The 70,029-nt window shown below is 38.0% G+C and overlaps 1 long non-coding RNA gene across 1 annotated transcript; it reads right to left on the bottom strand.

The window, feature by feature from the left end:
• Nucleotides 1–11,829: 11,829 nt before the first annotated feature.
• LOC108639712 lies at nucleotides 11,830–50,491 on the bottom strand. Its single transcript, XR_001920674.1, has 3 exons — nucleotides 50,463–50,491; nucleotides 14,128–14,232; nucleotides 11,830–11,863 (listed from the first exon to the last, which is right to left on the bottom strand). It is a non-coding gene; the product is annotated as an uncharacterized LOC108639712 (long non-coding RNA).
• Between the last annotated feature and the right edge of the window lie 19,538 nt (nucleotides 50,492–70,029).

Raw genomic sequence — 70,029 nt, 5'->3', positions numbered from 1 at the left:
GATCCCTCAGACACACCCTGGACTCCCTCACACATCCCGGACCCCCTCACATACCGCCGGTCCCTGATACAACCCCGTACCTCACACACATCCCCGAGCCCCCTCACACACCGCCCGGACCCCTCACTCAACCTCAAGTCCCTCACACGCAGCCCGAACCCCTCTCACATGCCCGATCTCCCTCACACACTCCCTAGGACCCCTCAGACACCCCCGATCCCCGTCACAAAATCCCCGGTCCTCTCAGGCACCCCTCGAACCCCCTCATACACCATCGATCCCACCCACACCACCCCCGGTCCCTCACACACACCCCTAAATCCCCTCACACACACCCCTAAATCCCCTCACACAACCCCAGTCCCTCACGCAACCCCAATACCTCACACATCCCCAGACCCCCTCACACCCTGCCAGGTGCCCCTCACAAAACTGGTTCTCTCAGGCTCCCCGTGAACCCCCTTGTACACCCCTTGATGCCCCTCACACACACAGACCCCTCAGAAACCCTCCAAACCGCCTCACACACTGCCCAGACCCTTCAGACACCCCCAGACCCCTCAGATACACCCTGAACCCCATCATGCACAGCCCAGTCCCTCACACACACCCTGACCCCTCACACACACCTGGACCCCTCACATACACCCTGGACCCCTCATCCCTTGGTCCCGTCACACCCTCATTCCTCACATCTCCCCCCATTCCCTCACACACCCCCTAGACCCTCACCCCCAGAACCCCTCACACTCCGTCTGGACCCAAACCCTCCAAAACCGTTCAGACACTCCTGGATGCTCAGACATGCCCTGAACTCCTCATACACCCCCTGAAATCACTCATGCACACCCTGGTCTCTGACACACACCCCCAGACTCCTTCACACATCCAAGTCCCTCACATACATCCCAGCATCTCCTCACAGACACCCCAGTCCCTAAAACACCTCTGGACCCCCAAACACCCCTGGACCCCTGAAACACCCCCAGGGCCCCTCACACACACACTGGTCCATCACACACCCCTTGACCCCACTCACACCCCCCAGGTACCTTCTCACATACCCCTTGGACCCCCTCACACACACCCCATCCCTCACACACCCCCTGCTCCCCCTCAAACACCCCACAGAATCCCAGAATGGTTCAGGTTGGAAGGAACCACAGCGGCTCAGCTGGTCCCACCTCCGTGCTCCAGCAGGGTCATCCCAGAGCACATGGCATGGGACTGTGTCCCGACAGTTTTGGAATATCTCCAGTGAGAGAGACTCCACATGCTCTCTGTGCAGTCTGTTCCAGTGCATGGTCACCCACACAGTGAAGTTCTTCTTCATGTAGAGGTGGAACTTCCTGGGCATCAGTTTCTGTCCATTGTCTCTTGTGTTCTGTTGTTCGGCACCACCAAGAGGAGCCAGGCTCCATCTTCTTGGCAACCCCCCCTTCAGATATTTATACACATTGATGACGTCCCTCCTCAGCTGTCTGTTCTTGAGGCTGAACAGGCCCAGCTCACTCAGGCTTTACTCATAAGAGAGATGCTTCAGCCCCTGAACCATCGTCGTTGGCCCCAGACCCCCTCAAATACCCCCCATACCCTTCACGCACCCCCAGATTCCCTCACACACACCCCAAATCCCCCTTTTCACCTTCCAGCCTCCAGATCTCTGCCAAGTGTACTGTAAAAACCACTTGCATAATAGATCTACTGTCAGTAATGCCTTTTTCTGCTGCAGTTTTTCATCCCTATCCTTTTAGAGCTCATTCTTTCTTCAAAAGTATACACAGTTCTTTAATTTGAAAAGTGGGGTCATTCTGCCTCCCTGCTCTTACTGGAATAAAAGTGCCTGGATAATCCATTAAAGCATAGAAAGTTGGCTCTGAGGGTGTGAAAAGAAACCTCAGATGTGAGTCAAATGCTTCAGCTTCCACAGTCAGAAATTAAGGAGGGACTCACCAATGATTTTCATTGTGTATTTTTTTGTATTTATACTTGAAGGCAGTATCTCACAGAATACCAGAAGGGGGCTGTGTCTTCAAAAGTCTGCTTAGGTGGTAAAAATCATTTAGCAAATGTTCAGTTAGGCCTCTAGAGCAATGGCGCCTCTTTATTTCAATGACATTATAGTTGGTATTTCTTGGTTCTAAACCTCTTTTTTCCCTAGTGTGCAGTTTTGTATATTTTCCCCCTCTGCCTAGCAAAGTCTGAGTGCCAACATCCATTTTCTAACTCACCACTTCTCTACTGTTTTATTTCAATTAACAACAAACCTGGTGACATAATCCAACAGAAAAGGACTAGAGCTGTAAAACAAAGCTTGCTTTTCCATAACAGTTAGTTAGAGGAAGAAGTATTTCAATTTTAGGGATGTGTATACACCTAAAAAAAGCTGAAGATGCCTTGGCAGATTTTTCGAACACTCTTCTAGAAAAAAAACCAATAAAAATCTTATAATTCAAAATAGTTTGAGAAATTCCTTGATTCACTCAAAATTTAAAAAAAAAAAAAAGATAACAGTTTTAAAAAATGCAGAATTTGGCAAATTTTCAGAATGTAAAGAAAAATAATCTGTGTGTGAACTGGAAAATAAAATATCAAGCTGTGCTGACGTTTTCACTACTTTGTTTGGAAAACAGTGGATGATGAAGAGAACCAGAATCAGAATAAAAGATTTTTGTTCAGAACTGAAAGCAAACAGCACCCAAACAGCAGATGAAACACAAACAAAATCCACTGGAACATTTTTATTGGCAGACATAAACACTTCTTGATCAACATCTGCATAGAATGTCATATGATAAGGTGTTTGGAAACAGTTTAGACTTGGAAACGGTGATTTCTGTTAGTTCCCTGTATATATAAGGAAAGAGGAGGAAAGCAGCTTGTGAAATCCCATGGATTGGTGATGATGGGATTATGGCATTTAGCTATTTTAAAGAGCATTCTACATGTGTGTTGGCTGTGTCTGCGTGGTGTTAGTTCCTCTTTGGTCTGCATTCATATCATTGCAATGCAATGCTCAAAAGTTTAACATGGCCTACAGTTGTGAATCCCCAGATCCAGTGATGAGGTTGGCCGTGCTCATGCTGAGGACGATCAAAGCTTTACACTTTAGGCTTCAAGAAGAAGTTCCTCTTTAGAAGAAGGAAGAGGGAAGTGGGTGCAAAGAGTGTGCTAATGGGAAGAAAATGGTGCACAGAGAAGCCCTGAGAGAGGAGAGCACATCATCCAGATGGAAAAACAGTAAGAGAATCTGTAACTGTAAGGGAGAATAAAAGGCACATAAATTCGCATTAACTGCCAATTAAAATGTCATCAATACTAAAAAATACACTTTGAGAAAAAAAAAGGCTCATAATTAAATGGTTTCTGACATACCATTACTTAAAACATTATCACGGTAGAGTTTGGGTATTGTTGATGAACAAAACAAAAGGATAACACGTTAAATAAAAGTAAGCAATAAATTACTCTTGTTCTGGCCAAGATTATTTACCACAGAACGTTAGCAATTTTTTGTTTCTAAAAAGGGAGGAGAGAGGAGCTGTAGAGGGTTTCAGTGTCCTCTCGAAGATGCAAAAGCATTACTGAAAATCCCAGACTTGGTTTTAGTCACCAGGCATCCTTTTCAACTTTGAACATGCCATTTGCCAGCTTCAACTGATACACTATAGTCCTCATTTGATAACCAATGTAAAACACTGGAAAATGCAAACATTTTATGACACTGTGATTGTGGTAATCATTCAGATCTTGACTAGATCTCTCTCCCATTTGCCTCTTTTCCAAGCAGAAGAACTCTAATTTTAAGTCCTTGCTCCTGTGGACACTGTTCCTCACTTTGCACCTCTTTGGTTCTAACAGATCCTTTTTGAGCGGTCTCCGACTCACAAGTCCGTAGATCCACAGGTCCACAGGTCTCCCCTCAGATCATTAAAACTGGGTATCTGTTTTCGAAGTTCATGTCCTAAGGCACAAAGCTGGTTTTAAGATGCTGTGCATCAGAGTTAATAATTCAACAGGTTCACCCTTGAGTTCCTCTAGCGCTTCTGAGTGTCATTTGGACGTATTGCCTTGTTACTGTTCAGGCAGATCCCTTCTATTCATTCCTTACAAAAAGGCTCCATCGGAGGAACATCTCCTGCCTCTTCCAAAGTGCAGGCAGATGACAAGAATTCAGTTTGGTTCCTGATAGGGCCTTATCTTCTCTGAGAGCTCTTTTTATATCATTGTCATCCATTGGCCTTAGTTTCTTGACAGGCTTGCTATTCCAGATGCTTCTAAGGGGTGATTTCTTACTAATTTTTTTTTCTGTATGTTCTGTTTGGGCAGTCATCTCATGCTTATGATGCGTTCTGGTTTAGGCTTACTATATTTTGACACTTCAGGTTTTCCAAGGAAAACATTTCTTCTTGTAGCTTGCCTTATTCCTGCTGTTTGGCTGCACCAGTTTCCTCTCAGCCTTTCTCAAGACATTCTTGGTTGCTGATACAAATTTGTCATCTCTCAAAAATTATTTTTTTCAGCAATTGGCACCTGTAAGAACCTAGCTGGTTTTGGTCTCCTTGCCAGCTTTGTCTTTGATCAGCTTACTCATTTTGGGGGTTTGTTTTTTGAGCTTAGGTCTGCTGGATTCTGCGGTTTTGTATACTTCTTGTGCCTGCAGGGCAATCTGTAGTCCTTGTTGCAATGCAGTTCTTCAGTGCTAAAATTTTAGAGCAGATCCTGTGCTGCTTAAACCATAATTAGGGTTATTTCCCCTTTTGTGTATCATCTGCCCAGGTGTTCCTTGATACAGTTGTTGTTAGCATCTAAAATTGTTGTTTCTTCATCTCGATCCCATGTCACATTTCCGCAGCCTGCACACAGTCTGATACATCATTTCTCTTTTTCCTTCCTTCATTTTTCTTCTTTTATATTCTTCCCTTCCTTCTTTTTTTCCTTCTTGTTCCATAGCAAATAGAGGCAGAGTTAATATTTGTATTGTCCTCCTGTGCTGTTTATTGCATCCTTTATAATTATTACAGGTGTTCATCCAAATCAGTGTTTAAGTAATACTGTCTTTCTTTTCCAAGAAACCTAGATGAAGTCCTAACAAATACTGTATTGTCATGTGGCAACTTACTTGTATTTGTATTACACTAATCCTAGCTTACAAGAAAAAAAGGTAATTGCAGCAACACTTTTGAGAGGCTGCCAGATAAATCCTGTGATTAAGACACTCAGAAATTAAATCCATTTGCTGGCAGCCAGATGTGGTGCTGGAAAATCTTTTCCAGGGGGCCTTTCTTGTTCCGACCACGCTTTTGCTCCATACATGTATGCTGTCAATATTCCACTGGTTTTGTTTTTATGGACCTGGTGGTAGTGGGACCACCTCCATATTGATGCCATGCCTAAAATTTCAGTATTTCTAACATTCTCTAAAGGCTGACGTGCAAGATAGTTTTTGGATGACTTCTTCAAAGGACTTCAGTTTTAATACTCTGTCAGCAATATGTATTTACTTAGGAGTGAAATGGAGGGTATATATCATCTAAAAATGTAAGGTTTTGCATTTTTGGTAGCTGGAGGAAGGATATTCAGTACCTGCTGCCTGCTCTGAGTTTGTGAGTTTCTGTGTCTAGTTTTAGGATGCTGGTTTATCTTTAAAGTTCTGATTGTCTTCCATCCAAGAGACTGCCTTTAATTCTGTGCCCATATCAGTCCAGTTGAGACCAGTAAAGCCCCACAGGCTCTAGAAACCACTGCCAAGGTGTACATGTGACACAGTGAGATTAAATGCAAAGACCTTATAATTATGAGCTTCAATTATCACATATCATTCAGAGCACTTAATGTCTGACTCATTCCTTTTTTTTTTTGCCCAACATTTGAAAATTGTAGTCTGTATGTACATGTGTTAGGAAGAAGAAATTATTCAAAGAGAGATGAAGTTCATTATCTTAAACTGCTGTGGTTATAGGCAGATGCACCAAGAATAACTTGAGAATATAGATGAAGTAATTGCAACAATTCTGGAAATGTAAATAAATATGCCAACAAACATGTTTTTGTGCAGTATAATGTTTCTTCAAAGCAAAATGATACTCTTTGTGAATTTTTTTGTTGTTTTCTAGTTTTAGTAATTTCTACTTGTCTCAGTCTCTAAGGAATTTTATAGTAGATGAAGCTGCAGGGTATCGTTGAGGTAAAGTGGGCAGCCTGAATGCTCAGTAACTGTTCAGTCCAGACTACAGAGTATTAACTTTGATCCAAACCATGCAGCCAAGTATCTCAGGACAGAGCTCACAGTCAATCGCATGACAGATCATCCTATTTCATTTCTCTGTGAGGTAGGAACCTGTCCTGATACTTTATTCCTGACACCTCTGTGTGAATCAAGTTGATTTCACATGACTCAGTTGCTTCTTCAGTTCATCACTCCGCTCTTTGGATCTACAGGCAGGAATCTGTCTCAGACATAAAACTTCTGGAGATTGTAATCTGGATATGGTCATGAGATAGCCAGAATACAGGGATGAGGAAATACTTTACCCTCCAGGGGTGTAGCTGTTTCCTATTTTTCCTTTTCAAAGAGATGTATTTTGGGTTTGGTTACTTAATCATGTTTCTTGAAGATAGAATAGCTTCCACATCTTTGTTTTCCTTTCATTATCTTCTGAAATGTGTGTCCTTTGGAGCAAATACCCATTTTGTGAAGAACCTGGAGGAGGGGGGTTGGCCAGCAGCCCACCAGTATCCACAGATATCTGTATTTCCAGAGGCTCAAGCCAGCCAACCACATTCTACTCACACAATTAATTTTCAGTCCTTTTCTTTTAATTCTTCTTGCATTATGACAGTCAGTCCGTTAATATTTTTTTTATTTCATGTTCTATAAACACTCATTATTGAAATGGAGTGGAAGTTACCAATCATTTATGGTACAGTCATCCTTTTGTAGGGTTTTTTTTTTCACCTGACTACTTCATTCACTGTTTTGAAAACTCTTAGTTTTTGTCCTGCCTTATTATAATGTATTATTTTAGACACTTTTTCCTGCATTTTTGTTACGAGGAACCATCTATCACTATTTATTGTTTAATGACAGGTTGGTGAAGGGAGAGAAGACTAAAAGAAGTGTAGGAAACCACGTAAGTGAGCAAATACAACCTGCTGGATCCAAGAGCCTGGAAGAGGGAGAGATGAGGCTGCTCAACTCCATCTCCCTGGGTCTCGCCAGCATGGATGCCAGAGACGTGATCTCAGCAAGCAGATGCACACAGAGCTCAGCTATACACCAGGGACATACCTGATGATTTAAACGTTGATCCATCTGAGGACTATAACACAGTTTTCTCAAAAAAAAAAAAAAAAGGCAGCAAACCTAGAAAATCCTAGTCTTTCAAATTAAGTTTATGCTTGTAAACAATAATCCAGAACTAATGGAAACTACAGAAATTAGTAGAATGGCATTTTGCTTTCACAGCCATTGTAGCCCAAGTGATGCTGACAGGTTCATATTGACTTATCTTACTGTTTTTTGACCACAGCTGTTCAGACTGCCTCTCATGTTACAAACTATCATGATTTGCCTCTAAAGTGTAACTATCAGCTTGAGCGTTTATTAAAGAGTTTTTCATGGTTACTGCCTGATGTCACTTGATGCCAATCATGTCTCCATGATACCTTATATGCATTATTTCACGTGGAATCAGTGGATTCCTTATATGTAGCTTTACAGCAGTTTAAACTTGCAAAGTTTTGTATGCTGACCTTATAGAAGTTAAATCAATTTGAGTCAGATTTGGGATCTACCACTCATCAACAGAAGTTCTAACATGCATTTTAAGAGTGGGAACCGGAGCAGGCACTGCCAAAGAGATTCATGTGTGCTACATGTCCCTGCAACGAAAGAATTTTTCATTCATTTCTACTACTGAATTTGCCAGAAAGACAGATTTTAATTAATTCTAGGATGTTTTCTAAGGTGGTCAGAAATCTAAGAAGAATTTAGCTTCAGAGTCTTTCTGGTAGGTACCATAAAGCTATTTGGCAAAGTAGAGTAAAATATCTGCTTAAACTAAGTGGTTCAGACTGGAGGGAGAAGTCTAATTATTTGGAAATCTAATATCCTCCTCCGATATGATAAACTAAATGTCTCTTTATGCCAGCAGCATAAAGTGCTGTTTATCCATTCATTATATATTTTTTCATGTTACTTTTTGAGTTTGTAGAGTTTAAATGTTCAGGAAGTTAAGGTGATGGGAAAGGAGGATTACACTACTTCTATTATATGCCACCAGTGTCCTCTCTTACTCCTTTAATTTCAATTAATATTCAAATACTTGGGGAGGTACAGTATGTAATTGTGATGCTTATGGTGTATGATTGGCATCAGAGGAGAGGATCCTGGGGGACCGTGCAGGGAAGATCCATCTTTACCACATCTTTGAGGGTGTCTGCACAGGAGAATTGTGTCCCACACACATACCCAACCTTTGGAGCACAGCCACTCGGAGGGAATCAGGTAAGCTTGTTCATAAGCACTTTTCATAATTATTTTTCTCCTTTCACTTTCAGAACAGGAAATTAGTGTGGGAATAAAAAGGAATTAATGTAGTAGAAGATATCTAGTAGAAACGAACCATTTCACAAATGGGAAAACTAAGGCATAGAAAGATGACAGCTCAAATTGCATCTACTGTATAAGAGTGGAGGTGGATTATCCTGAACATACAATACCCTCTCAGTTTTCATTTCCACATTTTTGTTCCACCCACAGATTCATTTGGGAAATTATTAATAGCAGAGGCAGTCAAATCCATTATAATCTTATAAGTAGTGGAAGCTGAAAACGCACGTTTGTAGCAATGTACTTGTTTTTCCATTGCTTTCAGACTTAGAACTACAGACTGCATTATAGATATTAGTTGTAGGTTCTTTGTGTAACTTTTAAAGATATGTTGCCAGGATAAGTTGCTGTATATTGTATTCCTGAACAATGCTAAATATTCAAGTGTTCTTTTTTCTTGGGGTATTTTTGTATATGCTATTAAGTCTTTAAATGCTAACACAGTGACTCACCTGCATCCTTTCAAAGAGTTTATCGCTAATCTCTGAAAATCATTATACTGAAGTTCTATTAAAAGAACTTTATGTAGGGCTGGAATCCAAATGTTTTTCTTTCTATCATTAAAAATGTTTTTGAACTTTTTTTTCCCCAGGATAAGATCAGGGTGACCTGAATGAATGGTCCCCAGGACATCTAAGGAAATTTAATGTTTATGAAAATTCATTGGTAAAGACAGCTGTACATTCAGCTAAGTAAGCATGAATGATTCAAAAGAAAAAAAATTATGATGAAAGGCCCATCATGATGCTGTAACAGTTAAAAAAGGGATAAAACCTGTGAGGGTAGTGAGGCCCTGGTACAGGTTGCCCAGAGAAACTGTGGATGACCCATTTCTGGAAGTGTTCAAGGCCAGATTGGATGGGGCTTGGAGCAACCTGGTCTAGTGGAAGGTGTCCCTGCCCATGTCAGGGTTTTTGAAAAAAGATGGTCATTTTGGTCCCTTCCAACCCAAACAATTCTATAATTTTATTATTCTATGAAATTGTTATAATAATAATAATCAATCAGTCACTCATCTCCATTTGAAATCATACAGACAGTTCTGATTGATTAGTTTGCATAAAAGAAAAAAGAAGTAGACAAAAAGCTCCAGTTTGAGAGAAATGAAAGTGTTTAGAAGTGGAAAAATAAGAAACTGAAAAGGCTGTGTTTTTTCAGAGAGGTCAAATAAGAAAGGGCTTAGCATATGTGTGCAAAATGCCATAAGGTACTGGAAAAGGGAAAACAGGGGGCTACAGTCAACCACTCCACTAGAATGGGACAATCAATTAAGTTAAAAATAATGGCATACAGCGTAATAAAGTCATTTATGCAGATGCCATAGACTTAAGTAGGTGGGAAGAAGGGAAGAGCCATTCAAATAACCAACAACACATCAGCAGTTTCCAGGCAGAGGAAGATTTTTTTTTAAAAGCTCCTAATCTGTTTCTGTCAAAGTATATGTGAACTCTCAACAAGGATTAGAAAGAATTTCTCACCAAATCAGTGTACTAATTGCTATCTGAATTTTCTCCCTGCTTGCTTCTGGCACAGGTCACTTAAGATTTCCAGATGATGTTTGCATTATCTTACTTTTGTTCCTAGGAAAACACCTCTATTCAGAGATAGCTGGTGGAAAAAGTGGACATCAGGTATCTTTATAAATACTTGGAAACTAAACTGGCAACACAAAATTGGATGGAAATTCTGGTAGAAATATTCAAAAGATAATCTACTCTTTCCATTTTCTTCCCCCTTAATGAAAGGTACCTACAGCACCAGCAAAACAGAGACCGACTTGCTCCTGCTTTGGTCAACTAACTGGTTCATATTTTCAAAATGTCCTGTAAGCAGTTCATTTAGACCAAGAGGGAGAACTTCTACTGTAGCTACAGCTCATTCCTATCCCATATGTCATATTGTAAAATTTGTTTTATGCAGTTTCAAAAATAACTACTTCAACTGTGTCAAAAAACATATGGGAAGCATAACCCCCACATGTCACAGCCTATTGTCATCGTGCATTTATGTCAAAGGGAATTAATATCCTAGGCACTGCTTCATCTTCTCAGTGGCTGAAGAAAATGCATCAGAAATACTGTCCTGCAGCTGTCCCTGCACATCCTCTACTTGTGAGATCTGGTTATCCTTCTCAGCTGGAACATCAAAATGCAAAAATAATTAAATTTGTCTTTTTGCAGTGCTCAGTATTCCTTCTTATGTCTTTACTCTGTCAGTAAGCAGCAGTTTTTCCTCCTATACCCTGTATGGTATGATGTCTTCAAAGAATGTTTTTGTTTTGTTTTGTAACAGAAATGATAACTGATTTTCATTACTTTTGTCCTCCATTTTGGCCCTGTAATGACAAAACCTTGTTCCTTGTGTGATCAGTCACCTTCCACAGCAAAGACATAGACAAGGATTTGCCACCATTCCGCCCATCTTGTCTCATTTACAAGTGAAATTCTGGATCCCTATCTGATTGTTTCTCCTAAAATGATGGCTAGTACTCTGTTTTATATTCCTTGTCTTGTTCTGCTCTGTCTTTCCTCTTGGCCTTCATCCAACAATACAGCTGGAGTTTTAGCAGGTTGAAAAGTATCTCATCCCAGATTACAGTTTTCAGTACTCCTCTAGGCCACTGAATTTTAAAAACTGCTTTATCTCCTATACTGTACTGGAATAAATATTCAGTTGAATATCTATATTATATACATAGCTGGTCACCCAACTTAGCAAATTATATAAGTATGTGTTTATCTCCTTTGCTATTCAGCAAGCCACTGAAGAATTCATTTAGCATTCAACTTGTTCAGGTTCACTAAGATCAAGCAGTTTGTTTAAGACACATGCCAAACAGAGGTGGATTGCTAAAAGAGATCCCTTGTTTTACGTTTTAGTACATGAGAAAAGAAAAAAAAAGGTAAAATATATGGACACAAATGAGGAGGTTTAGAGATATGGATTGAAATACTTCACCTCTCACCAGACATGTTTAAGTATTGTGACTGAGGTTATTTATTTGGTTGCTCTTTTTTTTTTTTTTGGGAAAGAAATGTATTTGATGGAAACTGGAAATAGAATTGAGTAATGATATTTACATAGAATTTCTCTGCATTTAATTTTCTAGCAACTGAACCTAGTTGTGAGCCGCAGACTGAACTCCATTGCAGATTCTTTAATGATTCATATGGGGTTTTTCCCATATGAGTTTTTCACTCCTCAGGTGAACATATACTCTGATCCATCCACAGGCATTGTAACTTGTTCCTGTATTAAATATAAAAAAAAATTCTGTGTATGATTTGGGGGAAACTTTTGGTAAATTTTAAATTCTAATTACAGCTTTTGCAGGAAATAACACACAGCATATTTTGTCTGAAGGGAAACTGACACTTCAGAAATGTAATATTAGACAAAAAAGTATGGAGGGTTTTTTCTAGATTTCTACTACTAATAGAATATGGATGCCACCATTACTTTGCTAATTTGACAATTATTTCTGTATAGGTAGGATATTAATGCACCTACTTTCATGTTCCAACAGGAAAGCAGGTGTTTTCTCCTTTTGACCAAGTAAAACAGGTAAATGCTGAGAATGACGTTTAGGAAGGCAGTGCTTGTCACTCCAATCATTCCTTGATTCTCCGTCAACAGATTGATGAAGTGTTAACATCTCAAGCATTTGGCAACTGGATGTAATTAAATGGTCGTCTACTTATGAATTATTACCATAACTAAAATGTAGGTGTCATTAAATATATAGAAGACACTAGAAAGGCCTTCCCTAGTAAGATTACCCGAAAACTTGTACTTAACAGTGCTCTGTGAAAACTGCAACTTTGATTTAATAATCTAATCAGTTTTCATGCATTTGCATCTTCAACTGGATTTCTGATGATATTTCATTAAATTGTTTTTTGATTAAAACCCCATAATATTTCAATTTTTCTCAAAGAAAATGAATGGTTTTTCTTGAAGAAACCAGGGTGACTTTCAAACATTACGTAATGTTTTTACCACTGAAGACAATGAAATTAGAAAATAACTATGCATTAAAACTGTTGTGTTAGCTATGAATACTTCACACAATATAGTCCTTACAGTTCTGTAAAATAATTAGTCTTTTGATAAATAATATTTTAGTGGTTAAATGAATATTCCTTTAAGATAACTGACTCATGAATACAAATGTGATTCACTGAGAGTTCACAGTACAGATTGCGTTTTCTGTTTATCCAATATGCACAGGAAGGAAAGGTCGGGGCTAAAGGCAGAAAGTTTAGAAATCCAGGATAACATGTTACAGTACATACTAACTTTTAAATTTTTGCAGCTGTTGCTGTACTATCCAGATGTACCAAAATTCTTGTTTTTAATCTGGCTAATGTCATATTGAATGATAAACATTTCACATACACAATTGAAGGCACTCTTGATTTCTTCACCTGCATTCTGACTTGGACATGGGTCAGATTTCAGTCCTATTTTTTAACAGTCAAGTCATTCTGCAGATATTGGGGGAAAACACAGTACTGAGAAAAACCTTAGATTCTACTGGATCATTTTTCCATTGTTCTCTGATGTAATTGTTTCTAACTTACATTGATGTTGTGCTGCTTTTTTAAATGTAATTGATGAACACTGAATGCAGCTGAAATGCTTAGCTAATTTATTATTTCAAACAAACAAACAAACAAACAAACAACTCTCCCAAAAAAACCCAAACCCACAAAACAAGATCAAAATGTGTAATCAGTCTGTTTATTTTAGTCCTGCCCTGTCACTGAAATATTGCAACCTCTATTCAAATTCTTGTCAGGTTTGGAGACTGATTTAGTAGTAGACACTCTTTTGTCTTGTTCTGAGTCTGGTTAGTGGGTTTGTAAATTAGTATCTTGATGCCAGTTTTATTTTCCTAAGATTTATTTTCTAAAACATGAACTAGCATTTCTCAAAATAGTGGATTTTCAGAAATAGCTCTAGAGTTTCATCATAACAATACATTAATTGAAATGTATCCCTGTAGTTCATGGGAACTATGGATACATAGCACTCTTGCATGAAAAGTTTGCTGAAATGCAAACTGAAAATCTATTTATTTACTTATTTATACTTTTTTTTTTTTTTACTTATTTATTTACTTATATATACAGGAAAGTAGGTGTTCTTTAGTTAAAGATGAATTAATTATGACAGCAACTCTGATTTAGGCAGTACAACATTAGAAAATTACATATGTACTTCTATATATTTGACAAAAATATTATAAGCCATATATATTATATATATAAAATATTATAAGCCATGTGACTAATTGGGTCAATAATTTGTTGTCCTCCTAATTTCACAAAAGAAATGCTGTACTTCAGTTTTTCTTGCCTGGTAAATACGGGAGTAACTGCTTTGTACATTAAATTATTGCCAAAGATTCAAGGGTGCAAACAACCTTCAGAGAAGTAACTCAGATGCTTCCTCAGTGGTGTTCCAACTTGGGAAAGTATGCAGGGAAAATTCTTTCCTCTCCCTCTCACCATTGTTTTCTTGCCAGGATAAGGCTGTTCTTTTTCTTCCTTTGCTTCCTCCTTCTCCCTCCCCACGGTTAGTAAGAGCCAAGTCTTTCTTTTGCTCCTCACCTCCTGGTTTACAGAGTATAAACATAAATTTTAGCAGGGAAAAAGCCATTCTCAGTGAATAAATTTGCTGCTTTGATACCTCATTTCTGCTATGCAGGACTAGCCCAAATGGGAATTGCCCAAAGACAGGAATAGAACAGCCTCTTCCAGAGCTCCCATTTAAACTACCTTCCAGTGCCAACATCCTACAACCCGGCTGTGCCAAAGCACCTTGTCTTCCTCTTCTGATGGGAACACTAGGAGCTTACCTGCCCTGGGTATACAAAACACTGGATTAGTCATTCGAGTTAAAGGTTAACTCCAAGAGCCCTTCAGTTTTGCAATCCTATTCTCTGAGGAAAATCAGTTATGGTGCTGCACAGAAGCCTCGGTTCACAGGAAATTAATGAATCTGTTCAGCTGATGGGCCTTGTCTTCCCAGAGTCGGTCTGAAACTGGTGGGGAGAGAATTTCTAGAAGGCAACTGGCCTGGTCAAGTTCCAGTCACCTCCCAAAGGGTCCTAACTCCTTCTGCTGGCTGTGGAGAGCAGATAGGCCAGCAAAGTTCTAAAAGTTTGCAAAATGAGGGAGCTGGCACACAACCCATGAGATGTGTGGGGCTTGCATCAAGACTCAGGGCAGGGGTAGGGGAGGGGAAGCTTTTGTCACCCAGGCTATGAGAAGAGAACTGTTCTACACTGGATTCTATGATTGGAGAATAAAATCTTTGCCTCTAGATGCAGGACCTCTAGGTCTCCTTTTGATTCTTTTTCACCCTTGAAAGGAAGCAGTAGAGTTATTACAGCCATCTATGACCTAGAGAGGCAAATTTGACCAAGAAAAAAGTGCAATGGCCTAAGACCATGAGAACAATAATGGGCAGGGTGAGGAGAAAGAAAAATAGATTTTCAGAAGGTATGTAACTGTAGCTTTGGAGTAAGACAAATCAACTGCCCCAATGGCATTTACAATACATGCTTGCCTAACAAAACCTGCAATGGTAGATTTCCCCCTGTCTCGTCTCTCATCTAGGGTTTGACTGGCACTGGTGTTCTGCCCTTGGAGAGCGCATTTGAGCAGATATTTCTATCTGCCCTACCCTCACACCACAAAGTTCTCCAGCCTCTCACATGAAAGTCCCATTGTCAGTGTTTGTTCTGCCTTTTCATATCCAGACAATCTTTCACCTAGCCAGGGCAGGTGTAATGTCAGGCTTATTCCATGCCAAAAGTGGCAGATACATGTTCCTGGATCAGTCTTTACATTCTTATCCAACTTGTCAATTCATACGTAATATGTTTTCATGAATTTTTTTTTAATCTCTACCACGAGCTGCAACATGTAAATGTTTGTGTCTACAGTGAGTACGTAGAGTACGTTCTTTTCAAGGACATTTCTGAAAATACGGGGTAAGATTTCTGAAAAGACTATCACCTTGTTATACAAAAAGAGCAATTAATTCAATAGTATTACTTATATCATAATTATAATATTTTATGACTACTGTGAACTTTAAAATATCTGCTTTTGGTGTAGCAATATTCCATCTCCTGAAGAGATCATTCCACAGCATTTTCAGGTCTCATTTACATCTTCTTACTTTTCAAAATATATCTTGTATTTTCTATTGGAAACACTCATGGGGAAACAGGTACTTTACTATGCGTCTTCCTCCTCACAGTTGTAGAAGCAGAGGGGACTTAACAGTGATAGTGGAAGAGAAAATCTGTGCTCCTGTCATATGGACTAGCTGTTGGTGGTCCTAAAACTGGGGAGAAATCTTACGTGCATATGGTCCTTCTTTAGATTCAGTCAGTTCAGTAAAGCTGAAGAGGCAAAACAAAAGCAGACATGAGCTTTTGTCAGAACTTTCTGAAATTCAGTATTTGTTATCAAAAGACTGTGTAAATATTATAGCTCCACAGTTCCAGGTTTTGGTATGGGGTCTGATTGCACTTGAATTGTTTCCGAGTGATCAAAAGAGAAATTAATAGATGCCTAGTAAGAAAGTTCACTTTATGCTGTTTACAGTATGGTCTAATCTCAGTGTGTTCAGATAGCTATGATAAGCATCCCTTTGAACTGAACCTCACCTATTCCTAAAGGATTACAGAACACTGAAGTCCATGAAAGCACTAAATACAACTACTGTCTCAGATTAATTAGTGTTCTGCATTTTTTAAGGGCTCACAAACCATTTCACAAAACTTAGAGATCTACACATTGTGCATCCACATGGATATTCCCTACATATGGGAGAGCAGCAGTTTGTTGTATTTTATTGAGAGTAGGTGATTTAAAAGAAGGTGACTGTCTGTCTTAGCTATGGAGGGGTTGGACAGGAAAGAGGGAGTTTTATGCTTTCCAAAGCAGGCATCTATTAATAGAAATCAGAGCCTGGAATATATCCTCCACTGTAGCCATAAGCAATTCAAAAACATAATTAACAAATATCCAACGGATGTCATTTGTGTTCTAGGTTGTTAATGCCAGAAAGCTATAATTAGAGCTATGAAGTACTTTGATAATCTACCCTTTGAGGAATACAGCATTTTCCTTGGAGTATGCAATGTGCTGCTTACTAAGTTTTGGTGGAAATTAGATCAAAACAGTATCATCTACACTGTTAAAAGTTAGAAATCTGCATTAGACAAAATTACCACTCACTATGAAGTGGACTGAAATATGTTGAGGAGTTGGTGGTTTTTTTGTATTTAAATTTTAAATTTAAGCATCATGAATAACTGATAGCAAAACTGATTAATTTCAGTAGAGTAATCTCAAACTAAGTGCTGTATGAGTAATGTTAAAATCCCCAGAGTGAAAGAAGTCAGCTTCTGTTTAACTTATGACATTTACATTCAGGTGATGTTAAATTCTGTGCCAGAAGATCAGTGGCTTTGAGCAACTCACTTAAACTTACAATTTTTATACATATTTAAATTCTGTTAGAACTGACTAGATGTTTCATTAATCAGGAATAGAACTGGTTGGTGCTAAAATGCTGGCATATGCTGAAAGACTTTGTTGCACAGGAGTTGACTCCCTGCAGAAACAGTGATTTTAATAATAGCAAAACCGGAGATGGTGCCATCTTTTCCGCATGTTCATCATCTGATAAGTACTTTCACATTTCTTTTCACCTTTGAGTGCTGAGTTTAGCTTGTTTTCTGCTGAAAATGTTAAAAATGGAACAAGATATCACACATCCAAACAAACCACTTGCAAGTACCTCTCAGGCAGATTTGTGGAGGTTTTATATGCATTCTGCTGTGTTTTTAATCTTGATTTAGATTTGCTGCATTGCTGTGATCCAGTTACGAACAATTTACTTGACATGTCTTGATAAAATCTTACATACTCCAGCAGAGCTTAGAGTTACAGTGCAGCATAAGTATTTCCAACCAAGCACTGTTATATTTCATTATGCGGGAATATCTTTTCTGTAAGTCCAATTTCTATAAAGTGGATTACTGAATTTTGAGAGGGTTTTAAAAAGTATTTTTCATATATATATCAATACATTTACAGTATTATTAAATTGCATCTAAATTATCAGGCACTATGAGGTTGTGACTGTATGGATTTTTGCATATCTTTGTGAAAACACTCAACATGCTGCACAGTGATTTTGATGTGGTGCAAAACATTTAAATAGCTTCTAACAGCATTCACAAAGTGTTGTGTGACTATAAGGTAATGGAAATGTAGACATCAGGATGTGTGCATGCTTGTGTCAACTGGACATTATGCTGTGAGCCAGTAATTAAACATTTACAGAGGGAGACAAAAAATGTACCTAAGGCTGAGATCTTTCAAAGCAATTTTGAAAGTACTAGACTATTCAGGAGATGCCCAGTAACAGGAGAGTTGGAAACAGTATTCATGTTTTGACAGTGACATTGGCAATAAAATAGTCTTAGAGTCTTGCACCCTTGGTCAGGTGGTTTCCTTGCAGCAATTTGCCAGTATCATTTCTGTCCCCGTGCAACTGTCTTGTCTTTTCAAAAGTAGAAACAAGTATTCTGAAAATTTGCCTGAGCAGCAGTGAGTGAGGTTTTTATTCCCATTGTAGTGACCCTTCCAGGAGGATCAATCAAGTGTTAATCTGAACATGGTGGATCTGAAGAACCACACCACACAAGGTGTTGTTGAGAATTTTTAAACCTAAAACTTCCTTGGATTATGCTGACCTGCACTAAAGAGAATGATTCTGGTCATTTAGAGTTTGTCCTAAACTTCATATCATTTTACTTCCCCATTTGCAAGTAAGATCTTTCTTATTTGAGGATATACAGGTCTCCATGCTGGTAAGTTGCTTTCAAACTAATGCTTAGGAGGTACAATGTTTTCAGAATGTCGGTTTTGCATAGCACAGAATTCTTGATCATCTCCCTGACTGGCTGGCTGCAAGCAGGACAACGTGTACCTGAGAGAGCCTCCAAGTGTACTTTGGATATAAAGCACTAAAAAAAGCAACAATATACATTGCTATATATTTAATTTTGTACGATGATAAGTGAGACCCTGTCCATGTTTACTCTTGAGTCATTACTGGAACAAACGCAATAAATAGACAAAGAGAGGCTGATATGCAAGTTATGACAGCAATTTCACGTTTTGTTCCCATCTTGATCCAGCATAAAACCCCCAAATTACTCAGATGACAGTCCCATTTATTCTACTACCTTTTCACATTTAGAAACCACTGTGTGTCTCCCCAGGACTAAAACATCACGGAAAACCCAACTTCTAAGAATCCCAAGACCCTTGAAGTCGATTATTTTGTTAGGCTGAAAATGTACAATTTCGTAAACCAACCTTCCTCGTGTTAAGGACCATCTGTCCAAACGTTCACAGAGGCTGGACCCCAGAGAGGCCAAAAGAAGAGAGCTCTGTGGGGTTCAAGGCAGATGACATGAGCTTCCGATAGATTTAGTTTGGATGTTAACTGGACTGGAGTAGTTGAGTCGCATGGTAACCTTGTTCCTGAGGTTAGGATTAGGACTGCCCAGGAGTTTTCAGTCCAACAGCACGTGAGGTAGACTGCTGTGGGTGCTACAGCTGAACTGTTCACAACATGAGCCTCAGGCAGCCTTTCCTTATCCTTGGCACTCCTACAACATGCCTGATAACTGTTACTTAATCATGAGAGAAGAGAGGTCCCTAATAGGCGAGAGACAGCAGAGAACTCCTGCAGAAAGCACTTGGAATTTAAGGAATATATAAGAGGAAGCCAGTGCAAGCGAATTACAAGTGCAGGGGTTTAGCAGGTCCAGTCTAAGCTTCTTGAATGCTTACTATCACCAGAAAAGGATTGGAGGCTGATTATCTTGGGAAAGACACATGCCTGTGAGCTGGCTGAATCAAATTAGTCATAAGCTCCTCTCCTAAGCCTTTCTTTCAAGCTCCTGCTCTTCTGAAAGGCCATTTCTTTGAGAACCAGCTTTACCAAGTGGCATGTAGGAATGAACCTCAGCTCCAAGGGAAACAGTGCCTGAGTCTGTGCTGTGAGCTTGGGTTATCCTTATTCTGAACTACAACCTGGAACATAAGGATGTGGATTTAGAGAATAGTGTCTGAGTATCTATGGGCAGAATTTTAAATAAACAAAAAGACTAAAGTGAAATTTTAAACTGGTACTCAAGCAGATTAACTACAAACCTGCTAAATATAATAACATTTAGTTATTCTAGTTTCTGAAAAGAAAAAGAAAGTGCCACATACATAATTATCCTTTTTACAGGATGTACTTATGTGCAAAAACATGAGCAAAAAAACTACCCAGTGTCCAGTGCCCTCCCACTTAATACTTCTTTTTGGGATGTGGCCATATTTACACAATGCATACACTTAGCTGTATTGATTTGGGCCTGTTTCCCAATTCTTTAACTAAGTCATGGGAAACATAAACAAGATACTATTTACTTTATACAAATCTGCAGGTGTTTCATGTTACACACATTCTCCAATTATCTCTCCCCTCAGTAATGTTCCAGACCAAAAAAAAAATTAAAAAAAAAGTTACTCCGATGAGTACAAGGCAATGTGTAAATTGATCTGGAAACTGAATTGCTTGTGAAGTCTCATGAAAACTGAAAAGCAGAAAAGGGAAAGCTACAGGGTAATAATAACTGCCTGGTGCACTTCTCAGATGAGTGCTCTCCCTTTCTCATGGCATCTAAACCTCTACGTATGTTGGAATAGATGTTCTATTTTAAAACACTAAGTAAATATTAAACTTCTACATTCTCTGTCTTATTGTTTGCATTCTTTGACACTTGGCTGTAACTGGTTGCACATTTCTCAGATGAAGTCACTTTGTAGGAATATGGCAGATAGCTCCAAATAACACAAACAATGAAAACAAGTATAGACAGACATTTCCTAAATGCTACAGTGCTTCTCTCTGAGCGCAGTCCTAGTGATCAAGTGATGGTAACATTCTTCCAGCTACCAGAAGGACAACATTACTGCTCTCTCTGGATCAGCTGGGCTCAAGGAATCAGCCTTTCTCTTGCTCTTGCCCTTTAAGAAGTGGAGAAACCGGCGTCAAGCACATGCTTTGTGCTGGTCTGAGGTCACACTGCAGAACTCACTGCTGAGGCTCTTCCTCACTCATTTCACCTGCCAGCCACCTTCTGAAGGGACAATGCTGGCTCTGTTAAATTTTCTGTTCTTTGAGTCCATGGGCACATTTTGGTTATGTAACCCTGAGTTTTTGCTTTGTTGCCTGAAAAAGGTCATGAGTAAAAGTCATGATCAAATAATGTTTGCTTTTTTTCATTATTGTAAGAAAATAATTCTTTCAGTTAATGATTTACAAAAAAAAAAAAAAAAGACAGAAAATGTATGAACTATGGAGGTTAACTTAATTACACTGATTTGTGAATGCCTCTGGGAATGTAATTCATGCATCTAGGGTTTCTTGAATACATGATGCATTTAAGGCACACAAGATTTTGGTACTTTATAATTATAATTAACCTGATTTTGTAGTAGAACGGTAATTCTAAAAACCAGAAAAAAAGCAATATTTGAAACAACAGATTTGAAAATAAGTAGGCTTTGTTCCTAGAATTACTGATGTCTTTGGGGGTCACCTTGAATTATCATTCATATCAGAGATTTCAAAAACAGCCCCTGATCCTGCAAAGTCAATTAAAGATACCTAGGAACCATTTTTCCTGTGATAATCGAGGTTCCTGTGCACTTTGGTAGAGTATGAGAATTCAACATAAGAAACACGGCATCCTAGGATAGAAACACAGGAACTCAGAAACATGGGAACATAGTACCAGAACTCAACACAGGAAAACTAAATGGCATGCATCTCAGATGGAGCACTACCATTAAACAGAGCTTTGATTTAAAAATTATTATATTCCCCTTTCTAACTCTTGACAATATAGACAGAACATTGACAAGAAAATTGTTTAGTCAGTGTGCTCTGGCCATCATCTGTACACTAATGTAGTTAATGAAAAATACCTTTAAGAGTGTTTCACCACAATGTTTTTTTGAGCTGTTCACTAGAAGATTGGTTTATATGAATTGTAGGCAGTACAGTATATGTTATAAATTAGACTCACCCTGCCAAAACTAACTTCATCAAAACTGACTTTTAACCAAAGCTCTAACCACATACTACTTCGATATTAACTGTTATAGATTTAGTATCTGCAGCTTAAAAACATGGCCTCTTCCATAAGACATCAAACAGGTGTACTAAATTTTGCTAAAAGATTCAATCTACAAAACAATGCTGATGAAGATTAAAGTATCCTCTGTTACAGGAAATTGTCCCAAATCAGTATTCCCTTCTGTCACTGAATGTCAGTAAAATTTTCCAGGGAACAAAAAAATTTCCAGCCAAAAAAATTTGGCTTGCTTTTCCTGTTCTCAACAAATATTTATAATCTAGTTTCACACCTGATTACTTTGGGATCATCTGCAAGAAGTGTGTGGCTCAAGCAATTATAAATCCTCCTAAACTGTTCTCATTTGGAAATAGAGAGAAGTGTAACTCAAGGTGCTGTTAAAGTGTCAAAGGGTGGGATTCATCATACCTGACTTTAGCCACCTAACTTTAAACATCAAGTTTAAATTACTTGTCTGATTTCTCACGCTGCTCTAATGGAGAGAGATAGGCACCTCCAGTGGATGATTCAGCCACTTGAAGATAGAAATTTAAGACAGATGGGAAGTGCTTATCTTTCCATTAGAGAAGGTACCCAGATTTTGAATTTATGGAAGATATCTGACTTTCAAACAGGTAAAATTAGTTGAGAGAAATCCTCCACAACAGGAAAACCACTGAAGAATTTGTCAGGGATTACAGGGAAATTATTGTCACCTGACTATGGAGAATGCTAAACTTAAGCAATAAATTAAAAAACAAATACTGAGACTATCCTTGAGGAAAGAAGAAATATGATGATTTTTTTTTCCTGTTTTCTTTAGAAAATACATTGATTTCAGTGTCTAACAATGTGGAAGGAACTGTATTCATGGTAATTTTGTGATTGCTTTACTGTATTGCTTGTATTTATTCTTGGTTTGAGCTTTTTGCATATGCAGTTGGTGGCTAGAGACAAAATGCAGTCAACTGCTATCAGCCATCTACCTTGGACTTCTGGCCCATATGGAGGAGAAACCATGATAGAAAGGGATTCATACAAGGATAAAATGTCCTGCATTGCCCAGAAAGGAAACAAATCAGGTGTTGAAGTGTGACAAGACTGACACTGGGGCTGAGCGCTGGAAGTAGAAGAAAAAGGGGATTTTGAAGTACAACTTCAGTTCATTTCCTGACCAAAAAAAGGTTGAAAATTTATTAAGCTGTTAGGTCTGGCATGGAAGGGATGGAGATAACAATAAAAGCATTGTATAATTGGAAAATATATTAGCTTGTCTTTCTTTTCCCATGTCTTCTCAGTTCCTAACTTTGGAGTCATTCCAAAGAGACTTTGGGATGTAGACAGGCTCCCCACAGCTTCTTCTGCTTGTTTCCTGCCTCTGAGTTTTTCTGAGATCCTGCCTTGTAATCTGCTCTCCTCCTACACTTCCTTATGGCACTGTCTTAGTGCTCTCAAAAAATACTTGTGTTCTATAAAGAAACTTCCTATTTGCTTGGAAATGGTACCAGTATCCTGGGTCTTGCCAGATTGTACCTTCAACTCATTAATTTCCTTCCAGAAGAATTCTTTCCCATTGTAATGATCTCAGTTCAGTGAGTCATTCTGACAACCAGTTTAACCCAAACCATACAGAATTGCAGAGTTCAGGCAGAACTGCATCTCTAGGTAATCTATGGTTGATTTTTTTCCCCCCATGAATTGTTACACGTGGATGCTCATGGAATTAAAACATTCAATGACATTATAAGAAAATTACTTCTCAGGTACACTAAGAAGGCATGTTTTGGAGCCAATCTAGTATACAGAAGTATCAGATTCTTCTCCTGCTTACCGAGTTTTAGCACTACTTGGGGTTGCACAGCATACTCAAAGCCACAGCCGGGTTTGTGCATGACTTACACCAGACTGCATTTCGTTTTGCCAGTGTTCCGTAATGCAGAAAGGCATTGGCCAAAGATGCACAGAAGTTTGATCTGGAGTTAGAGAGAATTCTTGAGCTTCTTAATTTTCCTTCCAGTTTCAGCCACTTTCCTCCCTCTCCTTCGGCATTATGCATGCAGACAGGCACGCTAATACCTTTATTACATGACTGTTCAGAAATGCTTCAATTTCACAGGAAAGATGCATCTCATTCACACACCTTATGCAAACAAGATATAAATTGCTACACAAGTGAGGACATGCAATGTCTTGCTTGAAACAACTATTGAGGTGCAGTCATCATGGCCCTTCTCTGAGCCAGATAGTGAAACCCTCCCTCTTGTTTTGGGGCTGACAAAAACACTGCTTCTTCATCACTAATGGGGAAGGGCTGTACAGTGAGAAACAGCCCCCCTCTCCATGTTCAAGGTGGGGTTGACCCCTGCTGAACGTACCCTTAAGCAGCAGATTCGGTGCCAATTGGGCAGTTTTTGAAATGCCAACCCAAATGACAGGAATCGCATGAATAAGCATGTGGGTGAGCTTAGGCTCCTGTAAATGTTTGTCATTACCTTTGCCACAGTCTGATGAGGCAGTGGAAATGCAGACTGAGATGAACTATGGTTGATATTTACAGAAATGTGTGTTCCTCCAGCTGGATGCTTCACACAGCTGCAACACATAAGCATTTGCCTCAGATGCAGATCTGTAGTAAAATCACAGGGATTTTTTTTCCCTTGGCTAGAGTTACTGTCCTCTCAACAACCCTTTGAGAAATCAGTCATTGAAAGACCTCTGCTGACTGATAAATTTGTGCAAAAGCTACTGAGGCAGAAGCAGATGATATGATTGTGTTTTGACAAGAGACTGGACCGTGATCATTCCTAAAGATTTTGCTTTTGGTAATACTTCAATGAGAGGAGCTGAAAGCAAATTATTCCCAGATTTTCAGACACTAAAATACTGTGATCATTAATTAAAGTTTGATAAACACTATTCTCCGGGAGAGTGCTAAAGCGATAAAAATTGTCTCAGCCAGCATTGGAGTTGTAAATTATTAATATTTTTTCAAACAAGGAATAGGCAAATTGAGAAAGGAGCCATCTTCATGAGTAATTCACTGTTCTTAGTAGTTCATTATTTCTGAGTTCCTAAAGTTCATTATTCTAAGGAAGTTTCTGTATGCAGCAGAAGATGTACTGGTACTCTGTGACTTGAATTAATTAAAATTTGAATTAAATTTAAGCCTATTTAAATTTACATTTATTGAAAGAAAAGAAGAAGTATGCTGAAGTAAGAATGGAGAATAGACACAGCAGGTAAGATGCTGACAGCTGCATTTCCCTATTCCCGAGCTATTCCCCCTCCCCCTGTCTAACTCTGGTACTTTTCCTGTAATGCTTCTCACTGCAGGGCAGCTTAGGAGTGTTTTGGCAGGGAACAGTCTGCTTATTCTCCCTGGAGACTGCACAGAGATCATAAATCCTTTTGGAGTTCTTAACCCTTATATGTAAACTGACAGCTTTAATCTTCTGCTTTACTAAATTCAAGCAAGAGGCAGTGCAAGCACGCGGAGAGAAGGACACAAGTTCGAATTACTGGCGAGCCAGTCACACACTTTCTAATATTGTTATTTAATGGGTTTTTTCAAGCAGAATCTGCCTTGCACTGCAAGTGATCTGTTTGAGACACACCAGTGTCATAATTAATACTTATGATAGAAATGGGTCACTGAACATTCTTTAGTTAAGCAAATGTTTGGTTTAGCTATATTAGTGACTTCGACCCCTGTTCCCTAAGTTATTATTTGTCTTACACTCCTTCCCTAACTTCTTTCCCTCTTGGCATAACTGGTACTTCTTTTATGCCTTCTACTGTTAAGAGTAAGAAGGAACCAGGTGCCAATATATTCACATATCAGGGTGATATGTGAATGCTGATGACATTCTTGCAGAAAGGAGGAAATGATGACCCATTAAGGCAACCAAGTCAACTGTTTGGATGACAGAACATTCTACACAAATCTTTTTCCAGATGTCTAAATACAAGAGAGAAATCTAGTCTGTCACACCTTACTTCTCACTTTATCATTAGACCATTACAATTGTGATACTATTCCAATAATGTTTTTCAGTGACACAGCACTGCTCCATGTATATTTCAGAGCATTTTAGTGCATGAGGGAACATTGCTCCTGCCTATAAGACAGAGAAAATAAATTAGATGTCCCAAGTGGAGTATGATTTTGTTGTTGCAGATGAGGAGAAGATTGATGTCTTGTGTCTTCTTGTCACAAAGCTGCAGGAACCATTTGTGAAAGATACTGCAATGCTGACGTACAAAGCTTGGGGTTTTTCCACTGTTTTAGCAAACTTGCTGTTAGTGTTTGACTGACTGTGTGTTTCTAAAGATGACAGAAAATTGTCTCCTTTTTAGTTCACAGGGTTTTTTCACCTCTTTTACATAAGGAATACTTTCACAGCACCAATTGCTTAAGGCAAGTGCTATCTAAATGTGTTTGAATGTATGCAATCATCAGAGGCATGTTTTGCAACTCTTTGTCAGAATCCAATAAATAAATGGCAATTAAAAGTGAGATAATGACAATATAGTAGGTGGGTAAACAAGTTTCTAAAAAGAACACCTTCCACATTTAAATATTTGCCAGACTAATTTTTAAAAGAATTTAGCAGTTCATGAGCTGCTGTGAAACTCAGTTGTGTGTTAGATACTATAAAAGCATGTTTTATTCAGAGTTTGAAGATCCAGAAAAAACATGTGAAAATTGGTGCAGTGGTGGTAAGGTTAGATGTCACAGTTTTACCAAGATCTCACATTTCATTTGAACACACAATGCCCTCTGAATGTCAACAAAACAAATACAAACATCACAATGTTTAAACAACTCAAATTCCTTTAGTGGCAAACTGAGCTGGCAGTCAGTAGTACCCAATGGGGGAGCAGAAAGGGGTACAGTTATAAACTCACCATCTTAGGCACTACAGAGATCAGCTGTCAGATCATAGAATATGCTGAGTTGGAAGGGACCCACGTTTATCATCCAGGGAAACAAATAAAGCATCTATGATCTATGATTCTATGATCTAATAAAACAGTGTTCCCAAGAACAGTAAAGACATAGAGGAGCCTAGGGTTCTCCAGCTCTGATCCAAAAACAAAATTGTGCCTGTTTTGGTATTATTCAACACCTGATGCAGCTGTTAATTCATTTATTTATACTGAGTGCCCTCAGGGTTCTCAGAGTTCAATTTGCTTCTGGGTAACTGTCTCCACTTTTCATGTGGAGTTATTGATGGGGAATTGCCAACCAGGTCCAGTTGTAGCTCAGTGGCAGTTCTGGGATGTGTCAAGTATTTTAAGAATATTTCATTCATATTTCATCACTTAGTGCTTATATAAAAAAGTTGAATTCTGGTCTGGAGAAACATGTGAGTAATTCACCATGTACCAGAATAGCAGTGACTTCCCATTAATATCTTGGCTTTCTCAGAAATGTGTATGTTATTAGGAAGGTGACTCCTACCTGTTTCAAGGATTTTAAGCTGTTACTAGAAAAACAGTGCTAAATGTTATATTATTTGCTACATGTAAGGCTCCTTCCTGCAACACAAAGACAACAGAATATCCGACAGTAACTTCAGAAAATGGGTAGGATGTTTACAGTATATATTTATAAAGGACCGTTCTTTACAGGGTGTATGTAGGAGGTTTGTATATCATTCAGGATGACTCAGTTTGCAAGGCTTTTCATGACAACTGAAGTGATAAATATGAATTATAATCATAACAAGCCAATGTTGTATTTCAAAGTCTCCACTGTGCCTTACAACACTTGCTTTACCTTAGGCAGCCCAAGTATCCTTAAGATACTATTTCTTATTCTACTAAACATCTTACTGATACAACAGTCTTCAGTCAGAAAGCTTGTTTGTACATTGCCAGCAACATTGTAAGTGATTAAATCAATTCTATTTCTTGTCCCAGAATCCTACCACTCCAGTTCATCGAGCTTTCTGAAGGTGAATATGTTGCTCTAAGCTCATAAGGACCCTTAAAAAAAAAAACAAAACAAAACAAAAAAACCAACAAACTCCTCAGTGAATGCCTCTCCATCCATATAACCAGAGTGAGAGGAAAAAAACAGCCCAAAAGTTTTCCAACTCACATACACCACTTCAGGTGCTCCAGAGAAAATAAAAAGTAGTAATTGCAACAGGATGCTCTGCCTGGAGTAGGGGTGCAACAATTGTAAAAATACCCCATCAACTGTGAGCGGACAAGGGGGTATCTGTGCTTTTTTGTTTTGAATAATGTGAAATCGGCCTGATTCATCAATGCCAAAGTTAAACATCCTGATAGTGAGGTGAGGATGTGGCAGAGCTCGTAAAGTACCCGATAAAGGAACAAACAAGTCATACTGCTGATAACTTATCCAAAGGTGGCCTGGAGACATCTGACTGACAGTCAGTCACAATAAAATCACTATAAAAGCCCAGTCCCACTTTTTAATGGGAGGGTCTTCTAACACACCCCTTCCTGGAGTGTCTGAGATCCCTCCCTTGACTGGGGACACCACTCAAAGTTATCTCTTTGAGAAGTTCACAGAGAGATTTGCACACAGTCCTTGGGTGAGCAACACCCACCTCTACTTGATAATTGTTTTTTGCTAGCTCCAATATAATTACTTCAATATTGCTCCAGAAATAGCACACTATGCTATACTATACTAGTAATTAGAGCTACCTATACTGTGCGGTAAATAATTCTTAATAAGATCTTTTAGGTTAATCATTATTATAATAAATTATGTCATGTCATGGCTAGGCTTTGCAAACAAAGATTTGGGAAGGACTCTACCCGCATTTGCTACAGGTGCGCTGGTGGCTAAAGAGGTCAGTGCGAGATATACAAGATTGGTTGCAAAAGGCACAACAGAAAGACTCCTTGGGTGGTATTGGCAGGATACGATTCTTTCTGTGTTGTCTTTTCTCTCCTCAAGGATGATCCTTCATGCGTTCTCAAAGGAAGCAGCAGCATTTATGGATAGTATGGCTCCAGACACACCCTGGAGGCCAGGGTAGACCAGCAATGAAGATCAATGTGGCCAAGGCTGAGATGTTGCTTCAGGGAGTCCTTGTATCTCCTCTTCGGGGGTCCTCTTCTGCGGTGGCCAGTGGCAAGTTCACCATAGAGCATGATCTTGGGGAGGTGGTAGTCCTTCATCGTGGAGACATGTCCGGCCCAATGCAGCTGTGTTCTCAGCAACATGGCCTCAATACTCATAACTGCTGCCTGTTCAAGAACAGACATATTACTTACATAATCTGACCAGTGGATGTTTAGGACTGTACGGAGACAGCATTGATGGAAGCGTTCTGGAAGTCGCAGGTGGTGGCGGTAGATGACCCATGATTTGTACCCATATAAAAGAGTAGACAAGACAATGGCTCTGTAAACACTGATCTTTGTACTTTTCTTCAGGTGTTTATTTTGCCAGACCCTTTTATGGAGTTTTCCAAAAGCTCTCTATGCCTTTGCTAACCTGTTGTCTATCTCTCCGTCAATTTTACCATCCAAGGAGACGATGCTACCTAGGTAATTAAACTGCTGGGCTGATTTGAGCTCTGATTGGCCAATGGTGATATGGGGATGATGGAAGACTTCCTGAGGTGCAGGTTGATAGAAAACTTCTGTCTTCTTCAAACTGACTTCCAGCCCAAAAAGCTCAGCAGCCTCAGGAAAGCAGGATGTTAAATGCTGCAGAGCTACTTCTGTGTGAGCGACAAGGGCATCATCGTCAGCGTAAAGCAGCTCATGGATGTGCTGGTTTAAAGGTAAACCAGCAGGGGAAATGAACTCAACTCAAAGGAGAGATTATAAATCAGAATAACAATTTAATAAAATAATACAATAAATACGATTATACAGACAAACAATTGGTTTTAACCCACAAAACCCAAATGTATAACCCAGCACTCTGGGGCATGAACAGAGTGGTGTTCTTTGGGCCCCCTGAGTCCAAAGTAAAAGGGGAGGGAAAAAGCCTGTTGGTGAGAGTGCTGTTGCAGTCTGGTCAAGAGTGGTGATTGCAGTCCAGTTGAGTGGTGGTTGCAGTCTGGTTGAGAATGGTGGTCACAGTCCTTCTCTGGATCCCATGAGTGGTTAAAAAAGTCCCAAGACTCCAAGATAATATATCCTCCAGTTCAGGCAGGAATGCCCAGTACCTCACTCAGGGCGGGGAGTTCCACAGTGGGTATGAGGACAGGAGCATCCTCCTATCTCGCAGGCCTCTTAACACCCAGTTTATAGCCTGAGGAGTCAGGCTGCTCTGGGCAGCCTAAACTGTAGTCTATTGACAACAGTTTCTGGGAAATGGCATGGAAGGCTATAGAATACACAGTTTTTGATTACATCCATACAATGATGAACTGGTCCCAGCTGTTCTAACTAGGACAACGGACAAGATGGTTTAAGGTCTTAGTGTGGGTCTCCAGTCGCCTTAGGTTGAATAGGCTTCCATCGATACGATATCGAATGTAGATACCATCTTCTTCATCAAGGTCTACCGTGGCCCTTTGGAGCATCATGCTGAAAAAGATTGTGAATAGGGTTGGTGCAAGAACGCAACCTTGTTTCACACCATTGGATAGTTGAGGCATATATACTAAAGAGGACAACATGTTGTTTGTTGTGTAGTGGAAGGCATAGGGAGATAATGTGATCAGAATGACCTGTCAGCAGATTTTCGAGTTTAGGAACAATAGAGTTCTTAATCATGAAGCCAACTCCTGAAAGATGCCTTTTGGTTCTGGGTTTACCTGACCAAAAGAGTGTGTAACCAGCATCATGTTCTCTAAGGCTGCCTTCCTCGTGGAGATGAACTTCACTGAGAGCAGCATGCGTGGAACTGGACTCGCCCTTTAATCCTAATGTTCATCTGCCAGGGCCTAGCGAGCTTGGACGGTGGCAGCAAGGTCCTCAGGATGTAGGTTTGATTAGAGTGACCTTCTCTTAGATGGATGGCCTTACAGGGTTAAGCGAGCTCCATCTGCCTGGGTTTGGAATTAGAGCTGACCTTCTCCTAGGATGACTGCCAGAAGGATAGCGAGCTCATCCTGCCCATGGACATATTTTATCCGACCCTTTGGTTTTGACCTATCTGGCATGGGAGACCCTACTGAAGGCACGTACCATCGCCAGCATAGCTCTCAACCACATGGGGTACACAGGCTTCTTTCCCACTAAAGTAGTTAGGGCAAGCCTTTCACTCCCTGCTTTTCTGCCACCCATCTATACTTAATCCCAGGGAAATACCCAGAAACATCCCTTTGTTCTGACTGCCCTTTCAGGATGCAATAAATAAATCCAAACCAAACTGAATCTGGACAGTAACCGAAGGAGAGCCAAAACCAAGCCGTTCTGGCTCCTGCACCCACCTGGGGCTCAGGTACCTCCCAAGATCCCAGCCCGCCCAAGACCCCTCAACCCCTCAGAAGAACACATTATCCACCCTGACCTTATCCTCCCCCCCCATGTTACCACAGATCTTCCCTCGCACTGCTCACCTGCAACACTTCATACAGGACTGCCCCACCAGCCCTCCCACCAGTCTGAGGATCCCCACTGCCCGCCTGACACCCATTCCCTCCCCCAAACCAGACTGGCAAACCTCTGTGCGCTCCAAAGCTCCCCCTCTCCTCTCCCACGAGGGCGCAATCCCTGCCGGCAAAGCTCCCCCTTTCCTCTCCCCTGCCGGCGGCAGTGCCGTGCAGCCGGCGGTAGCATGACCCAGTGTGGCCAGAGTCCAGCGGCATACGGCTGGTGGCAGCCATCTTAATAAATAATTTACTTTTATATATCCATAATTTGGTGTTATGAGATAAAATTTCCATAAAATTTTTTTAGCCTTCTGGACTGTGATATACTGACATAACGGAGGAGCAATTTCTTTATCATCATCTTATAGATAAATTACTCCATCTGAACACTGACTGTGAAAAATTAAATGCTTGCGTCTCACTTTATTTAACAGCAAGTCTGAAGGAGTTACAACATTTGGAATTTAAGTTCCTGAAATTCCAATGTAAGGACAAAACTTTTGAAAATTTGAAATAAAAAAATAGGTTCCCTTTTCTTTCAAGGTGTAACCAAAATCACTGCCAAAAGGGCTTAGATTGAAAATTGTGTTCCTTCATAATTGTGATAAATTTCACAGATTAGATGGACCTTGGAAATGGCCCACGAAGAGTGTACTGATGAAACTGCAAAACTGCTTTGTGATGCAAATGCTGAAACAAATTGGTCTCATCAGTGCTGATGCAGAAATATGTTTCTGGCCTGATCCATAAGAAATGCTCATGTGGAATTGAGACAGACTGTAAAACACAAAATTCAACCTCACCCCTCCTCCCTTTGCTTTGTTTCAGGCAAAGACATTTCTGATGTACTCCCTGGACTGGAAGGAAGCTGGAGTTTGTTTTTAGAGCTTTTGCCTTGAAATCTTTCTGTCCTCCCCCAGCTCCCTTTCCTCTTTCTCAGTGCCATGTCTGCAATGACACGAGAAGTTCAAAAGATTGGTAACTGACAGTGTATGAAACAGGTGGTGTTTATGATAAAGGCCTGGCATTTTGTTTTCTCTCCTGTATGCCATATATCAGCAGTCGGTAACATGCTTGGAGTCAGACATGCAACTGCTCTTAATAGTTGAGGTTAAAAAAAAATGCTGTGATGACCTTTTGCATGTAAAGACTTCAAAGGAATGTAAAAGAAACCTAAAACTGTTCGACACGTGTGAAACATGAATTTAAGACATCAGATGGGCTTCCCTTCCCTGTAAGTTCATTAAGATGTTAATAGAGCAGTGCCATTTATCTTTTCAACACTCTGTATACTCTGAACATCAGGATTCCAGCTCCTCAGTTAGTTAAAGAAAAAGATTTTTAATCACGTGTCCATTCAAAATACCAAATAATGCCAAGTAAAAGAACTTCTTCTGGCTCTGGAAGTGGAAATCTGTGTAGAATGCTGTAGAAATGGTCACCTTTGGTGAGGGATTTTAAATACTTTAGAATCACAGAATCATGGTTAGGCTTTGCGAACAAAGATTTGGGAAGGGCTCTACCCACATTTGTTACAAGGGGGCTGGTGGCTAAAAAGGTCAATACGAGACAGGCACGTCCGGTTGCAAAAAATCACAGAATCAATATATAGGAAACATATATTGTTATCTTTTGTCTTCTAACGCTTACTCTTGACACAAAAACAGTAAAAGAGGTACACTAGACTTGAAGATGGTTTGAGGAGAGGATCTGCCCTCAATGGTCGCATTTTTAAGGTAGCGCTTGTGCTTGTACTTGGCCATGTTCTGTACCCACCATGGGGTGGAAGAATAAAGCACGAGGCAAGTAAGTTTTAGATACACGAGAGGCAGAAAAAAAGAAGAGGTAAGAAAAACCAAGCAAAACCAAGGAACTCATTAAAAAAAGGTGATAGTGTGGTACAGTAACACACTATAGCTTTGGAGCATCCCAAACACCACAGTTACACTATAACAGTCCACTTGACAGCACTCCATCAGTGTTAGCACCATGTTTAAGGACATCACCAAAGAATCCTTCTCTTTGTCAATGAAGGCAACCTTTAGTTCAAGTCATGTGTCTCAAGATTTTGCACAGTTCATGCTTACCTTGTATTCTAGAAGCTCCACACCTCCTGTAACTGAAGTGGTTAAAACAAAAAAGAAAAGTTTTTTTCTGTAAAAATATTTTCTGATTTTCATTCCAGAACGTTATTATTTTAATGCAAATTAAATGTTTGAGTTTTTTTTCTTTCTCTTTTGCAATTTAGCATGTGGCAGAATAGGTAACTCTCAAGCTATACAAATAGGAAAATTGGAGGACAAAATACAATGAATCTGTTTCTTTCACTGAACTTTCCTCCCTTTGTGTCCTTCTTTCTGCAGGAAAGTTTGATTCACAGACTACTGTAGGTTAATTCTGAGTGACTGATGTCCCAGGTGGGCCTCCCTCAGCCATGTGCAACCCATTGTGTTTTCTGTAATGAAACCCACAGTGATGATATTTAGAAAGTTAATACGGTCCAAGCAAGGAAGCCATTGATTCCCATCCAAGAATTTAATCAACAGGACACATTTTCTTCAACTGTGTGATGTCTCCATGAATTAATTACTGCAATTCAAGATTCTTGAATTGTTGTGTTGAAAATGTGCTCACTTATTTACAGGCTAAAGCAAAACACTTCTCAATGAGGATAGATGATTTGCTTTGCTAATCTGGGGCATGGTCAACTCAGGGTTTAGCCCCTAAATAACTTCCTGCACAGGAGGTCAGGAAGAATATATCTTTTTCTTTTTCGAGTCTAGTACCTTAATTCCAGAAACACAGCGCCTTGTCATCCAGAGAGAAAATGAAGGTGTAATAAAACATGAAGCGACAACTTTTGTGAACCATGGATTCCCTTATTTTTCTGTCTTAATTTTGTGAAAACTCATGTTTCCAATCTTGCTTTCTCCTTAAAAGGCATAAGGCCAAGATAAATATAAGGGATTTTAACTTCTAATTTTTGTAATTTTTTCCAGCTGCACAGGTCTGTCTGGTTTAGCTTTTATGACAAATGAAAGTCATGTTCCAGTAATACTGTAATAATGTGAGAGTTTTAGGACTCATACAGTACTACTCTTAATAAGTTATTTAAAGCTGACCTCAATGTTTTCAGGCTTTTTTGGTAACAAGCATGGATAAGCATCTTTCAATTAGTTATCTGTAAAACAGATTAGTTCCTTTGACAGTTACTGCTGACAAGAGAAGGTCTGTAACTGGTCTGTATTACAGACAGTGCAGGTTATCATATTGGTAAAGTTTCTACAGATGTGGTTATTATATATGGACAATATATATAACAATATAACAGTGCAACAAGTAACAACTAAGCTAATGACAGGTACATAAACACATTAAGATAATCAAGAGCTGGGCATATAACAATCAGATATCAAACTTTTTTCTATGACCTTTTGTCTTCTCTTCATGGCTCTATGGCAGACAGGTTAGACCAGAGGTTTTCAGTGGACAGGTTGTTTTTGCTATGTTTGCACAATTTTCAGCAAAATAAGAACTCAGTACTTCATGAAGTCCTCAAATACTGCTGTCATATTAAAAAGACCTCATCAGTATAAGCGAAGATGATCCAAGAAACTCTACTAGTGCTTATTCATACAGTTAAAACTACTATATAACTGTCTTACCTCCTCACTACCATATGTAAGCTGTACAAAGTTATTCAAGTGATCAGCTCTCTTTAAATTACTTTCTGGCCTTTAAATTAGACTAATAAAACAGAACATGCTCTTGATTCAAAGGTAAAAAGAGAAATCTGGCACCTACAGGAATTAAGACTGAAATATCATAATACACGGAAAGTACTCCATTTCAAAGGAGATGTAAAGAAATTATTCTAAACTTTGTAGATTTTCACAGTTAAAAAGGCAAAAATATTGGAAAAATATGACCTTAAAATCAGATATTCGAACTGAATTTGGCTGACAAGCTTCACCTTGTGAGAATTTAGAAGGTAAAATAAATTCTATTCTCTGCGGAAGAGAAATTTCAACAGCACCTGACCTTTATAAAGAAAGTTGTACCCATTTTGCTCAATCCTGTATCCTGAAAGTTCACATGGTAGTAAGAGCACCTTATTATGACTAAACTGTTGAATGTATTTATTGATAAGCTGATTCTTTTCTTTCTTATCCTTCTCATTAATTAATTAATGAGACCTATTGTTGTTTCAGCTACATGGCTGAAAGAACACTATAATCCGTGACATTTATTTAAGGAGGAGAATTCATTAAATACTTGGCTTAAATAGGACTTTGACTCCATGCAATTACATTTGCATCCAGGTGTAGATACAAATATGTCTTAAATACTATTCAGAATTTTGGAATTAGAGGTGCAAGCTTACATAAGTGTATTCAAAATTAATTATAAAAAAAGTATTGCTTGTAATCCATAGGCAATCATCAGATTGTCAGTTTTCAAACACATTCCAATGATGGCTAACTAATCTGATAGCAGAAAAAAATTATAAATATTATCCAAAGGTAAAAAGTCCAAGATTTAAAATGTTTATTCATACATTACAGGAATGTATTTACATATTCATTAAGTGAATTAATTACATATGTGACTTACTGCATGTAACCAAAGGTGGGTAACAAATCAAGAAAAAAAATCCAGAAAAACTCAAACAGTTTCACATTCATAGTTCTTGAATGTCACCTTGAATAATAAGTTAGGATGCAATGCTGACCAAGTCACATTTTCCCAGATGGTGAGCATTTCTTGTATTGTAGGGGCTTAAAATATATAGGGCCTGATCTGCAATAAACTGCCATGACTGTTGCTGTTGAAGTCAAGACTTTGAATTTCCGATGACATGCTAAACTTTTTTAAAAAAAGTATCTGATAAGTATTATAAATATATCAATTCTGAATTAGTTTTAAGTTTAATGTTTTCCTATTCTCCTCCCCAGTTAAGAAAATTGCCAACTGACTTCATGGTTGTTATTAAGCAACATTTCTAAACAATCAAGATGCAGATCATTAATGGTAATAAGAACTCAAAGATGAAACAGAAATATTAAAAACTCATGAAAGCAAACAGACACAGAACTTTGGAGGGAGATTAAATTATGTTAAAAGAAGTCCTAAAATCATTTGATACTAGAGGAAAATCTAGGAGGAAATTAATCTGTCTGCATGTACAACATAATATCAATGATGGACAGTAAAATAATGCACAAGGTCTCACACAAAATGATTGCATAACATTTTTGGCTGGTGATTTATTTTTTGATTATCACCCATTCTGAGGATTGCAAGAGAAGGGATTGATCTGTTCTGATATAAAAATTCTCTAAGTATTTCTTTTCCAATAATAATATTTAAAAGGTAACACAGACTATCTAAAATATAGGTTACATACCTAAAATACTTCTCTACAGCTTTGGGAAGACTAAAATAACCTAAGAAGAGTACAGAGAATCAATTAGGTAATTTTCTGCCTGCTTTGCCAAATCATAGTCTGAGACCATCACACAATAGTTAGTTAGAGTCATTTTTATGTTATTTTAATGCAAGAGCAACTCTGGTTTTAAACATGTATTTTATGGAGCAACAGCAAATATAATCATAAGACTTTAACTTAAGCAGGCCTGTGTTAAAAAGAAAACAAAACAAAACAACAAAACAACAAACCATCCAATAAAAAAATCAACCAAACTATTAATCATCTGTGTATCCTTTTTCTTAGTATATAGAAATGTACTGTTCCTTAAAGCCTGTGTTGCCATTTGGGCTGGCTTTTTTACTGCTGACATGTATACCTAAGGATTACAATAAAAATAAGTTATGGGTACTATACAAAAAAACCTCTGTATGTGAGATTTGATTGACATGTACTTCTTTTTTCCAGGGAACTACCACCTTTTCAAAAAGCTTGACAGTAATGATTTAGAACTGTGGATGTTGGTACTCTCTTGGGGCTAACAGAAGGAGATCAGTTCCCCAGTTGATTTAAGTGAATGGATTTTTGGACTGCGAAGCTATAAGCTGACTTATTAAATTGAAATAAAGATGTCAGACTGGGGTTGATTAATCTTAAATTTTTAAAGCAAATTACAACAGTTTAGGTGAAAAACATTCACAACCCTTTCTACTTCCAAATCTTGAAAAGGCCTTAAAAGCAGCTGCTCTCTGTTCCTCTATACAAAGGAACTGACCAACTTCTCTGTAGGGCAGTAATGATTCTACTGCCACTATGCCAGTAAAACTTGACCACATGGACCAGTGTGGGTTTTTTAAATTAATTAGACTATATGGAAAAACGAGCCCTTTCTCTCTGGGTTCATGTTCTTGGAATCATAGAGTCATTTAGGTTGGAAAAAACCTCTAAGATCATTGAGTCCAATCACTGACCCAGCACTGAACCATGTCCCCAACTCCCACATCTACAGGTCCTTTAAATACCTTCAGGAATGGTGACGCAACCACTTCCCTGGCCTGACTCTTCCAATGCCTGACCACCCTTTGAGTGATGAAACTTTTCCCAATGCCTAATTTAAACCTGTCCTGGTGCAATTTCAGGCCATTTCCTCATTCTATTACTTGTTACCTGGGAGACTGACCCCTCCCTGGCTCCACCCTCCTGTCAGGGAGCTGCAGAGAGCAAGAAGGTCCCTCCTGCGACTCCTTGTCTCCAGGCTGAGCCCCCCCCAGCTCCCTCAGCCACTCCTGGTGCTCCAGATCTTTCCCCAGCTCCGGTCCCTTCCCTAGAAATACTCCAGTCCCTCAATGTCTCTCTTGTCTGAGGGGCCCAGAACTGCCCCCAGCACTCGAGGTGTGGCCCCAGCAGTGCCCAGCACAGGGACGGGCACTGCCCTGGGCCTGTGACACACCATGGCTGGGACAGCACAGGGACCATTGGCCTCTTGCCCACCTGGGCACATCTGGGCTCATGTTCAGTCACTGTTACCAGCACCCCCCAGGTCGTATCCCACTGGGCAGTTTTCCAGCCACTCTATCCCCAGCCTGTAGCAATGCAGGAGGTTGTCGTGACCCCGGGTCAGGAACCAGCACTTCCCGTTGTTGTACCTCACACAGTTGGCTTCAGCCCACAGATCCAGTCTATCCAGATCCCTCTGCATAGCCTTCCTGCCCTCCAAAAGATCAACACTTGGTGTCATCTTCGAACATACATAAGTGAGAATTTGTTTCACTTGTTTAGTAAAACAGCGCCCACAGTAATCTCCTGTCCTTCATCCACCTCAAATTTCTGACTAGAATGCAACTTTTGTCACTTGGTCCCAACAAGAGTCTCACAGACTCTTTAATATCTCTTGGATAGCAAGGCGAGGGAGAGAGTTGAGAATATAGAAAGACATCCATCTCATTGCTGCATGCAAATGGCAAGTAATCCTAAAAGAATGTACTGGATGATGCTATTGGAATCTGGTGTTCCTCAACTTGAAAGCCATTCCTTTGAAATATCAGCATTTAAAGAATGTTATTCAGTGATTGTTTTCGCTGATACCTTCCTTATTCTTTCCATGAACATTTTGGATTCCTCTGAGCACGCAAAACTGTAGTTGCCACATACCAACCATTCTATTATTCTGCTTATCATATGACAATGCTTTCTGCATTGCATATGAAAAGCTCCTGAAGCAGCTTTCAGAAACTTTTTCTCAGAAACCTTTTCTCTGCAGTGCTATTGATATTTCCAAAGAAATTCAGAAGCAGACAAAATTACTTATTCGACTTCTATTTGGCATCTGCATCGAGGAGCCTTTAATATACCAAATAAAGCTAAAAATTTCTCTTCTTTGCCCATTGGTGCCTAGCACTAGAAGTTTAATACAAAGTTGGTATGCAGCTAAGAAGGAAGTTAGGAATTTGTGATTTGTAACTCCTATTGATACATTTCCCCTTCCTTTCTCCATCTAAAAAAAAAGCTTTGGACATTTTTTCAGAAGCCTGTAAGATAGCTATTTTTTCCTGAGAATCCTTACTCATTTCCTATCTTCCTGTAAATAATTTTACCCAAGAATTTGTCATCCAGTGTTCTCCCTACTAACAAATCTTCAGTCTGTTTACATTCAGAAAAACTGCAATATGCTAAAGCTTGGATGTAAAGAGATAATTAACTTAGTGATTCTTTCTGAAGTATTTTATTCCATGTGCTTTTCTGAAACAAAATGATTCAGTCCTGCAAAAGTAATGTCCTTATTTATTTCATTATACATCTAGATAAGGATTCTGTCTGCCTTCTTGGCTTAGTGTCAACAACTGTCAGAAAGGAAATGATGGAAAATAAGAGCCTCCACTGTAAGGTTTAACTAAGGTCATGGATGCATTTAAGAACACCTATTACATGACTGTCCACATGAAATAGAAGATAAGCACAGCTTTGATTATATGTGAGTATATATATAATTTTTTTTTAAGGAAGTGGATGTTTAGAGACTAATCATATTTCATCTGGCAATGTGAAGCATTGTGTTTTACACCACTTTGAAAGGAAAATGCAGTACGGGAAATTTTCTGCAGAGGAATCTACATGTTGGCAATATTTCTCTTTTGTGATAAATACCTGTCATAGGCATTGTTATGTATTTTGGAAGGTTACACATGAAAAACCGTTTTTAGAAATAGAAAGTAAACAAAAAGCAAAATAATACATGTTGTGCCTTTTGTATTTTAGTTCTCTGTCTTACACTTAGAAAAAACTACTGCAAAGAACTCTCTTGTTCACCATATCACATCATATCTCATTTATTTACTGCTTTGGCTTCTGCTCTGTATCAAACCCCCTGCTAGACTGCTGCAGCAATTTTAACCTAATAAAAGCATTAAGTTACTTGAGGAAACAATCCGAGTTCACACACAATAAAACAATTCTGGATTTTTTTCAAGTTACCCTAGGAATTATATTTATCTCTGTTGTTGCCTTAATGGGCCTAAAAAACAAGAATGTAGCTTTGGAGCAGCTTCTTGCATCCTATGGTATGTATTCACCACATGGAAGTATTCCTTAGTACAGAGGCCTCGTTTAAAATACATGACAGATTTTCTTACACTCCAGGTACTTGAAAGTGATTTTTATATCCACAAAAATAGCCAAATCAACCTTACAGGTATAGAGAGAAGGGTCCTTATTTTTTTATGTCCTGTCTCTTTTTTTATCTTGTTTTTGAAATGGCTTGTGAATGGCTGATCCTAAATCCACGCAGAATAAATCTGATAAATCTGATTAATTCGGAGGATAATACAACTTAAATAAAGCACAAGCTCAGATTGCCAGCAATGCCATTAGTTTTAGAAAATGCATCTCTAACACATGGAGGCTTGCAAACATGCAGGCGTAACCCACTTCTGTAACTACCAGTTTATTTGAAACCATTCATACAGAGTTAATATATTCTGTTATTCCTTTTGTGGTGCAGGACAACTAGAGATATTATTCTGTATTTAAAGGTAATGAATGGAGCAATAGTGAAAATCAGAGATTGCGCCACACAGAGGACAGAAATATCAACATGACTCACCTGCATTAGAAAAATCCTACACTTTATATCTGCCTCAAACATGATTTAATTTCCCTGATATGCAACAGCTGTCAATTTAAAAATAAAACAAACCAGGCTTAGCACAGCTACAATCATAACAAACAATGACCTTGGCTTATATCTCGTAGCCATGGTAGCAACTGAAAGGACTCTTCCCACAGTGTGTTAGAAGGGGGGGGTTTAATCACAGTTTCCCATGACTGGGTGTCTCAGCCACAGAGCAAGGCTGAAAGCTGAAACAAAGAGTTCTGCAGCAAAAGAGGTTTTTCTGAGGCACAAAATAATTTGTGATCACACCATAGAAATTTTTCTTTGGTCCTGTAGGGTATATGCCTGCTCAAGAGGCTCAGCTCCTTTTGGAATCATAAAACTGCACCTACAAATGGTGGTGAAGTTTTAGTCTATTTATGTATATGCATGTTTGTCAAGGGAAAAGAATAATATGTTTGTGAGAAGGTTTTTCAGTGTTTCCTGTTAGTTTGAGCAGGATTGTCAAGTCGAAGTCAAAACTGGAGTTTGTTCTCAGTCTGACTCTTGGATATATTTCTTTGTGTCCTTTTCATTAAATGTAGGAGTGCTACAACTCTTTACTTACAAGAATGTGGAAATAAAATAATTAGTCTCTTTCAAACCCCAAAAAGTGCGAGGAGGCTTTTCTGACTTTGCCTCTGTGAGGTTAAGTGAATGGCTCACTCTTTAAAGTGCATTTTTTCTCATATCCTCAGGAGATGCAAAAAGCACAAATACAATGTGAGAAGCTTGATTGCCATGTTCATAGTTGATGAAAAGAATTTAAAAAATGGGAAAATAACAACTAAGGAGTTGCACAGAAGTTTACATAACATTAAATGTGGAATTTATTTATTTTCTAAAAGATCTGTTTATTTTTGATCTAAAAGGTACTGTTGGTTGGGCAAGAAAACTTTCAAGCCAATATGTAGTTGAGCAACAATACTGCACATACCACAGGCTGGCACAGATACTGGTGTGCACATGTTGTGCTTGAAACACCTAGACCCTCTCCAGTCACTTTGGACATACTTTCAGAAGTCTTTCCTTAGCCTGTTGCAGGGAAACTCAGAAGCTTCCCTGTGTCTTCTCTCTGTCTTTACACTCAGTAGGTTTTGGTGTGTGCATGGGAAGTGGTGAAGGCTCCATGGTGTAAGCCAACTCACTTTCTCATTTTGCCACCCCATTTAATGTAACTCTCAGGGCCTTCCTCTTTCCGGGATCCTGGGCTCCATGTAAGCGCTCAGCTGAGGTGAGCATCAGCATCAGCCAGAATTCTTCTACTGACAGGTGCTCTGTCACACAGCTCACTCAGCCCTCCTGGTAGAGTAAATTAATGGGATCACAATAAATACCAAGTTTAATTGGACTGAATTCCATGGTAGCGTCTCAAACAGCTTCCCTCCAGACTGTGAGGAGTGGAGGCTGCCAGGAAGAAGCAAGGAGGTAAATTCTGGCTACACTCTATCTGCAAACAGGAGAAAACCCACCATGTAATATGTAAAAGGAAACGGCTGCTTACATGGAGTCTTTTAAATAATCCTCTAAAACGTGTAAGAATAAATATGCTAAAGAAATTTAGCTGGATTTGTTGTGAAGGGAAGCTACTACATAACTGGCAGTTCCTGTGTGCAGGGTTTGCTTCACTGATTTTGCCAGATAAGAATAAAGCAGACAAATATAGAACACCACTGGTGTAGCAAAATGGAGGAGAGAAATGGGGACTTCTCAGTTATTCTGAGGTATAAGGCTGGTTGTTGCTGAAGGAGTCAAGTGAATCAAACCTGCACTGTTGGGAATCCCTCCTGTTTGGGAAAGAGCGTGGTATTTAATATTCCTGCAGTGACAGAGCACAACAATCACTGTGGTAGATGTACTGATTCTCGTGGAAATTAAAAAAGAAAAAAAATGACAGTAACAAGCAGCGTCAGTGTTGTCTTTTCGAAATCTGCAGAAAATCTTCCAAATAACTGGAGTAATAAAGGAAATGGCTGCCAACACTGGATACCTAAAATAAGAACAGAGGACACCTAGTAACAATATTTTTCCAGAAAAGTCAGGGCCTCCAGTAATTGTCACTCCGAGGACTCCTCCACTATATTTAATCACTCTTGCTGGATTGTTCTTCCATTAAATTTTTATGGTTGCTTTTTGAATACATGACAATTTTTATCTTTCCTTTTTGTTTTAGCTGAACTTGGAAGACCACAGTTTTGTTCAGATGTGTTGTTAAATGTTTCCTAATTCTTGTATTTGAAAGGCAATCAAGCCATTGCATTTTCCCTGTCTCAAGTGATTTTCATGGAGTGCTGTCTGGGCCCTTTTTCTGACTTTTCCAAAGAGAGGAGCTCCAGCATACATGTTCCCACTTCCATGCCACTCTTGTTCACGTATCATACGCTTTATTTTGATTATGTGAACGTTTTTTTGTACCACTGCTTTGCAATATGAAGCACTCAGAGCTACATATAGAATTAAGTGTGTGGCAGCTCCTGGCTTCACATTGTGGCACCACGATGCTTTTCGTGAAACAGAGAATGGTGGAGATGGTGTTGGGGGGACCAGGCTAATAGTCCCAACTGTTTGCTTTTAAACTCATAGCTATGATACTCAGTTCCTGGATTCTGACTGCCTGAGAATTTAATGAGTACACAATGCCACTTGTAAACATTCACCCTCAAAACTGGTTTTACAGCCAGTCTTGCAGAATCCAGCTAGGTAGGACCACGCATTGTCAGTGGAACAAAGCTACTGTGAAAGCTAAATGAAAGGCAAAAGAATGTGGCTTCGTTCCTTATTGGGAAATGCACAGTGAGTATGTAGTAAGTGTTGTCAGCAACTGGGGGTGGGTGGTCTCTTGAGAATGGAAGCTGCATGGAAATTCCCATGCTTTGGGCAAAGAAGTAAAAGACGGAAGAGGGACTTATTGCCTTACAAGACAGGTAGACAAGAGAGAAGTGTCTTTACTGATTTTTGCGTATGTGACTGAACTGTGTGACACTACCGATTGAAGTAAAAATCATCTCACATGTATTAGGGATAAAGTGGGAAATGATCATTCATTCAAGGTGCCATAGTACCTGCACTTTTCAAACACAATATATAGAAAATCCATAACTCATTGAACTTCATGTGTGGAGAAGTTTACAGAGAGACAAGTTGTTCTGAGAATTACGAGACTGTAACTACAGATCCACAAATATGACAAGCAGAAATAAAGTTCTCAACTAATGGGAGCTGTTTGCTTAGCAGTATTTCATCCTACATTGGGAAAAAATGCCAGGCTGAGCCTTTCTTCTTGCAAGAATTAAAAAAATAAAACTTAAATATTATTCTGTATATTCTCCATGTATTGCCACATCATTTTAATTTGAAGAAATGGTAGTATGCACATTTCAATCATTTGTATTTGATAGTAGTGCTTAAGTACTTAGACGTTAAATCACCTCTGAAACACAGAGTTTTTATTTTCTACATAATCTGCAACGGGCAGCAATCATACAAACCTCTTTGTTTTTCCCACTCTATAGCCTGAAATGACCTACCTGTTTTAGCCTGAAAGCATGTGCAATAAATGTCACAAAGAAATGAGTTTTGTTCTACACAGAGAGCTTATTACTTCCTGGAAGGATGTCCCTGAAAGCCGATACTGATATTTATCAAGGTGGTGGTATTTAAAGGTTTTAAGGGTATTTAGAGATTACATACCTACACAGAACTTGTAAAACCCCTGCACATCTAATTAATTTTAAGATGAATGTCAGCTTTTGAAAGTCAGCTTTTGAAAGTCGTGCTGAGGTTTCTATCCGCGTCTGGAGTTATTTCAGCAACTTAAAAACAAAACTGCAACATCCTGAGGTGATAATTGCCTTGAAAGAAAAACAGCAATAAAACTGGCTAAAATATAAGTGGTTGGAGCTACTGCATTGATTATTCCATCAACAGTTCTATAAGAACTGTACTTTTGTACAGATGACAGTGAGCAAACTACACTACAGAAAGTTGTTGCAAACACTTTCCTCCAGAATAGCGTGCAAACCCCTAAAACAAGTTAGAAATGGTCTAGGAGAGAGCCTGTAATCAAGGCTTTTCTCCCACATTTGCTCTTCTATAGTCCATTAGATGAATCCAGTGAATACAAAATAAAAATGGAAAAAACTTTGCATCCATTTTAAAATCCCTAAGATCAGGCCCTATTTCCTTTAATAAAAATACATAAAAATGAATAAGTTATGTATAAAAAAGTAATTCATACCGTCAGTGGTGAGCAAAAATCCACCAATATGAATCTGTTATTTTCATAGGATCATACACAGGTTTGGGTTCATCTTAAGGTTCTGCTAGTTCCAACTGCGCTGTCATGAGTAGGAGCACCTTTCTGTTAGATTTTATTGCTCAAAGCTCCCTCCAACCTGGCCTTGGACACTTCGAGGAATGGGACACCCATGACTTCTCTGGGCAACCTGTGCAAAGGCCTCACGACCCTCACAGGGAAGAATTTCCTCCTAATATCCAATCTAAATCTACTCTCATTCAGTTTAAGGCCATTACTCCTTGTTTTGTCACTCTATGCCCTTTTCAAAAGTCCCTCTCTCTCCTTTTTATAAGCCCATGAAGTGCTGGAAGGGGTTCTATGGTCTTCCAGGAGCCTTCTCTTCTCAGGCTGAACAACCTGAGTTCTCCCAGCCTGGTTCCATAGGAGACCTGATCCAGCCCTCTGATCACCTTTATGGTTCTCCTCTGGACTCCCTTTTTTATACAAACAGATAATTTTTTACACACTTCAAAGTGTGTAAAAAAGTGTGTAATTATTAGTCTTCTTCTTCCTCCCTATCTTGCCTTTGTTCTGTTTTCTCACAATTGATACATGCTTGTTATATTTTTCTTTAGGAGGAGCCAAAACACAGTAAAGTGAAGTTATCTGCGTCCTTGTACAAACACATCCTTTCAGGGACATATTCTTTAAAAATTAACAATTTTTTATTCAAGGCTCAGGAAAAGCTTAATAATTTACTTTCTACATAGTTCTCACATTTATCTGGCAATTTATTTAGGACTTTAATATTAATGATGTTAATTTTTCAACTCAGACAAGAGCCTTTAAGTTTTAGAGCATCATATATACTTGCTTGTATGTCTCAACTACTTTTCCCATATATTTGGTTAGATCTTTGGAAAATGGTGCTTTGTCATTATGCTTAAGTAAAAAGACTGGTCTAATACTTTTCCAAAGTTAATGATAGAACACCCTCGTTCTCACTCTTGCTCTCACTCCCTTGCGAACATGTAGGAATGAATTTAATGAGCAAAACATTCAAATTATGAGCCAAGAATTGGTGAAAAGTGTTTTTTTCCACAAAGCTATATTTGTAGCTACATTGCTGTAGTTTTGACCTACTGCCAAAGTCTTTTCTGTTCATGCAATTCTTCCATTTGAGATTTTCTTCCTTCAAATGTTGAAACTAGTCATTAGTATGTCTGTATGTATGGGATGATGTCATCTCACACTAAACATTTCTGAGGCATACAGAAATAAAAAAAAATAGTTAAATTATTAAGAGAACAATTGTTTATCCTAAATATACAAAACCTTATATCACGTATTTAGCTAGTTATGCCTGTGCAATAAATTACTGGTAGAAGTGCTTAGCTTAACTTTTATGGGTTTTTATGAATATATTTTAAAGATATTTCTAAGTGTCCTTGTTGGTTGGCATTTATATTTTCTATAGGAACTATAAGGATGCAGGGGTTTATTGTGTGATTTTGGTTTGGGTATTTTTTCTGTATGTGCTAGCTAAACCTTTAGCTTAACCTGCTGAATTTTTATTAAGTGAAGCAAATATTGCGCTAGACTCTGTTGCAGAAGCAGTTATTATCACAAACTCATATATTTGGTTTCTAAATCATAGGAAAAACAGAATGAACATTTCTACATTTAAGTAGGATATTACTTTCATGTAATTGCTCCAAAGAGATTTCAAAGAGTTAGTGATGCTCCAAAGAATAAACCATGTTTAAGAGCACCAAATTCCTCTCAGGATCATATTGTCACATACATTATATTGTGTACACAGGATACCACCCAATAAGTAGTGTGATATGATGCTGCTTTGGATTCTTTGAACAAGTTTCATACTTCTGGACTGGGTAACTAACGATATGAAACAACAACTACAGTATTTGTATGCAAGTAAGCAATACAACCAACTTAGACTCTGTTTTGCATCAAAAAACACAATAAAGGGTATGAACACAAAAAAGCAACTGACTCAAAGCTCATTCAAGTCAAAGGGATTAGCAGTGATGCTTAAACTCTTTGCTTCATCAGGACTTAGGTGATAAGTAGTGATAATCCATTCTAAAAATTTAAAATATTGCACTTTGGGATTTTTTACAGTCTTGCTGTACAAAAACTACATAGTCTGTCCTGAACAGTTCCTCAGGTCTCCTGCAGCTGGCTAATTTCTGATGGCAAACATCAGGGCTTTCAGGGCATGTGGGACCAGAGCTGTTTTTCCTGCTTCATAACTGCCCATCTAACCTCCCCCGAGTTAGTTTTGTGTCTGTCAAACAAAAATCTTAATGCTTGCTTGTCTTTGTAGAGTGCCTAGAAATGCAAAGATCTGTTTGTGCCGTACATTTCGCTCAGTTTGGGTCACAGTTTTTCAAGACTCCCAATAGGAGGGAATCAATACAAGACCCCTCAAATGAAGTTGCAGGTTACAGCCTTTTGTTACTAGGAGTATCTGGATATAACTTTTGGCTTTGAAAATAATAATTTTTTGATCCAGAAGAACTGACTCTGAAATAGCTTTTACTTTCCTTTAAAAGTAAATTTACTTTGAATTTGCTTTATTGTGGATTTACTCAATTCTTACATGACTACAGGGTGTTTGTTCTATAACTAACTGAAGTTATGCGCTTCTTTATGCAAGATTACAAATCTCGCTAATTATTATAGTTCATGAATTTATATTTTCTGTCATAAGCTTAATTATGCCTTGTCAGAAAATTAGTTTTCAAGCTCATGGATACTTTCATATGTCTGTAAAGGTCAAATTGGATCAACATAAGTGTTTTACTATAATAAATGTGAAACATTACATTTGGAATTCAAATTCCTTTGAAACACTGTAAGAAGTTTAAAAAGCAAAAAATTACTTTGAAATTATTAATATAAATTTAAAATGTGAAAATGGGCTTTTGGATTTTTTTAAACATTTTCCAACTTGTTTTTTCTTAAAAGATCAAAAATGCTATGATTTGTTTAACAAAGAAATTTCTATCGCAGCAGTTTTCTCTAATGGAAAATCAATTACATCATATTTCAACCAACCTTCACTTTGATGCTGTACAGTATCAGCAGCCTCTCAAAGTCCAAAGGGGGACAATGGGCCTTACGGATATGTCGTCTCATGGCATGTGACAAAATCAAGCTGTCTCATGAATGGGCCCCATTCAATGTTTCGATATCTCTTAACGTCCTTGGTCATACAACTCAATTTCTGTGTCCTAAAATGGTACAAAGTCTACCCAAACATTCTTAATCATTCTATTATTAAATGGCCCATTAAATGAAATAAGTTATGGGTCTTAAAGAAGTAAAAAAAACATTTAAATGTAATCCTGAGTGGCAGCTGGGAGAGACTGTGCTTCAGCCTCTAGGAGAGACTGCAGAGGAGACTGTAGAGACTGTGGGAGACTCTCTAAATCATCTGGAACCTGTACAGCACAGACTGCAGCTGTGGTGGGAAAGGATTGCTCTTTGTTAAGTTAAAAGCTATCCCTACAGAATGAATGAGATTTCCTATTGTAGTAATTTTTGTACTGTGCCACTAAATGGTAGAAACAAGAATCAAAAATCTTCCCTGAACCCACAAAAAACACCTAACTTTGCAAGGAGCAACATGCCTCCCCTTTCCTTCACTTTGACCTGCTGATGAACTGTGGTCAGGACCATACCTCTGCCCATCCTGTGGAATTTAGTCATCTGAGGAAAAAGGGCGAAAAGTGCTTAGACTGCAGCTCTGACTGATCCATAACATTTGTGAGGCTGCTGATCAGCTCACTGGCATCCTGTACAGGGGTTAGACACTGTGGTTCTGGATTTATTGAAATTTCCCTTTCCACTTTAAAAAAAAATCTTCCCCCCTTAGGGATTACTCCCACCGTGCTGTATGACAAAGGTAGAACATTTATCGGTATTTCCATTTCCTTTTTTAGTAAGCCACAGACATGAGAGAAAGTACGGATCTTGTGCTTTCTCATGCAGTTTTGTATTCTCAACATCCTTATGGGATTTGCCCACTTGACTGAAATTATCACACCACAGTTTGCCCAGACCTTCTTTTTTAGCATTATAAACATTTATGAAGTGTTAGTGAAACCTGTTCTAGACAAATAAAAAGCAACACCAAAAAACCTGAGAAAACGGAGAGAAACTTCAAGCTAATTTACTGCTTAGGAATAATTTTGCAGTGAATTCAATATATAGGACACCCAAAGAGAAATGCACAATCTGATATTTCTGCTAAGTAGTTTTGAACTCCAGTATTTCTGTTTATTTTTCAGTGCTTTCCCTGATGAGTGACTGCTGCACTCCTTCCAATTTAACTAATACTGTGTCTCCCTCACCCAAGGTTATTCATATCTTGCTAATTATGTGATTAAACTTACCGTTAAGACTCAGCTTCCTGATTTGGCTTTGAAATTTGTTGGGTTCTATTTCTAAGTGATATAACTAAGCAGGAAGAAGTTCTGTTTATTCCTGGGAAACATGCTCTTGTGTATTTTGCTTCTGAGAACTGTGTGGACGTTGGCTGATTTCATAACACATTATAAACTTAGTGGTTTCAGTTAAGAAAGTCCCAGTTCTCAGAAGTTTCAGTGAGATTTATCCTTACGTTATTGCCATTTGGTACCTCTGATAAATATTTCCAAGAGATTTTAGCAATCAGAATAGCCTTGGACCCCAAATCTGCTACCAGCTGCTGCATCTTCTTTTTATTTTGCTCTGAAGCTTGTTGCAGTTGCTTTATCTTCTCATGCTACAGTGAAACTCAAGTAGATGACAGCAGAATGAAACAAAGCCTAGTGTCTCTCTTCCCAACTGGTGTGAGATCTCTACAGACCCATCTGGCAGGCTTTCCTTTAAAATAAACTTTAAAAAAAAGGTCTGTTCAATTTCACTTGGCTTAAGGGAGAAATTTCCTTTTCCTCTGGTCACTATATTACACAAATTCTTAGAAAAGTAAAAACAAACAAATGAAAAAACAGGTTAAAGAGTTGTAACTGATGTTGACAAGTGTGGGTTCCTGCTGGAAAACTTCTGAAATTGAACTTATACCAGCTGTATTTGAAGAGTTCTTATTTCCCTTTATCTGAATTTTTTACCACAGCATATTTTGGTACCAAGTAAGTGAAGACAGATTACTATCACTACTGTAAACAGCTAACAACTATGATGACACTGACAGAGAGGAATTTGGAACAGAGTTTGAGGCTCTAGGGCTTACCATAGAATGAGGTAAAATATCTGATGATTTATTAGCTCCTTAAGCAATGACAAATGCAAGGATCTTCAAATCCAGTATTCAACTTTTTTCCATACTCTTGAAAGTCATTCCTTTCCCTAGAGGAAAGAGATAGAACAAAAAGAGGAAGACAGTAGGAGGGAAAGCACATGAAGTAAGTATAGGATTCACAGAAATTATATATCCTGAAGAACTTCTGAAAGAAAATGCAAGTTGGAAAAGAATGGGTACAAGTGTTTTGATAGCTAAGCACAGTACACATGACTGAAGGACAGATTTCTAAAAGGATTTAAACACCTAAACCAATGAGAGTAACACATTTTTTGGCTGCTGCCTTGGTCTGAAACATCTGAATCGCCTTGAAAAATGGTTCCTATCACAGCAGGTTTTGTGAGTTCTTTTATTGGTTGGCACTTGGCATTTCTGAATTTTTTACTTCCCTGCTTATTTTAAAACAATTTTTTATTTATTACCTGAAGAAAAGTGAAGAAATCTGTTCTGACTCCGAAGCTCTTTAGAACAGCCTCATGCTGATGTCTGAGCACAAGATTACTGTGAATCTAATGGAACTAGCTGGTGCTACATTTAAGTGTCCTATGAACCTGCCAAATCAGTGTGAGCCTACAGTTTATGTCAGTCAGGGCAAGACTGGACAATCCACAACACTGTTAATGTATGTGGTACAGTCACAGCTCTTAGTCAGGTACAGCAGAAATACAAATGCTTGGGGAAGCTAAAACCAGAAAATCCCAATAACAAGAAAAAAGCATAAGCTATATTACTGTTTCTTTTTGAAGTCACAGGCTACTAGAGTAGTCACATGGGATATCTTCAAGTATATTCTACAGAAGTACATCTTCCCTCAGTGCACCAGACATTTTACTCTTACATTTCTATATACAATTACTTCTACTATTCAATTATGATGTTTCAGTTTACCATTTAACAGGGTGCTTCACTAACGCTTTGTTTTTGTTAATACAAACAGAAAAACCCCCATACACCTACATTTGAAATCTGCTTCAGTGGTAAACTCAATAAAGTCCATGCTTCTTGTGCAATTTATCTGTTTATGTAAAGTTATCTTTCAGACACAGTATTTGAAGCAGATCTTCATAAAAGAAATGTTGAACATTTCACCACACAGCATACATGACTACAAACCATAAATAAAGGTCAATGACACAAAACTTCCTCCTAGAAAGCTCCAGGCCCTTCCAGACAGAACTGGGTTTCTCCACGTTGCAAATCTGTGACCTTCCCTGCATACGCACCAAGTCTTTATGGTAAACATGCCCCTATGTGGCCAACATTTCCTGTTTACATATGTAGTAATAAACTCTTCTAGAAGTTTTCTTCTTTGCCTTTGATACCTTTCAGCCCTTTTTAAGGCAAATTGTTATGATTAGTTAATTAAATAATAGTAAAAACACTAGCATTAATTGAAAGCACAAGTGAAGCTTCTCAAGTTACTCAGTGAGATTTACCAGTTTTAGCAATGCCTTAATCTCTTAATTTTATCAAGTATGTTCAGAAGACTGTCTCCAGAGGAATACTCTTCCACAATTAATAATTTAAAAGAAAACATATATGAAAAATTGAACAGTTATTTCTATAGTTTAATGTTTTTGTTATTTATGTGATTTGATTTTCCATTCATCTTAAGAAATGAAAACAGATAATTTCAATGTTTTCTATTTCCTAATGTTCAGCACAATGCTGAAAAATTATATTGTCTGTACTAGAGCAAATATCAGAAAATATATTCATAAAAATATTTGACTCACATATTTCTATTTAGCTTTAATTTTACTAGAAAACAGACCACAATTTAACCTAATAGTTTTAGAAAAAATATCAGATATAGCTTACAGTGGTTCTGTACTGACCCATGGTTCATCTAAACAATATTTTTTTGGGAAAGCTTGAACCTGCAAGTGAAGGGCCATTTATTTCCTATAGTAAAGGTAATAAATTGGATGATTAGTTGCAATACACTTGACAACAACTTGAAAATAAAATAGCAGTTGTGTCTAATAGAAAATTAATTTGTGTCCATGAAAGGACCTCAGCAAGTTCTAAAAATGTAAGAACCATGACTATCTCTCATTCATCTAATCTCAAATAAAGTTTCTTCTGCTAAAACAAATGACAGTAAAACTGACACAATAAAGCTCCACTGTCTTCTCGTTTTTAGACATTAATGCTTTTTTCCCCAACCCAATTATGCTTAGAACAAAGTTATGGTAATAACGATTCACAAAAGAGAAGAGTAACGAACAAAGGACAAGACATGAAAGCAGCACAACTGTTACAGAAAGGGTGATGTATTTCCAAGATGGTCACAATATGTGGCTTCATGAAGATGAGAGAGAAGGAGCTGCCTGATGGAAAAATATACAACAGTGTCAGAAACCACAGCATCACTACCTCCTCACCAGAGAAATGCTCTTCTTTCAGATCCTTTAATGTCTGAGTTCTCAAATTCTGTTTCTCTGGCTTTGTTTTTTCTCTCTTTAATTAAAAAAAAACAACAACAACAACAACAAAAAAAAAGACAATATTTCAAAGCCAGCTGTCAGAGAGGCTGTTGTTGTAATGCCTAGCCTAAATCCAGCTCCTCTGGCCACCTAAGGATTAACTCTTCAGTCAGAAAATAAAGAACTTCCACCCTTGACTAGTGTGACAACTACATTCTGCCTTCCAAAACCAGACTTCTGCTCTCTGAATCCCCATCTGCACACTTCTTAGTCTACTTCCTTAGTAGAAGCTGCAAGCAAGGGTCTATGACCATTACAAGGCTGTAGAATTTCCAGATTTTTTATAACAGATGTATTTTAAAATTGGTGTAGCTACTTTAGCTCAAAAGCTTCAAGATTTTGCAACCAGGACCATTGTAATGCAGTTACTTTGGAATCAGCATCAGTAATGCATAGGAGGTAATATCATGGTTGAGGCTCAAAAGGAAATCTCTCTCTTCAGAAGAGTACTCTGAAATCCATGAAGTTTAGTCTGAACAGCATTCAAATTTTTGGGAAGTGTGATACAAACAAAAATTTTTTGGAATTACATTAGGCTAAACCCTAATTTTTTCTTCAAAAAATATTGTTCTGAATCTTGGATAAAGAACCAACAGAAAGAAGTAGAAACACCAGAGTAGTTTCTATGGCACCTCCTCTTTCCACATAAGACAGGAAGATGGTGGGACTGTGTGAACCTCCTCCCTGGGGAGCACTGATTCTCATACTAGCCTGGTGTAGCTCCAGGCTACATCCTTACACATCTACAAAGGTAAGTTAAACTGATTTTGTGTCCCACATAGTCCCTCACAGCACTAGCTTTGAAATCCAGCCTTTCGGGGACAAATAGTTGAATGAATATTGCTAAAATAGGAATTGGTGGTAGCAGGCTATCCAATCTAATCCAACCTACACCCTAAAATCATATGGGAGTCCCTGGGACTTTTGAAACACATATTTTTGCATCATCCATAGTTAACAAAAATCTACTCTGTGACTCCTACTCAAAGACATTTCCACCTGCACCTGCAGAAACACAGTCCCTCTTTCAAATCCTTAGGGAATTCTCGGCACTATGAGAAGTTTACTTTCCTGTTATTTTTTCATGGTGTCTACATAAAAGCGGTGTTTTTCACTACTCAGAATGCTAAATCCCACATCCTGTTTCCCAGGTCTGATCCTGAAAGGCTTGGGACTTAGAAGTATTCACTGCTGTCTGATATTGTGAAAAAATAATCCTCAAGTTCTTTGACAAATTTCCCTCAACTAAATACACTCAAGGAGTGTTATACCAGGGCTTCCACATCATACTTTGGTTGTATACTATGAGTGGTGGTCATTCACCTGCAGTTCCTGAAAGTGCACTAGTTAACACAAGTGCACACAATTCATCAATAGTAGGTGCCTGTGTAGAGTGTTTATTTTACCCCGTGGTTTAAGGCGACATACCTGCAGTTACAACCTGCCACCACTTGGCAGTGTGCAATAGATTTACAAGTAACAGATTCTTCCACTCTGAAATAGTAGAGGAAAACAATTTGAAATTACTTTGGCATTCACCTTACCTGTCATTTTTACCCTTCTCTCCTTGCCTTCAACACAGCATCTTAACGTCAAGAAATTAATTCCTCGTAATTTCTCATAAAAGATGAAAAAACCCAGCCCCACAACCCAGACAACACTGTACCCAAATAAAACCACCAAAATCGCCAAATGCCCCTAGTGGCATTAAATTTTCTCTCTCTTTTTTCTTTTTTCTTACCTGTCTGTCTTTCCAGTCATCTACAGGATCATGATTAGCATAAACTAGGGGAAAATGAGCTAGCTTTGAACTAGTAATGCTACTCATTGTAAATTCACCTACAGTAGCAGAGAATATGAAAATATCAATCAGAAAACTACTGCAAAAGCTGTGGAAATGTGTGGTTGATGAGACTATGCTGCCGTAGGTAAACTGCTAGAGGGAAGAGCTCAGCTGTGGAGGACTTTGCACTCCAACCATCAGGAAATAAATATGCAATGAAGAGAAGCTCTGAGAGTTTCATCATTACAGTATTCTACAACTTGGTGTAGAGATAGAGCCGTACAAATTACAGCCAACATATTTTCTAGTGCAGGTAAGAACATAGTATTTTGCATGCTATGGTAGCTCCCACTCAGAAGGAAGACTTATGCACGTTGGAGAAATTAATAAGATAAATGTCCATCTAAAAAAAATAAATATAGTTCCAATAGTAAAAAAAAAAAAAAAGTGGTTATCCCACGTGTGTAAATAAGTACATACTTAATTTGCAAATATAATGGTCATAATTGCATATGCAAATGAAACCACCATCAGACATATTACACAATAATTTCCTTCAGGAATGTATAAGAAAACACTTCACAGTATGACTGATTTGTCTATGTAACATACACATGAAATGCAAATGCAGTCCTGAAAACCTGCTTGAACTAGATGGTAGCAGACTGTTTATCCAGTCTACTCAACAGCTACCTTATATTTTTGTGCTACATTTACTTTGTGCTGTATTTTCAGAAAATCAGAACCAATTGCCTGATACAGGAATGACTAGAACTATGGAGGGTAGTCATAGACCAGAGTGTATTTACCTTACATCTTACTCTGACTACTGAACTTGTATAAGAGACTGCAAACATACAGCAAGGAAGTAAACACCAAGGACCTGGTTTTCCCTTAGAGTAGACGCTTGGTAGATTTGTTTTACTCCAATATAAAAATAATCAGTCTCAGAACATCACTAAAAAATTCAGTGTTTTGAAGGGAAGAATTTAACATAAGACATTATCAAATATAATATGCAAAATAGCAGTCTTTTTGTAAATTGTGTGCTGTGTCTTTCAACCAAAGCATAAAAATTCTCTTCCTACTTTATCTGCAAAATTACAGACAAACATGTTCCATGGAAAGCAGCACATTATGTTTTGCAGGTCTTAAAACTTCATGTTTTGTATCAGTTTGTTTTTGTCTCAGAACAAATGCAGATTTCCCAAGAACTATAGTTATACCATCGTATTTAATAAGTGGTGTGAAATGTTATGACTTGGACAGCTATCACAGAAATATTACTCTGATAACAGTAAAAATACACATCACATAAAGCCTTATTTTAGTTGTCTAACATGGCTGGACAACTAAAATATGGAAACATAAGTTTTCAGATAATTCTTATTTGCTATCTGGTCAGTCGCTGGTACCTGTTTATAACAGATCTTGCTGCTCTAAACAGTCTCTCTTTCGAAGGGATTACTTGGAGAATAAACAAGTAACCGGTGGGAATACTGATGGCACAGTCTTGTCCCTAGTGATTATTTTAACTTGGATTTGAGCAAGCTACACCTGAGTTTTGTATTCATGGTGTCAAACTTCAGTTGCTTCATAGGCTTTATAGTGCTTTCATTTAAAAGCTTCAATTATTTATGCGCTTGACCAGCCAACCCAATTAGTCCAAGCCATGTATCTGTTTTAGTGTGATCCATGATGCAGGTTAAAAACTACTGAGGGCCTCCTCAGAATCACCTCTGATGTTTTTTCACAGCCCCAAGCCCTGAACAATAAGCAGGAAGATTGCCTCGTTCTCCCCAGCCCATCTCATACCCACTTTGATATGCCCCCATCTGAACAAATTCTCCCTACACTAATTATTTTGGAAATCCAGGCCTGTATTTAAGGTAGAATCCTGCCACTTAGCTTTACAAAAGTGTCATTAAAATCTAATTCATTTCAGCCTGAAACTTTGCCAAGCACTTTCTGCTGCCCAAAATGATACAGAACCAGAGAGGATAAAGACATAAGGCAGTGGATTTCTGAAGTCCATCTGGGAGTGTGTGGAAAAGTTTGAGAAAACTAAACTGTTCTTAAACAGTTCTGCGTAGGTATTAGACATTTCCCCTATTTTTCTTTCCTTATCACACATTATCAAGGATATTTACTTAAAGACAGAGTCTTTGTTTAGGTATTCATCTTTCGTTTTCTGCTTATTAAGAATCTAAAATCCTAATCCTCTGCTCGTGAGGGTGTCCACAGCAGGACTGCTATGGAAATTATTGAACTGCCAAAACTCGGAGGACTGTGACACCAGGTAGAGAAAAAACAGGAGAGGCGGATGAACTGTTAGGAAAAAGGTTCCCTTTTTATCTAAATATTTTCATTAATAAAGAACAAGGAAAGGGAAGGAAACTGCACAATATATTTCTGAGGCCCAGCTATTCTTTTAACCAAGCCTTCAGGAGGACAAAGTGTGAAAGGGTTCTGTCGTTCATAAGAGAAAGGCTATGTTATAGTGTACAGTGTTTTTTTAATGTAGACCTTTGGATCCTATCATTTATTTACATACTTTGATATTTTTTTCTTTGAGGTCCTCAAGCACCAGTGTCAGGAATGGTCACAGACAGGCATTTGCTGTGCTGGGTTGTTAAATAACCTCCAGGAACCTTGTCAAGGACATGTCAGATACCTTCAGAAATATTGAGTTCTCCAAAAATAAAGTTATTACAAAAATCATAACCAATACACTTCTCTGCTTCTACAATCACATATATGTTTCAAACTTCTTTTTCATAATTGCAAACATATAGCAGATGAAATTTCATTTTCATTTGGCGTTAAACCCCAGAAAATTGGGACTTTAGTGACAACATGAAGGTAAAGTGATAATGGGCAGGTTTTAACCCTGCAGTAGCAACTGACTGCTACTGTGTGATAGGGTCTTCCACTCTATATTCATCTTGTTGAGAGAAAAGTGACCAAAAAGTAAAACTTTTTGGGCTGACAGCCATCAAGAGTGGTGTGAAACAAGGATATATAATGATAAAAATATAAACTTATTATTTAGGGTGCATAAAGGCCTCACTGGAAATGAAAGCAAGTTCCAAGCCAAATTCCTGACCCCAAATCCAGCAGACAGGTGGTATAAAGAAGAAACAGAAAAAGAAAGCACAGTTTTCCTTAAAAAACTAAGGGAAAATGAAGTGGCATATTATAAGCAGAGTCTAAGGTAAAGTACACAAGAGATTGTAGGACATTTTGGCTATTACTCCCCAAGTATGCGAAAGAAAGAAAGGTGGTAGGGAGGGTCCAATGTGTAGGTTCTATGGCCAGGCCCCAAATACTATTAATCATACAGTGGATGCAGTTGGAGAGGAATGCATGGCAGATTTCACAGTGAAGGAGAGCAGCTGCCTTGCAGGGCAATATCTTCACAAGAAAAGATAATTATCACTGTCTGTGGTCCAGACAGAGCAGTAAAGAAAGGCGATACTTTACTCGCTATTGCTCATAAAGCATGGGTTAAAAGATCAGATAAAATTGTTGCACACAGGATAAGAGGTAGTACTTCACCAGGAATTTTTGTCCCACATGGGATGGGAGTAAACTTTCTCATTGAAAATACAACGGAAAAAAACCTACAAATGGACACTTGAAAAGTATTAGCCTTAGTTTAAGTGTTTGTCATGCGGTGGTACTTCCCAATGCTATCACTACTCTGTACATCGGAATTTGGCCATATCAGGCTCATCAGAAAGAAACGGTGATGAAATTTTCTAAAATGCTGAATAAGGCAATAATGTTCTAAACACAAATGCCTAGATGTAATCTGGATCTGTGCTAGTAACCTTAGCCCCCCTTTTTTATTCACTCCAACTTCTCAGGTGTGTGTGTGGGGTTGGAATACAACTGCAATGTTTGCTTGAGTCAGCTGCTGTGACTTACAAATTCATCTGATGGTGAAAGCATAGCAGAGCAAAACTAATCAGGAATGAGTAATCTGAAGCAACCAGATATCACAGGCAAGAACTGCTTTCTTTTGCATGTTTAGGGCTCACTGCAGGCTGTGTCATGCCTGAGTGCCATGGGGCCAGTCCATCCACAGCTCCACTAAACAGCATTTCCTTTACTCAGCCATAGAATACCCAAGCAACCATTTGTCTCCAACTCAGAAGTCGAATGACCCTGAGCCCTTGTGAAGGTCCACTGAAGCAGAAAATTCAAGGAACATGATGCAAAGTTTCTGTCTCTTCCCTGTGAGCATTTATGAGATATGAGAAGGGCAGAGATCACATGGGACTGTTTCAACTAGGCATATCCCTGTACACAGATTAGAGAACTGTCATTACTGTGTTGTCATGGTTAAGTCCTAGTCACAGAAGAATAGGATATGACTTGTTAGCATTCACTACTGAGTTCTACTTTGAAAAGTCTCAAAAAAAAGACAAACCAGGCTTGGACTTTTTTTATTTCTCTTTAGCCTGTCTCACAGAGGCTTGGTCTATGAATGAAAAGTTTCTTAGTTATCTCTCCAGTATCCTTCATCTACTCCTCTTGGACCCTTCAGAAGACAGGTAAATATCTCTCTTCTCAAACAGGCTAAGCAATGAAATAGGGCTTGGTATGTTTCCTCAAAGATATGGGATTAACATTTACATTGATGGTTGCAGAATACAACTAATGGGATTTAGGAGACTGTTCTGGAGGTCATGGACCAAAATTGAAAAGCTTTCACTTGTTGTCCCCAAACTGCCCTTGTTTAGCAGTGCTGCTGAAAATAAAATATGATGATATTATCTTTGAAATTATTTGGTGGGAGCAGGACTAGGCATGCCTCTTTGCTTCCCTGGTTCTTCTCAGTGGAAATCTCCACATTGAGGTGGAAAACTCCAAAGTGGTATTTTTCAGTTTGGAAGCGTTATGGTGTTCTACATCACGTCTGTAGTTCAGAGGCTGAATGTTCCCAGCTTTTCCCCTAAAGACAACTTGGGTTTCATCTGTGCACCTTCACTACCCTCTTCCTTTTTGGGGAAAAGATTCTGGCGGTCTAAAGGTGTCATGAACAGGGAAGTCAGGCTCGGAAGCCCAACTCATAGCAAAATCAACATGGTTATTGAAGGTAGAAGTCAGGCACTTGCTAAGCACTTCCCCTACACGAACTTTTGCAGTTTGATGCTCTAATGTTTTCGTAGGCCCCAGAAATTTTCAAAAACAAATCAGAAATCCTTTTTCCACTGAGAAACCATGGAAAAAATTCATATAAGATTTTCATCCAGTTGTAATAAGAAGAACATTACTGGTAAAAAGCATACGATACCTGCAAATATGAGTCCAATTAAATGAGAATGTAATTTTTCAAAGTCACATCAGAGATGAAGCTACAGTGCTGAAAAGAAGGGTGTTATTCTAGGGTTTTGCCTAGGAAAATCTTATAGTATTATTTTTACTGGAAACACAGCATAAGAAGTTCAGCCTCAGCAAGGGGTTAGGAGGAGAGTGGGAAGCTAAGCTATTTCCTCAAAATGCATGTTCTGTGTTCTGAACACTATTAATAGTTAAAATGCTTTTCATAAAGCCATAAACTCCATCATTTCTTCTACGCACTCAGATTTGGGGGAAAAACGTTCTAATTAGACAGTTATCAAATAATGTAATATTCAGTAGAGTGGAGCATCATCTTATTAAGTGATTTCAGCCTTTTAAGAATTTCCTCTCTTTCAGATGAAAACCTTTGATTATAGCATAATATACTGATCACTAGTAGACTTTTGCATATATTAATGAATTTTTTTTTAAATAAAAATCTAATAGCATTCTCCCTGGAGCTCAGATATTTTCTCGTTTCTTCAGAACCAAGGAATAAATTAATGGGATGTTGGCTCTAGTTTTCCCACTACTGTTCAAAACCAAACCAAACAAACTCCCTTTTAATTCTAGTGAATAGTTACACCAAGAGTGTTCAATCATGAATTAGTCTCAAATTGCACTAACATGACATGAAGAAGCACTATGGTCAATCCATGCTGCAGAGCTCACAGTGGAAGATTGTGACTAGATAAAACTTGTCTAAATAAGGTTGTACTGGCTAGGGAAGAAGACAAATATAAAGGGAGGCAAGCAGACGTTTTTAGTATTTATATCATGTCCAAGTACTTTCTATTTAATTTACTGCACCTTGTGCAAAGAAAGAAGGAAACAGCATACTACAGGAGGAAAAAAATATTATGTATTAAACGGACTAGCTTTTAACAGAGATTAAATCAATCAAAACCATCTGCAATTTCTGTTAATAAACCCCTGTTGGTTATTGCTCAATGCTAGTTTTAGTATGAAGCTAAATGAAAGATTGTTCACAGCTGCATATACTTCATCATATAAATGCAGATTAAAGCTGATTTGAAAGCATCATTATGAATAATGCATTATTTTTAAAGGATAAAGTGAATAAAACAAGTAACCTGGAATAGGAAAATTTTCAAGTGGTTGCATCACTCTCCCAAAGAAACAAAGGACAGAAGTTTCTTGGGATGGAGAGAAGTGCTCATGCATGAGTTCAATTCCTGAAAGGCTGCCAATGAAATACAAGGAGGTGAGAGCACTTAAAACTTTGGTTGAAATTTCTGAGGTGGCACTGTGACTGCATTGTCATGCAGACTGCATCTTACCTTTTCTATTTAGAATAAACCAAGTTTATTTAAATACAGACAACTGGATTAGGTCCTTGCATTTGAAAATATTACATATATATGTATGTGTGTGTAATTTTAAAATATACATATTATATATGATATAAATACTACCTACAATATACTAATTATATGCCTGTGTGTGTGCTTTCCATAGAATCATGGAATTGTTTTGGTAGGAAAAGACCTCTATGTTCATCAAGTCCAACCACTTACCCAGTACTTCCATCTAAATCATGTCCCTGAGTGCCACATTTTCATGTTTTTAGAACATTTGCAGGGACAGTGCTCAACCACTTCCCTGGGCAGCTTGTTCCCATTTTCAGTAGATATATTTTTATGTATATACTTCCATGTTTAGATAAATTTACTAGCATAAGTTTATATAAAACACATGTATAATCCATATATGTGATGGTGTAGTGGTTGTCAAATTAGAAATAAGAATAAGCTGTTGAGAGTATCTTTGTAATCCTATTCATACAGTGTACATTGCAATGAACCTGTTTGACTGATGTGAACAATCATTCCTAATGTAAAATTCTGGGCACAGTTTTCATTTCTTTTAAGATGTAAATCTACAGACTTGTAGTCCAGAGCGGAGAAAGCCCATCCCTGTGGGCAGAGCAACTATGCCACAATATACTTAAGGCACCTGAAAAAAAGCAATCAGAACAATTACATGGTTTTTCTCCAACAGAAGATACTCTTTTCCTCTTTAAGTCAACACTTTTTGAAAGAATATATCTTGAGGTAACTTCACTAAAATTTGGCATCAACATATTATTCTGTTATTTGGGGAACAAGTATTGAGTACTACAAATCCAATTTTGCATCTACCCTGTCATTGATCAGCCAATGACCTATGTTAATGATAATGTCCTTAGACCTTTTCTGTGAACTCTGAAATTGATGGTTTATTGCATAACTGTTAAAAAATAAAATAACTGCACACTCATGTCCAATTATTGTGAGGAATTTTCATGTCAAATAGTTAAAACAAAGAGAAAGGGTTACTGTCTGAACACCTATAAGGGCCAAGCCCTGCAATATTGCATGAGCCCAGAAAAGATACCTTTTCTAGACCTCTGTGAAGGACATTTAATCTTATCACCTTTTCTGTTCTAAGATAAAGGGGTTTTCATGTATACAAAAGTCATGCTATGAAGTGTGATAGTTTAACATGTTTCATGCACCTGGTACAGCACTTGCAGTATTTGCAGCTCTCAGAGCCAAATATGATGAGTGTTTTGAGAGTATAAAATTTCATAAATTTAGGGGGTGAATTTACTCTTGATATCACGTTGGAGTTCAGAGTTTAACAGGTTGTGTCTGTGTAAACAGATAAAAGAGGACTTCATAAACAGTGTTTAAGGAAGTGGAAAACATATTGTTGGGATTTGGGGGGGTTATTTTTTTAAATCTCACCCTCTTCTCTTCCTCCTATTTTTCACTCTTTTAATATGTCAAGGCATCAATGAATATTTATTCCTACAGAATAACAAATAAAGACTTCAGGATATGACTCTTCAAAATAAGAACATCTTTTTGTTCAACTATTAAAAAATGAGAATCAGAAATTGCTGATTCATGTATTAATAGCTACCACAATACAGAATATTTTTCATGTATATAAATAAAAAGCTTTTCCTTAAATTTTCTAAATTTAATTTTAACTACTAACATTAGGCTTTCTTTTTTAAACCTTCTCTTCCCTTCTCAAAGAAATCACATGCTATTTAATGATCTTAATGATAACTCATTGGTCATGGTCCCTACTCCTTCATCTGCAACAACTCAGAAGGGTGCAATTGAGCTCTACCTGAACTCATTTTCTGTAATCAATGTGAGAATATGCCTGTGATATTCATATTTATCTTAGCTATTTTAACCAGTGCAGATCTTATTCTGATGTTGTTCTTCTGAAAAAATTGTATATAAATATTTAATTAAAAACCATAAATTAGTAATTTGAAAAATTGCACGAAAAATAATAATGCCTTATCACTTCTATCGACAGCATCATTTTAGCACCATCAGTAGCGTTGTTTGGACATTTTCAATCATAATATGGAAAAATACAATCCCCAGCTGTTTTGAAAGCATTTGTGTTTGTTTACTGTAGTCTGGTGCCATCTGATTTTTTCATTCCCATATAAAAAGTAGTTCCCAGGAGTGTTTGGACAAGCAGTCACTAATTAAATTTCTACTGTTTTGAGAACATATAGCCTAAGTATTTTTGCTGCCAAGACTGTTATTTTTCCTGAATTCAGTCTTGAGCTGGACACCCTGGGTACCTACAGTGTCTGTTGTACCTTTGAGTTCACTGTGCATGTCCAGGAGACAGAAATTTTCTGAGAACTTATTAATCCTTGATTTTCACAGCAGTAAGCAGTATTTCATTATCACATTCAGCAGTAATAAGGCTTGTTCTAAGCCTTACCATACTTACCTGACCTGAGTGTTCAAGGCCAAGTTGGATGCAGCCTGGAGAAACCTGGTCTTGTGGAAGATGTCCCTGCCCATGGCAGGGGGTTGGAACAAGATGATCTTTGAGGTCCCTTCCAACCTAAAATATAGCAACCAAAGCCTCTGCTTTAGAAAATTATCAATATTAAAGAAACATTTAAGCATCTGTTTAAATGACACTAAAAGAAGTTCAAATACTACAAAAATAAATGGAAAACAGGTACATGTCTTCATATGTCACATTAGTAGTGACTGTCAATGCTTTGCCCTTTCAGGTCTTTGTTCAAAAACCAATTAATATTTGCCAGACTTAAATGCTTCTAGGCCTCTTGCCTCAGGCCTGCTCAAATCACTCCAAGAATCTTCTTTCTCACCTCTTTACTCATCTCTCTCTTGTATTTGTCTCCAGTGAGGCATCATCAGTCTTTATCAGGGATGAAAACACATTTAGTCCTTTCTCACCATGACCAATGCCTCAAAATTGGTGACTGGTTCAGATATTCAGGACTGACTTTAACCATTTCAAAATAAGTGGATTATCAGATATGAACTGAAAATTTATAATATTGGTAATATAACCACCTCTCCTTTAGTACCTGCACTTCACAGCTTCCTTTAAGTTGGTCCTAGTGGGATAAAGTTCATATTGTTTAATAGCCATCCACCAATATAAGTTTAAAACTGACACAAAAACTGACAAGGGCGATTACAGCAGTAATGCTGTAATTCTTTTCAGGCCATTGCCCTACCAAAACAGAAGGCTATATTGAGGTTTCTTGAGTTAGATACCTGTTTTACTGGGAAGAAACCCCAAAAAACCATGCAATTCACATTTATTTCATTTATTTTAGTGCTGAGATACTGAAACTTGGATAGAAAATTCTTTAAGTCTATTTAGATCATAGTTTTTCTCAAAATCTCCTAATTTATTTTATAACATTTTTTTCCCATGAAATTAAGAAAATAATTTGGCTTGAGTATCTCAAGCAGTCTTACAGGGTTTTTAATTAATTATTCTTGGCATTTACCAGGTACCTAAGGTAAATATGATGATTCTATCGGCTTTCACCTTATTTTCTGGTATGGTTATCATGGGCCAAGAACTACATTGCTGTCGTTCAGCTTAACCTACTTCAGTTACAACCTGATTTACCTTGAAAGAGCTACATCTATCTGTCTGTTCTTTCTTCAACAAAGTAAGTGGGAAGACATGTAGACACTTAAATCACATCAAAGTTCCTACAGTTCTTCAATTAAAATAAATGAAAAAATGGATTTTCACATGGCACATCGAGATCTAAAATGTCCTAACAGAAGAATTTGTAATTACCTGCTTAGATGATAAAGACAACTGAGGATTTCTCTCAGTTTCCTCTTGTGCCAATTTTATAAACGTATTATCTCCTTTCTTCTTTTTTTCCCAATGGAATGTTACATTACTTTACAGTATTTTATTGTATTACAATATATTACAAAGCAAATAAAATAAGGTATTATTATTATTATTATTATAATTCTTTCTTTGTCTTCCATAAAAGAGAACAGTTTCAGCTGCTGGTGTAATCTACCTTTTTATGATTACTTATATATATATGTATGTATTATTACATTGATCAGAACATTTTCAAGGTTCGAATTGAATTTAAAAAGGAGTAACAGATCTTTTGAAAAGAAAGCCTTTTGAAAAGAAAGCCAACCTGAACAAGATCTAGTTCAAAAGACACAGCTAATTTAAAGGTCAAAGAAGAGAAGGGTTACATATTATCTTTGAAAACAATGGGAACAGACATAAAAAATTTCTTTCTTGATTCAAATGAACATAGGAAATTCTGAAAATCCTACAAGTTTTTATCTTTCTCAAGATTCTAACTCAGCTCTCACATTTTTTAATACTTGTCAACTAAGACTCCAAATCTTGCACCTCCTACCTAAATTACAGAGTCCAAACTTCATATGAAACAGCTACATTGTAGTTTTGTTTCAGCAGAAAACAGAAATCATAGAACAGAGATAGCAAAGACTTTCAGAATAAGTTTGGAGTTCTTGAAAAGGGATAATTTAAAATCCCAGGCCCCAGGCATTTGGACACTTTGAATTTTTGAAACATTATTACACCGCTAAAAATGAAGTCTGTTTGCTTCTGGTTTTTGCTTGGTTTTTTGTTTTGTTTTGTTTTGTTTTGTGGGGAGGTTTGCTTGTTTGTTTTTCAAGGAAAATAAATGTTTGGAGGGAGGAAGAGACTTATGTTTTCTGTCCTCAACATTAAGAACTATCTTTCCAGGATATGAAAATAGTTCCTTTCTACTCGCCCCACTATCTGGTGGAAACCCACACCCAAACCTTGAAGTTCAGTGCTTTTATTTTTCTTCAGGTCTTAAGAATTACAGTTTTTGAGGATTAGATGAGATGCCTCAAAAGCTTTTGTTAGTCCCTCTGTTCCCATGTAAAATCATCCATATACAGTAAGCAAAAATAATTGCCAACCTGTGCAAATTAAATACTCTAATGTAGATTCATCACTTTCTAACAGTGGTAACACTCCTTTTCTGAAGCCCATTTTGCTGCACTGCTATGCTATCCATCTCCTCGACTGACAAGACTGGAGCTTAATTCAGGAGTGGGAGGCAACTGGCTAAATTGGCAGGATTTCAAATGCATTCCCTAAGGTCCCAGTCCCTAACTCTTGTTCTATGCTTACAAGTGTCTGCAAGAAGGTTATCACAGCTGGGGCAGATGAAGTTTTATGCAACCCATGGTTTTTGTCTGGGAGATTTCCTACAAAAATTGAAAACAAACAAACATACACAAACAAAATTCAGTTTCTGTTAGAGAAAAAGGAAAAGAAAATTAAAAAAAAAAAAAAAAAGCAGAGCTATAATATTTCTTCTACTCTAAGGAACTCTCAGGAATAAAAAGCTCAAGAATCCTACTTGTCGTGCACCCTCACCTGTTCTTTTTCCTGTTCAACAGCTGTCAGTCACTGTAACAGCATAACTATTACTTTAGAGATTTTGAGACTGTGCAGGGAACTTCTGCCTTAAAACAGGTATAAGACAAACAGGTTACCTCAGCAAAAGGCAAACTGTCAGGGGGGAAGAAAAAAATATCACAGCTCCATCCAGCAGTCTAGTTGAGGGACTAAGTGGATCATTCTGCTCATCTACATTATTAGACTATACAAGTAACCCACCACTTTGAACTGAACAGTCAGTCCTCTCCAAACATCGGAATTTTCTGTCCAGTTAAATACCTATATAATATCTTAAAAAATGAAGAATTGATACTTTTCTCCCTGAACCTATTCAGTTCTAAGCTTCCAAGAGGAAGAAATTTCTAACACCGTTCAACTCTATAGAAATCTCAAGAAGAAAGACAGTAAAAAAACATGAACTGAGCATATTCAGTGCTGCTTCTGGGTTTTATTTTGACTATATAACAAAATAAAGTCTGTCTTTCAGAGAGGAAACCTAAATAACCCTTCAAAACCTGAAGGAAGTTAAACAGAAGAGGCAGGGGAAATACAAATATTCTAGAAGTAAAGGTCTACGTCAGTGTGGCTAAAGACAGTTCTTGGATAATGCACACAGGAGAGAACTCTAGTAAAGACTGCAGTTGTGATTCTGGAGAAAGGCTTGTGTGCCTCCAAGTTTGATGGTCTTTTCTAACTGAACTAACTAGTTCTGGTCTAATAAAAGATACTACCTTACTTGGAAATTTTACTCTGCCTTATATTTTTACAGCATCATGGCTCTAATAGCTGCATTACTAAATCAAGGTTATTGAGACCAATTGTTTCATTTGTGCTCAAGGGAGAGTTCCATCTCTCCTGTTTAAAGAAGTAAAAGGAGTCTTTGAAAACTAACAACCCACACTCATCTGTATTTTAGAATAATCAGCAAATTCTTCTGCCTTGATTTCTTCTTTTTTTTCTCCATTCAGTATAGGTGGCTACAGTAAAAGGACATGACAAATTCTCAGTGGGGAACTTTTGGAATTCTCATTTCTGTCTAAGCAGCATCACCAGTGCTGAGATGAGGGAGAAAAGCACCACGGATCCCATCAGATTTGACTATTCCTGTCAGGTTTGCCAGTCTTCCACAGTGTAAATACAGACAAATAGGAAAAAAAATACCAGCCTACCCAGTCTGGCTAATACTATATTAGTGGTAGAGCAGTACAACAAAAATTACAGGAAACCCACAAAGAATGCAGATTTTATATGGCGAAGACTTCACAGTTTTACATTATTTAACTAAGGACAAGCTGGGATGAAGGCAGGAGAAATAGCACAGGCAAACAGAGCAGAAGGCTCTCAGCTGTCTCCTTGTCACAGCTGAGGTCACAAGCTCAGGAGAAGTGGCAGGAGCAGCGGGTGCTCCTTAAATCCTGCTGGCACAGGGCCACTGTCACATGTTTGCTGGATCATGCCACATGAATCAATAAAACCACTCTCCCTGCTTGTAAGAGACACAACGAAATAAACCTCTACCAGTCACAAATGGTTTCTTCAGAGACTTGGAGGACTTGACCTAAGACACAGAAGAGATAACTGTACTATTCTCAGTGGTTCCATGGGCTTGGAATCAGCTTCATTAACTGTGGGAATGAAGAGCACGGAAGAAATGTCACCCAATGGGCTGCCTGGGAAACTGCTCCCCCAGGCACTGTGATTGTCACTGACCTTCACAGGGACAAAAAACAAAACCAGTTTTCATACATCTGTTTTCAGTTGATCTGTTTTCAGTTAATTTACTTCTCCTTAGGGCAAATGTCTTGCGAAATAAATAATGGCAAAACATGTGGGAGACACGCGTGAGAAAGGGGCTTCAACAAGAATCACATACATGAAAAATACCACATCTAAATTGTTGGAAACAGAAACCTGCTAAGACGATGGGCTTCATGCAAATTGCAGATGACCTGGAAAAAGCCAGGACCTAAATAAGAGGGACACAGAGTCTGCTGCCTGGGATACAGTTTCTTGCGATGACATATGAGGAGCAGGTTACTTCTACCTTTGCCAGGTAGATCTATGTACAAATTAAAGTTTGTAGTTCATTGGAATCACTTCCTGTTGCCATTGTATTTGCATGATTTACTCTGAATCCTCTTCTAATAGAATGGGGCAATAATAATTTTTTATCTATATAGCTATAGATAATTATATACAGTATTATTTATTAAGAAAAATAAAGAAGGTAGAATCAATATAATGCTACTCAGAAAAAAATGTGTGCTTGTGTTTCTGGTTGAGAGAGACAGCTCTCACTGATTTACAAGTATCAGTGAAAAATGTAAGATTATTTTAAAATATATTACACTGTTAAACTATTATATGATATTTATTTCATACCTATTAATTTTTAGAGTGCACTTTATAGTGTATTAGCTAATAATGTATAGCACCTATTTACAGGCAGACATTAAAAAAGATTTTTTGGACTTTTTGGTAAATACTGAAAGAAGAATTAAAAATTTCAATTAATGTCTTTCTTTCATTTCACTTTACCAGGCAGCCCAGCTAGAGGATCTAAAATAATCATTGTTTTCTGGCATAAATGTCTGTATAAAGAAAGGGCCTTATTGGCAAAAAAGGTGAATTACTGTATTGTTATTTTGTAGAGCATACTGCTACAGAACATAATTTTTTACCCCATGAATATACAGAAATCCTGGTGACACATGTAGCTCTTTGTGTAAGAGAGGACAATATGCAACTTTTTCAATCTAATGGTTTAATTAATACTCACAACAAACTCCTGTTTGTATAGTAAAAAATGAAGCTATTAATAAGTGAATTTGATCAGTAATGCCTTTTCAGTCTCATTGACAACATGTGCTCTCCAAAAATATAAGTAGCCATACTAAATAATATTTCTGTCTAATCAGTTATTATTTCCTCTTTTCTATCTGTTTATTCTGTAGATCATACTGTTGGTCATCTCTTAGTGACATCATATTGAGTTGCTTTTAAAACAAGTGTCATGTCATAAAAACAATATTACTTATTTCAGCCACAAAATGGAAAAGAGAAAAATATCTTTCTAAATATAAAATGTTTCCTTTCAAGTATGTTGCCAACAATG

This window comes from Manacus vitellinus, unplaced genomic scaffold (assembly GCF_001715985.3).
Source record: "Manacus vitellinus isolate BGI_N305 unplaced genomic scaffold, ASM171598v3 scaffold_23_pilon, whole genome shotgun sequence".
NCBI lineage: Eukaryota > Metazoa > Chordata > Aves > Passeriformes > Pipridae > Manacus > Manacus vitellinus.
This window is presented reverse-complemented; position numbering and strand designations above follow the sequence as displayed.